General features: G+C 40.0%; 1 protein-coding gene across 1 annotated transcript; it reads left to right on the forward strand.

Moving 5' to 3' along the window:
- The first annotated feature begins 2,060 nt into the window (after nt 1-2,060).
- On the forward strand, nt 2,061-50,705 carry nipal2.S (NIPA-like domain containing 2 S homeolog). The gene is given in 11 exon segments (NM_001086029.1): nt 2,061-2,297; nt 19,087-19,155; nt 21,265-21,436; nt 24,702-24,761; nt 32,993-33,114; nt 42,961-43,057; nt 43,453-43,588; nt 45,421-45,509; nt 47,812-47,875; nt 48,508-48,602; nt 50,214-50,705. Coding segments are annotated over 11 exon segments (1,059 nt in total). The 5' UTR covers nt 2,061-2,204; the 3' UTR covers nt 50,276-50,705.
- Nucleotides 50,706-72,089: the final 21,384 nt, after the last annotated feature.

Below are 72,089 nucleotides of genomic sequence, written 5' to 3' on the forward strand. Positions count from 1 at the left end.
ACTCAGCTTCACAATATAAATAAATGTAACAATTTCAAAGAGTTTAAAATTATCAGTAAATCGAATTGAAATTTGAATGAACTTTCTGGCTGTCCTTTGCTAATCTCTGCACCACTGGTTCTGACTACATGTGCAGCTAAAACATTGTTGCAGTGGCCAGTTCTTTTCCAGCTAACTCCAGTTCCCTCAATGATTACAAAATTATGTGAGTCTACTACAGCTTTAGAGAAATGTAAATTACAGAACATGCAAACTACCTCCAGTTATCTCTGCATTCAGCATTTCAATGCATTTCAGTGAGTACAGATCCCCTTTGGAAGAGACTTGGGTCAGCCAAATCCTGTATAGGTCAGCCTGCCCAATGGGGTACTAGGAGAAATCCCAGAGGGCCCCACTTGTTGAGTTTGGCCAAGGTGTGTGCTGGGGGGGTGTGCAGCAACTGGGGGTTTGCGGCAGTGGTGAGGGTGTGAGGTGGTAGTGGTGACAGTTTTCAAGTGCTACTGATCAGTACCGCTTATAAAAATTGATGGTGCCGCTTGCAGTACCACTTCTTACCTCTTATATAGGGAGGCAGTCTTTCCAAAGGCAGCATTATAACACCTCTATTGGTTTTGGGTTTTGCAACAGAAATATATCACACAATGGGGCAAATCCCCTAATAGCGTAGCGCATTTTCGTTAATTCGCCAATTCAGTAACGGGCGCTGGCGTAAATTCGATAGTGTTACTTCTCACCCTTACGCCTGGCGAATTTGTGCAACGGACGTAACTACGCAAATTCACTGAAGTGCGAATTTTTCTGAACGCTACCTCTTACACCAGACTTCCTTCGCCACCACAGACCAGGCAAAGTGCAATAGAGTAGATAGGGATTGCTTCAAAAAAAGTTAAAAACGCTGGTGTTTTTTCTTTTTTAAGGGTGATAGGCTGAAAAAGATCAAAATTTTTTTTGGGGCTACCCTCCTTCCTCCCTACATTTCCTAACTCTTGGCACCTTAACTATACAGTGGGCACATGTGTAGGGCAAAATAAAAATTTTATTTGATGTTTTGAAGGTTTCCCAGGCTTGTGTAGTGCTGCTACGTATACTTCCATTGTAACTTCAATTTGGCGCCGTATGCAAATTAAGCATCGCTAGCGTAACTTTGCTTGGCGAATTAACGCTAGCGCAACTTTGCAACCTTACGCTTCCCCTGAGCGCAACTTCGGATTTTAGTGAATTTGCGTAGCGCTGGCGAAAATACGCCTGGCGAAGTGCAGCGAAACGGACGCTGGCGCAAATACGAATCTTAGTGAATTTGCCCCAATCACTTTAAGGGCAGAGGCACACATGTAGATTCAGGGAAATTAGCTGCCCGGCGACAAATCTCCTCTTCTTCGGGCGAATAATCTCCCAGAACTGCCTTCCCACTGGCTAGAATCTAAATTGCCGGTGGGAAGGCACTCGGAACGCTTCGTTTTCCGAAGTCGCCTGAAGTTTCCTCGTGAGGGAAAGGAGATACAGGGACATATTTATTAAAATTCAGGGGGGGGGTTTAAAAAAAAGATTCACCTAATCGAGACAAAACACAGTTGCGATTTTGGCAGCAATCACATTTTGCCATATCGATGTAAAATAACAAAATAACATGCTTGATTATCTGAACATTGCTGCTTAAATTCCAATATATGTATAACGCTTTATAAACAGGCTCCTTTGTTACATTCTGCTGGGCTGCCCCCCTTTATTATAACTGCACCCATTATTACACTGACCCTACAAGAAGAGGCTGTTGCGGTACTACAACTCTCAGAACTCCCTCTGTTGTGTAAATGGTTCTGTTGCAAACTCTTTATACTTGTCATAGTAAATGATTGTTTTTCTTTCTAGAGATTTTTCTTTGTAATGATGGGATGTTTGGCCCTAGTGTTCCTAAAAGCCTGGGTTGGTTAGTGGCCATCAGGAGAGGTCAGATGACAAGTGTGCAAGAGCCGGGAGGGTGTGTTACACTGAGGATTAAGCATTACACACCGTCCTGGAGTAGGAAGTGAATGTACAGTGGGAGTGTTCCGTCTGCCACAGAAGTACTAACAGCTGCTTCTCATCTCATCTCATCTCAGCCAAGCTCAGTGCTCAGCCCTATGGAAACTCCTGCCAACTTTTCTATGAGATCTGTACCAGACCATCCGTCCTCCCCTTGGTGAAGGGGCAAGCCAGGCCCCCCCATGGCTTTTGTGTCTGACAATAGCACATTGGGACAATATGGTGAATATGGCAATGGCACAAGCATAGGCAACCTGTGGAAAAATGCTCAGCCGGTAAGTGACCAGCGAATCATGTAGGAGTTTCTTAACCTATAGCAGACCTGCTTCAAATGATTAATATTATTAATAACACATATTTATTAATAGCCAACATATACCCCAGCGATGTCCTGGGAAGAAAACTGGTCTTGCCCTGTATTATGTCCATTTTGTCACAGATATGTTTAAATCCAATCATTTTGGGGTGCAGTGCACTGATCTGGCCAATCAGAGATGTGAGTTAAAAAAGTTATATTTAAACAACTTAACCACTTTTATTTATTACTAATATGGGGGGTTTCAGGGGCAGCTTATTTAGATTTCCCAAATGCCCTTCCGAGAAGGAATGATATCATGCAACTGTTGCCGATAAATAGCATGTATGCATTTTACCTTCTTTAGTCATTTTGACTTATTTCTGGCTCATTGCTTAATAATTTTGGGCCCACGTAAAGCTGTGTGATGAAGACTAGTGATAGGCACAAAAAAAGCCAGTTGACGTCAGTGCATTTTGTGAATTTTTCACCAAAGATTATGGTGTGGCCTAAGCCTTAAGGGTTTATTTTGCTGTGGGGTGCATTTCATTCTAGTTATTTCACTGCCTAACCACTTTTTGTTACCCTTTACCCTTCTCCCATACCCAGATATTATGATATTTTTATTATATTCTTTCATGTCTATTAAGTTTTCCCTGATCGTTTTTTTTTTTTACTTTCTTGCACATTGTTTATGTTCTGAAATCTTACACATAAATTCACAATAAAATATGAACACAATGCACAGACCCACTCCCCTCCTCCCAGTTGCACCAAGAACACCTCCAAACTTTTCAATTCAGGTATGGGGCAGCAGGGTTTTCTGGGGGAAGGGGGATTTGCGTTCTTGGTACAATTGGACAAAGAAAGGGGAACCTGTACAGGAGCTCTATACTTAAAGGGATACTGTCATGGGAAAACACGTTTTTTTCAAAACACGTCAGTTAATAGTGCTGCTCCAGCAGAATTCTGCACTGAATCCATTTCTCAAAAGAGCAAACAGATTTTTTTATATTTAATTTTGAAATCTGACATGGGGCTAGACATTTTGTCAATTTCCCAGCTGCCCCTGGTCATGTGACTTGTGCCTGCACTTTAGGAGAGAAATGCTTTCTGGCAGGCTGCTGTTTTTTCTTCTCAATGCAACTGAATGTGTCTCAGTGGGACATGGGTTTTTACTATTGAGTGTTGTTCTTAGATCTGCCAGGCAGCTGTTATCTTGTGTTAGGGAGCTGCTATCTGGTTACCTTCCCATTGTTCTTTTGTTTGGCTGCTGGGGAGGGGGGGTGATATCACTCCAACTTGCAGTACAGCAGTAAAGAGTGATTGAAGTTTATCAGAGCACAAGTCACATGACTTGGGGCAGCTGGGAAATTGACAATATGTCTAGCCCCATGTCAGATTTCAAAATTGAATATAAAAAAGTCTGTTTGCTCTTTTGAGAAATGGATTTCAGTGCAGAATTCTGCTGGAGCAGCACTATTAACTGATTCATTTTGAAAAATTTTTTTTTTTCATGACAGTATTCCTTTAATGAGTTTCTTTCTTTTTAAATCCCACACACACACACACATATGCTTTTGTTTCTGCCACAATGCAGTTTATTATGACCCTAGTTCCTGGGTGTACAAGGCATACCAACCTTTGACAGTGAATGGGTTAAAAGAGCACAAAATGCCTTTTGTCACCCAGGACTTGTGCATATGGCTAAACTAAATTCTGTTATCTCTGGAAGAACAAAGGCCTATTGTTGTGAAGACACGGCCAAGACTTGGGTTGGTGTTAATGTTAACTTTCTCTCCATTTGAATATGAGAATAAATGAAGCCTCAAATATTGCCAGAAGGGAAAAGACTGAAAGAGGAAGTTTTCTTTGTACTTGGAACAGGAATATAATAGTTTATAGGTTTAACAAATACACCTGGAAACTTTGTCCTTATAGTGGCACATGTACATACCTCTCAACCAAACAATTTTGACAGCTCAACCCACAGTGCCGGAATGTTACTTAAAATGTCCCAACTTTCTCTTTGATCTTCTGCACTGCCAGAAAAAGAAACAAAATTTCTAAAACTTAATTGGCTTTTGCCAGAGAGCCCAGAATACGTGGCAGGTGCACTTCGATACGTTTCTAACAATTTAAGATAAGGAAAGAATCAACTGTAACAATTTAAGATAAGCAGATCTCTTGGGGAAAGTGTGACTTGCAGCTTAAAAAGGGCAATTCACCTTCAATAGCAAAACTGTAATAACACATAAAAACCACAGAAATATGTTCAAACTTTCAAAACCTGCCAAATTTTGTAAAATCAACATGGTAATTGGGGGTGTGGTGAAAAAAACAGCATCATCAAAAAAATGTTGCCATGCCCCGCGCGGCAAATCTTTTTGTCCCTCTTTGTATTTTCAAAATGTTGGGAGGTATGTGCCATGCAGGAGTTTTTTACCCTTCCAATACATTGCTTGGGTTTCTCAGGTCTTTTTAACTATATAAGAGGGAATATAGTTAGTGATGGGCAAATTAACGGCCGCGAAAATTCGCTATCGAAAGTTCGCCAGCGTAAAAAAAAGATTGTCGCCGGCGTACAAAATAATGGACGCCGGTGTCAAAAACGAGACGCCGGCGCAGTTTTGCGAATTTTTCGTCATTTCGCGAATATCGTGGGAAATTCGCAAATTTTTCGGTGAAGCGAAACGCAAAGTTTGCTACAGATATATAGTAACCATTAGGAACTAATCACTAATTTTATGTAGCTTTTATTGAATTAAACTGTAAAGATCTGATGTTGGACATTTCACACCTATAGCTTTCTAGCTTTGCTACACCATAAATCCCAAAGGTAATGCTGGTAGCTGACCCTGCAGCTGCTTATGTGCCCAGTAGCATAGAGGAGCCCAATGGACCCTAACTGTGTTTCCATGTTAAAAAAGGCCCTAAAAATATATTGCTGTTGGGGCCCCCAGGTAAACTGAAGCTATGGCAGGCACTGGCAGCTCTAGTATTCATCATCTGGAGGCCCATGTATTTAATATCCCTGATTAAAGGAAACCTAAGGCTGCTGACACATGGGGAAATTTCTCTGCTTGCACTATATTTATATGTATGTTCATTTGCATTGGGTGTTAGGGCTCTTACACATCAGCGGTTTTACCTGCACTCCCCTGCGTTGCGCTTTCTTCCTTTCAGCCACAGGGGAGTGCAGGAGTAGACACACTCAATTATTGTCAAGGGGGCTGTACTTACATAGACGCATGTATGCGCCGAACACAGGTGAAATGCAACATGCAGCGTCCCACCTGCATTTGGTGCATCTGTGTGAATACAGCCCCCTTCACAATAATTGAGTGTGTACTCCTGTCCTCCCCTGCAGCTGAACAGAAGAAAGTGCAACGCAGGGGTGTGCAGGTAAAACCGCCCGTATGTAAGAGCCCTAAGGTTGCTGGGATTTGTACGCAAGGTTACATCTCCTGCACAAACCATTAGAGATCATCACAGTTAATTGACTCATAAAGCACCTTTTTTCGTGCCTCTGTCTGCCCTAGCACAGATTTAATTAGAATCATACTAATTTAATTATTTGGTAATTCTTCATTGCCCGGGGGGTGTTTTAAGCATTAGCAAACTGGATAATTTAGCAATTTACAGAAACAGGATGTAATCTTAAAATTTGGAGCAGAAAAAACTCACAAAGACTGACCACAGTGATAATTATGTTCTAGGGTCTGGAATAATGGTTTATAGAACGTTCTCTGTATGGCTATTGAGAAGGTGCCTTTAGCAAACAGCAGGGGCTTCATACAAAACAAGGATCTCCTTGGGGCAGATTTACTAAAGGCGAAGTGACTAACATTATCGAAAATTCGCCAGCGTGATGTCATTTTGTTACTTCGCCGATTTACTAACGTATGCAGGCGTAACTTCGCTAGTGAAGGAGATAGACTCTAGCGGTAATATATTTGCTGCAACATATATGTCCATTCAACTTCCCGCCGTATGCAAATTAGCCAACGCTAGAGCAACTTCACTTTGCTTGCCACAGTAACGCTAGTGCAACTTCGCCAGCATTAGGCGCCCTGGACGCAACTTCGGATTTTAGTGAATTGGCGTTGTCCTGGCGAATCTACACCTGGCGAAGTGTTGGGATGTGAGCGAAGCGAAAGCTATCACAAATTCAGCGCTTAGTGAATCTGCCGCAAGTGTCTATTGTTCAATTGTCTTCCAGTTCAGCCCTGAAATCCAAACAGGCTTATTATTCAGTGAGATGTTTTATTTTACATATATGTTCCTTGAATCATTTACTTGACAAAAGGTCTGAGCTGGGAGTCGAGCAACATTTTAAAACAATAATTTCTCTTTGCATGAACACCGGCTCAGTATTCATATTCATGTAGTCAATATTCATATGTTTTGTCATAGGCAGACTCTCATTAGCCCCATAGGAACTATTTGCATCAATTTCTACTTCAAAATTAAGAATACAACGTTGCAACTAATTATTAATTAAGGAAACACGTTTTCCTCGCTCCATTTGTTTTTTTTTTTTTTTTTCTGTGCATATTATAATTTACTATATCCCCTGGTAAATTCTAAGTTTAACATCAACATTTGTTAAAGGGGAGGTTTACACTTATGTTAACTTTAAGTTCCATTCCTAACAATTGGTCAACTTTATTTATTTTGTACAGTTTTTTAATTATCTGCCTCCATCTTCTTTCCAGTTTTTACATAGGGTCATTGACAGCCAAAACTATTGCTCTATGAGGTGACAATACTAGAGCTTTTAAACAAAATGCTAAAAACCCAAAATATTGCAGATTGTTTCAGAATTTAGAATGCAAATATTTTTTCCGTAACCTACTTTTATTACTTTCCCTTATAAGGGTTGTAACATAAAACATACTGTATATAATCCCTGGCCAGAAGTTTGTACTTCTCATTCCCTTGTCTGTAGTCGGCAAATTATTTAAGATTATAAATAAATCATGTGAAATCCAGTTAATTGTGTAAAGTTACACTTTATTTCTGACTCAGTTGTACACATTGTAATTCTGGGGCATTTCTTGCAAAGAACAATGAAGGTTAATGCCACATGGAACTGATTCCAGATCTGTGTGGGTATCCAATTAGTTGTGTGTGCCACTGTGTTGGCCCAGATGTAGACACATGGGGGGAAATTTACTAGCCTGCGAAAATTCACCAGCGACGGCTTCGCACCCATCGCTACACTTCGCCAGACGAAAATTCGCTTGGACAACGATAATTTACTAAAATGCAAAGTTGTGTCCAGGGCACTGAACACTGGCGAATTTTTGCTAGCGTTACTACGGCAATCAAAGCGAAGATGCGTTAGTGTTCAATTATGCCTAGCAAAACTTCGTTAGAGGTCTTCGCTCAGGCTAATTTGCATACGGCAAGAAATTATAAAGTTGAATGGAGGTATATGTTGCAGCAAATACATTACATTACACAAGTCCAAGGAACCTTAATAAAGAAAATAGATATTGTTATAATGCCCTACACATGAGCCCACTGTATAGTTTATGTTCCATAAGTTAGAAAATGTATGGGGGAACCCGGTTACCGACTTTTGCAGGCCATCACTATGAAAAAAGGAAAATACGCCAGCATTTTTTGGGACATAGATCTTCCTCAATCTTCTCTAACCAGCGGTTTTTGGACTTAGAAACTTTTTCCACTAAAAATATGATGTAAGTAACAGAAGATTGAGGAAGTCCTATGCACCCCAGTGCACTTCGCCTGGTCTGAGTTGGTGAAGGCAAGTCTAGCGAAAGAGGTAACATCAGGCAATTCTTAGTGAATTTGCGGTGTAACGTCCATTCGCCAGAGTGAAAATTCGCCTGGCGATAGAGTGCGAATGACCGATAGCGTCTGTCTCTTTTGCTAGCGAAGTTACGCCTGTACCCGTTAGTAAATTGGCGAAGTGCCTGAAAGCAGTAAGGCTGGCTAATTGTTGCCAGCGTTATTCACTTTGCCCTTTAGTAAATGTGCCCCATGGAGCAGAATTATATGCAGATATACATTTCTGCCCCCATGTGTCTGTGCCTGGGCTGACGCAGTGGTTTTGGGTGCAGAGACCAAAGTCTGCAGATAGGAGCAGAGGGTCTTAGCCTGTACTTATAGGGAGGTCAAGAAACAGCTGTGTGCCATTACCCAAATATCTCTGTGGATGCGCTTCCATTCACATCAATGGGGAAAGATGCTGAATGATTGTTGCCAGCCTATCTGGAGCATAGCTATAGAGCAAGCCGGCTATTAATGGGGGGTGGGACACACACAGATAAGCAGTTAAAATATATGTTTATGAGAAATGTCGTATTCCCAGTGTTTAGTTGGCTTTAAAGAAGAAGGAAAGCCACAGAGGCCATTTATTGCCAATAGATTAGCCAAAATAGTGCAAACTAGAACACTATATTAATTAGGTGGAAACTGAGACACCACTGGCCCACCCAAAAACCTTTGACCAGGGGCACACCAATTAATTTTAGACAAGGGGCCCACTTTAAGTACTATTATTATTCCTCTCCTCACTCAACCTCTATTCCCCTAGTCTCTCTTCTCTACGTACTATAATCTATTATTCCATCTATTTATCCTCTTTGTTCTCATAGAAATAGAGAATGACCATAAAATAGGCCAAATGTTTAGCAGCGTGAGGGCCCACTGACACCTGGACCCACCGGGAGTTTTCCTGGTATCCCTGTGGGCCAGTCTGACACTGTGTGGAAAGCTTTACCATACCTGAGTAAACAGCTCTAGAAGCTCTCTGTTTGTTTAGGATAGAGCTGCCATATTAGCTTGGTGTGACATCACTTCCTGCCTGAGTCTTTCCCGGCTCGCTCATAGCTCTAGGCTCAGATTACATCACGGAGGGGGAGAGGAGCAAACTGAGCATGCCCAAGCCCTGGAGGCTTAAGCTGAAAGAAGGAAGTCTGATACAGAAGCCCATGTGAAGACAATAGAAGGAAATAAATTAGGTGTCTCTTTTGACAGGAGAGGACTCAGGACAGCATTACTTACTGGTGTATTTATATAGGCCTTGCTGATCAAGCTTACTTAATTTTAGCCTTTCCTTCAAAGTGACTTTACTGATGGTGGTCACATGTAGGCCAGGTACCACTATTGGGCATGGTGGAGACAGTTTCACTGGGTTGGTGGTAGTACAGGGAGGGATATGGAGGGAAAACACTGTGAGTAACATATTATTGAAACTGACACTAGTTCAACATCCAGAGATGAACAAAGGGGCCCTATCCATTGTCAAACTGGATCTGACTAGTAAATGGAAGAGATTAAAATTCTGTAAGGATTATAAGGGGGTACTATTAATGGCCTGATTGGTCATCTTGGAGAAGTCGTTAGTATGCAACAACTAATCTGAGTTTAGAAATTCCGGCATGTTTGAGAGTTTCTAAATCAAGTGACATAGTCATCAAATACACCTTGGCTTATGCACATGGTTGTTCTCAGACGTCCTGGAGACAGGTGTAAATTAGGTGCCATTATATGCTTGTCCCACAATAGCCAGAGGAGGTAAATGTAAGTGCAAGTTACAGTCTTAAAAATAAGAAATATGCTGTCAGTCCTGTATGTTGTGCTGCTGGGCAAGGTGATAAAATCCAACGATTACAAAATTTTTAGCTGGTTAACATTCCCAACATCTTATGCTAGGTGGTGTCTAGGTTTCATTATAGAGTAGCTGTAGGTATCTTCCTTTATTGAAGAACAGGTTCAAGTTCGGTGTGGCTTGGAATCCTGGGAGTTGTATTATACCATAAGTGGAGGGCATTGTGGGAGGAAATCACTGCGCTGGAGAGGTTATTTTCATTGGTTAAAGGGATCACTGTGAGTTTGTTTCCCACTCATGGTAATGGAAGGCAAGTTGCTCCCAGTTAAATACTGCCATCTGAAAACCTGCTTCTCAATTTCTTCAGGTTTTTAGAGCAAAGAGGTAATTGCAATGTTTCCAGTTGCTGTCACTAGGAAGTGACCTGTGCCAACCCCCCATGTTTTGACCAGCACTTCTCAGTAGCAGCCATCACGCCACCTTGTGTGCCACGGCTCTAATCCATGGGCACGTTAAGAGCAAAGTTATTTCTTTTTCATTACAGACATCTAGAGCTGAATTTTCAGACGTACATGTAGAAACAATAGAATTCTACCTCTATAAGGCGATTCCGTAGTATCCCCTTGCCTCCAAAGGTGCCTAATCAAAAATGTCCATCTTGACCAATTGATGAGACAACCAAACAAGACTTTCACCGATATCGGTTGGTTCATCTCCCACCATACACGCTCTGAATATTGTACTTTGTTTCATATGATATCTGTGCATGTATGGCTTGAAAATACACTTTGTTAGGATATTGCATATGCACTGGTACTGACTGTGCTCTTGTCAAGTTTTCTGTGCAGTTGACTTTGACAACCGTTTGTTTGTTAGTAATGTCATTACCAACTCCACCCTTTTCTGTTTGACTTTATATGGCTTTCAGCTACTGCTTAGCTATGGTTCTAGATATATTACAAGGAGCACCTGGAGCTCTGCCCTGTAGCAATTTAAATCATTTGTTAGTCAGTGAGATAATCTGCCATTTATTCCATGTGTCCAAGTGGTAAAGTTACTTTGACGTGTGTGTTGTTACTTTGCTTAATTTCGCCACCATAATACAGCAACCAGACTATGGCTGGCAGTGAAAGTATTCAGACCAGGGATAATGTAGTTGACCAGTGGTTATGGGCGAATTTCTCCCATTTTGCTTCGCAAAGTCTGAATAGTGTTTACGCATGACGGTTTTGACATGAGCGACTTTTCCGACAAGCGTCAATTTTTTTTCCTGCCAAAACGTGGAAATTTGCTCCGAATTTATTTGCCCGTCACTGTTGACCATCTTGAATATATTGCAATATAGGGACAAACAATACCTGTTTTGTTTAAAGGAGAGGACATTTTTTAGTAACTTAGTGCACAAAGTGTTCTGTATCAGTGGCCCCCAACCAGTAGCTCATGAGAAACATGTTGCTCTCCAACCCCTTGGATGTTGCTCCCAGTTGCCTCAAAGCAGGGGCTTATTTTTGAATTCCTGGCTTGGAGACAAGTTTTGATTTCAACCAGGGATACTGCTAGATGAGCCTCCTATAGGCTGCTCGGGTTGCCACCTTTACTGAAAAAGGTTACCGGCCAGTGGGGGGCAGACACATAAAGGGGGTGGTCCGTGATGTAAAAAGGGGTGGGGCCACGTGGTGTGCCGCAAAAGGGGCTAGGCAGGTGTTTTACCGGCTAGGCCAGTAAAATACCGGCCGGGTGGCAACTCTATAGGCTGCCAGTCCACACAGGGACCACCAAATAGCCAATCACAGCCTTTATGTGGTACCCCCAGGGACTTATTCATACTTGTGTTGCTCTTCAACTCTTTTTACATTTGAATGTGACTCACTGGTAAAAAAAAGGTTGTGGACTGCTGTTCTATATATAGTGAATAAAGTACCCCCTCTTGTAAAATATAAGGATATTATAAGTTACCGAGGAATTTCATGACCGTATAAAAACACGAGGCCGAAGGCCAAGTGTTTTTTTACAGGTCATGGAACTCCGAGGTAACTTCTAATATCCTGATATTTTGCAACTGGAGGTACTTTATTTATTATAATACACAAGTTTTAGTGAGTCATGTGACAGAAATGACATCAGAATTCACCGTTTATAACAGATGACATCAGAACTCACCGTTTATATAATTTACAAGATATTCATGGCTTTTGTGTATTATATACTGACCTCCTGTCTTTGTCTGTACTGGTTATGCTAGAAGTGCCAGATACTATTGACATCTTTGTGTGCTCTGCCCCCCCCCACCCTTCCTTGAGGCAGAGAACAAGGAAGAACTGCTTCTAGCACACTGGTATGTAAATGTTATCAGTAGAAAATCACCAGACAAACTCCAAAAAGATGCCTCTTGCTATTTACAAAGCCTCCTCAGTGGTAAATAGCCGAAAGCCTCACTGGGTCACTTCCTTAAAGAAAGTAATTAGTCATAAGTAAAAGAAAAAAAGCATAGTATAGATTATTGGCCCTGTCCCTTTAACAGCAGCCATATTGTGAGCTGTAACTGTACGGACAAAGGAGCCGAGTGTTTGAGATGACAATGAATTCTGCCTGGGAGCGCTCATAAGAAAGAGAGTATTAATGTTTCTGAAAGAGAGGGAATATGCCTTTCAGGAACAGAGAATTATAAACATTGTCTTTCCTTGGGGGAAAACTTAAAACGTCTGAACGTGCCATGCCTGTTAAATCCATATATTTATTAGTTAGAAACTTCTTTACTATAGAAATAGAACTTTCTTTCAAGCACATGCGTCTAAGGGATTAGGTATATTATGATAGTACTGCAACGCACCATGCCCTCAGGTTATGGTTATATTACAAAGTTCATACAGTATGCAGAGAAAAGCTGGCAATATCCAAACTTGTTTGCTTAAAGGATAACTCCCACATATACCTTTGCAACATATACAGATATGGGACCTTTTATGCAGAATGCTAGGACCCGGGGGTTTCCAGATAATGCATCTTACTGTAATTTGGATCTTCATACCTTAAACCTAGTAGAAAATCATGTAAACATTAAAAATACCCAATAGTCTGGTTCCAATAAGGATTAATTATATTCTAGTTTGGATCAAGTACAAGCTTTTTTTTTTTTTTTTTTTTTTTTTAAAAAGTGGATTATTTGGATAAAATGCAGTCTATGGGAGACTGCCTTTTTTTAATTCGGATCATTCCAGATAACAGGTTTCCAGATAACTGATCCCATACCTGTAGTTAAATTTTATGTTGTATTTAAATCACTAGAGGGGTTTCCAAGGGGTGCCAAATAAGGGCTGTGATTGGCTATTTGGTAGCCCCTATGTGAACTGGCAGCCAAAACTTGCCAAGCCCGGACTTGAAAAATAAGCACTTGCTTTGAGGCCGCTGGGAGCAACATCCAAGGGGTTGGAGAGCAACATGTTGCCCATGAGCCACTGGTTGGGGTTCACTGCCTTAAGGTGACTAAAGTCATTTAAACATTAAAAAGCTCAATAATATTGGTTTGCCACTAACCTGGATTTATGCAGCTCAGTTACCATCATAGAATAACCAAGCAAATCTGTTAAAGAAACAACAGACAGTTGCTCTACACTGGTGAGATTGGTGTGTACATAAATTATATAGATTCATGTTTAAGCTGTCTGTTATTTTACCTGTGTAACTCCACAGCTACACAACAGCTTATTAAACACTTATAGCTGTGTTTCTGAAGCAAACAAACCAGTTTTACCAGTGCAGGGAAACTGTGCATTATATTTTAATTGCTTTAAAAAATTGAAGAATAATGTGATTAAATACAGCATTTCTGAGCTCTCTGAATAATAGATTTTCAACGAATAAATCTCATAAATCCCACTTTTACTTAGTGGAGTATTATATTGGGATTTTAGAACAGAGAAAACCATTAACCAACATTTCAATCAACTAACCTTCCTTTTTCTGGCATAGCCATTGAATTATGGTTTACCTCTTTACAAACTTAGATAGTTGTCTTTGCTGGGGAGACTATGCTCCTAGTTTAACAAGTGATTTGTATAGGCCTTTTCCTCATCTGTGTTATTGTTATGGGGATGTAACACAATAGGAAGGCTACAGGCAGGGGTGATTTGCCAATGAGGCGAGTTGAGGCTGTAGCCTCAGACGGAAGCGCCCCACTCGGTACCAGGGGCAGCAAAAATGCTGCTCCTGGTACTTTAAGAGCGAATTTCTGGTGGAGGGGGGGGCAGCAGCAAGGATCGCCCCTGGCTATAGGAAATGGTAAGGAAGCTTGCGGTCAGCCTGTCGACAAGACAAGGGCAGGTAAGGCCACATGTAATGTAAAGATCAGACATTGATATGTTAAACCAAGGGGAAATGCAATGAAAATGTAATCTCTCTCATTTATATAGATATATAGATACTTGTCTTCTAAAAAATATTTAAACATTAATTAAACCCAGCATGATTGGTTTGCACTCAATTAGGATTTATTATATCTAAGTTGGGATAAACTACATGGTACTGTTTCATTACTACAGGGAAAAAGGAAATCCTTTAAAAAAAAAAAGGAAAAAGTTATTAAAGGGCATGTAAAGTCTAAAATAGAATAAGGCTAGAAATGCTGTATTTTGTATACTAAATATAAACATGAACTTACTGCACCACAAGCCTAATCAAACAAATAATTTATGCTTTCAAAGTTGGCTACAGGGGGTCACTATCTTGTCACTATCTTGTTAAACATCTTTGCAAGACTAAGACTGTGCACATGCTCAGTGTGGTCTGGGCTGCTTAGGGATCGTCATAAACAAAGCTGCTTGAGTTCTGCATGGCTGGGAAGTAAGGCGGGGGCTCCCCCTGCTGTTCATAAGTATGATTGTTTCCCTGCTCAGCAGTTAGGGACCATCTGACAATTCCTGTAAACTGTAAATGAAGGGAGAATTTCACTGCATACAGCCAGGTTTCTTATAAAAACAGTACACATTTTTTAATTAAAGTATATTCGAGATAGGTTTCTTTTTCATTAAAGAAAGTAAAAATGGGATTTTATTTTTTTGCCTTTAAACACAAACCACTTATTGGTTGCTATGAGTTACTGCTCCTGTGCAAACTTAGTGCCTTTTATTACATATGGGAGTTCATTTGATTAGGGTCAGACTGGTGGGTCCAGGGCCCACTGGGGCTGTTTCCCCAGGGGCCCCCGCACCCCCTAAAGGGGCTGATGCCACCAGTAATATCAGACCCCGATTTTGATATGGTTCTATTAGATATTAATGGTGACAAAAGTTGTTTTTGCAAATGAAAAAAAAATATGTTCAGATCTTAATATGGAAATTAGGGTTCAAATTCAGTTCACAGTTTTCCCCTTTTGTGGGAGATTTGTTATTTAGCCAATTAAAAATTGTTATGGATTTGGAGAAAGCCTCCAATGAAACTGTTTCTCTGGATATATAATATGCAAACCTGAGGCCAGTAATGTTGCTTTCTCCCAGATGTTGCTGTACAGCCAAGGATGATGAGAGAACATTATTATGACTGTAGTAAACACTTATTTTTAAATTTATCATAAGAGAAATAATTGCAGATGCCTCTCTAAAGAGGGACTTGTACTGAATATTCAGGCTTTATTCCTTTCAATGGTAGCCTTATCATTTCCGTGTCATTGTGTAGATTCAGTAAACCCAGACACTGTTGGAATTTGATGCCCTATCACAAAAAGTGTTCTTCTGCATAAGCTGTATAGGTAAAGAGACCCAGTACATCTGCAATCATTTAGTCCAGGGACTGAGCATCTAAACCATGGACAATTTGGACACACTTTTGGATTACAAAATTGCACAGTTCTAGTTACTTGACTACTCCCAAAGAGACCAATTTGATGCTTTAGCCATAAGAATGATAGAAAAGGAAGTTAGTTTCATAGTACAAGTTGATCCAGGGACTGGTCTGATTTTTTTCCCCATCTGAGTCAAATTGGAGAGGCTTCAGATGGGGTTTTTTGTCTTCCTGTGGATCAACTGGCAGTTAGGCAGGTTAAAAAAAAAGATTTAAAAGGTGGAACTTGAGGGACATGTGTCTTTTTTCAACCTAATTTACTATGTTACTAGTTCGGAGTGACTGAAGTGCATATGGCAAAACATGATGGTCATTTGTGCCCGGACAAGATATTGATGGGTTGAGCATACTATATATAACTGAGGGATATAAATGAGCTGGAGAGAGTGCAGAGACTAAGCGCAACTAATCTGGTTAGAGGGAGGGAAGACTTAAATTATGAGGGGAGACTGTCAAGGTTGGGGTTGGTTTCTCTTGCGAGGTGACATGAGTACACTTTACAAGTACATTAGAGGACATTATAGACAAATAGCAGGGGACCTTTTTACCCATAAAGTGGATCACCGTACCAGAGGCCTCCCCTTTAGACTAGAAGAAAAGAACTTTCATTTGAAGCAACGTAGGGGGTTCTTCACAGTCAGGACAGTGAGGTTGTGGAATGCACTGCCGGGTGATGTTGTGATGCTGATTCAGTTAATGACTATAAGAATGGCTTGGATGATTTTTTGGACAGACATAATACCAAAGGCTATTGTGATACTAAGCTCTATAGTTAGTATAGATATGGGTATATAGAATTTATGTGAGTGTCAGAGGGGTCAGTGTGTGAGTGAGTGTATGGATGCTGGGTTTCATATTGAGGGATTGAACTTGATGGGACTTTTTCAATCCAACTTAACTATGTGACTATCATTTGCCATATTGATTCTATAGTGCAGCAAAAATAACATTGTTTTGTCTTCTTCCTAGACAGTGCACAACAACACAACAGGATAATAACTGATTTATTGTACAGAGATATACGATAATTGTGACTAAAGATTACTGGTTCTGATCTCTGCTCACTATCCATGCTTGTTAACCATGGAAGTCCCTTGCGGAGGAACCCGTCTGTGAGATATAAAGCAGCTTCAATAAAGCAGCACATTCATTTATCTTGTTTAATGCCTCTTTTCAGATGTAATATCCTGGGACCGGCTTATACCTAGTGATTTATGTTGGCCTGCCTTGTAAAACATGAATATTAAAATCTGTGTGGTTCAAGCATTAGTTGCCTGCACCACTAAGTTTTAATAATTCATCGTTACAGCATTTTTCACTCATGGCATTCTTTATATATCATTTGTGCTAGACTCATGGTAGGCCCTGGCTGCATAAATATCAACAGCATTTGGGGGTGATTATCTAAGGGGTGTCAAAACTGCTGTATTTTTACATGCAACTGTAATGGAAATGGAAGATTTCCAAGATGGCGACGGCGTCCAAGATGGCGACGGCGTCCAAAATGGCGACTCCTGGTCTCACCATGTGGATCCTGCTGGTCGCTGCACTATGACGCCTGCATCTTCCCGTCTGCCGATTGGTCGCCGGCGACGGAATGGTCACCGGCGTCAGAACGTGCGTCGGCGTCAAAACGTCAACGTCAGGACGCCAGCGTCATGACGCCATTGCGCCCAATTGGCGCCAAACTCGGCCTATATTAAGTCTCTGGACATTGCTGTCATTGCCCAAATATAGGTCTTACTTTGAGTATTCCTGGGTGTGACTATTATTACTGACTTCTTGTGTACCGACTCCTGCCTGTCTTATCGGATTGATTCTTCGCTGCCTGAACTGAACTTTTGCCTGGACTTCGACTATTCTCTCGTCTCATCCCTTTGTACCACGATATCGGCTGGCTACCTGCCTCCTCCTTGGTCCACACTCCTACTGCGCCTTCGGGCTATTACAGCAACTATTGTAAACTTATTTGGGATAGGAATTCTCCTCAAGTGTCTTTATAAAAAGCAGGTTATTCTCTGCCCCCCTAATACCTTATCACACTGTAAAGCAGATACACAAATGACAAATGTAGATTGAAGTTTTTTAGAAAATTCATTAAAGCCCTTTTACATTTAATCAATAAATGGAGCTTGAACATTTCTCTGCATTAAACAGGGAAAAAATCTGAAATTGAAAATAGAGTTGTATTTTGATTTCAGTTCTTGCAAGGATTATTTAAAAAATCAGCAGTCCACTGAGGTGCTCTCTGTATAAACAAACCCTCCCTTCCCCCCAGTTGCTTCATTTGTCAGATAGAGAGATAAGGAGCAGATCTGTATACAGAGGCTTCATTCAGACTATAGTTGGGCAAGATTGGGCAAGATTTAGCCAAAGTAGCAGTAGATAGACGGGAGCCGTAATAACCACGGGTAGTTTTAGAATAAAAAAAAGTCTTTATTTCCAAGCATCCTTAAAAACACAAACAGGTATCCTCCTGGAGCTCTTTAACTAAACCATGACGTGTCTAGTCACCTGAAGCGTTTCGTGCCTCTCTTTGGCACTTCATCAGAAGATTTAGCCAAACACACATTGTTTTGAGGGCTTAAAGGAGAAATAAAGCTTAACCAAAGAAGAAGGTTAGGGATGTTTTACATTATGTTTTGTGCTTCTGTACCAGCCCAAGGCAACCACAGCCCTTTGGCAGTAAAAATCTGTGTCTCCAAAGATGCCCCAGTAGCTCCCCATCTTCTTTTCTGCTGATTCTCTGCACATGCTCTGTGCTGCTGTCACTTACTGAGCTTAGGGACCCACTCACAATATACAGTACACATAGAATAGAAATGTCACAATATAAGGCTGATTAGTAATTAATACAGATAATTACTACATGGCAGCACAGAAACCAGTGCAATTAGCATCAGAATTGAATAATCAGCCCTGTAGCATCAGCTTATATTACAGACCAACCTCATTATCTGCTGGAATTGAGCGAATTTTTCGGCAAAGCGAAACGTTGCCAATTTGCCCATCACTAATTATCTGCTATACCACATGTGTTCTTGGTTTCAATTATATAAAATCTTTAGAACTGCATCTATCTAGCAGCCCCTCCCCCCCAGTTATTGGGACCAGACCACTGGAGTTTTGACACATGGGAGATTTAAATATCAAATCTCCTGCTCCTCCCTGGACTTTGGAATTAATGAACATGCGGCTGGTTGGCATGTCTCCCCAAAAGTCCTGCAACCCTAGGACCAGGTCGTTGTGGCCTTTGAGCAATTTCAGGTCTGTCTGAGACTGATATGTTTTTTTTAAATTTGATTTTATTATATATATTGTTCTTAACCAAACTTCTTCCTTTTTTCAGGCTGAAATCGTCGGCATTGTTTTGTCAATCTCTGGAAGTTTCTTAATAAGCATCTCTCTTAATCTCCAGGTAACTCATTAATCTATATATCCAGTGCAGAACTTTCCTTCACTTTTTCCACCTTACTACTGAGTACGAAATTAAAAACCAAAGGATTGCAGAGCACTAGCAGAATACTGCATGGACCTGTAATAGTAAATGTGTAATAATTGCAACAATAATATGTAACAATAATATGTAACTATGTTGAATGCAACTGAAAAAGGCAAGATTTTTAATTTTGTACAGTACAAAAGTGCTTGGATGAGTGTTTTTGACAATTTTACACTATCGTTAACAATTCACATTAATTTGTTTTGAGGGTTTGCATTTTATTTAAAGGAGAAGGAAAACTACGGAGGCATTTTATTGCCAATAGATTAGCTGCAAAAGTGCAAGATAGAATGCTATATTTATTCTGTAGAATATTTTACCATACAGTACAGAAGCTCTCTGTATGTTTAGGATATCAGCTGCAGTATTAGCTTGGTGTTACATCACTTCCTGCCTGAGTCTCTCCCGGCTCACTTATAGCTCTGGGCTCAGATTACAGCAGGGAAGGGAGTCGGGGGAAGAGGAGCAAACTGAGCATGCTCATGCCCCAGGGCAAGGAGGTTTAAGCTGAAGGCAGGAAGTCTGATACAGAAGCCCATGAGTACACAATAGAAGGAAAGAAAAGCTGTGTTTCTTTTGACAGAGGACTCTGCAGCACTACTTTGAGGGTTTACTAGTATATTTTGGTGGACCTTTCTGATAAGGCTTACTGGGGGTCGGGTCATTTATCAACACTGGGCAAATTTGCCCATGGGCAGTAACCCGTGGCAACCTATCAAATTGCTGTATTCATTGTTTTACTTGCAGTTGGCTTCAAAAAGCTAATTACTGATTGGTTGCTATAGGTAACTGCCCGTGGGCAAATTTGCCCAGTGTTGATAAATGAGCCCCACTTAGTTTTAACCTTTCTTTCTCTTTTAAAAAATAGAGGTGATACATCCTAGTACAGCTAGCTGGATCTGCAGAACATGCAGCCATGGCACAGGCGAGGGGTGCCTTGCACGTTTTTGGATTGAATTTAGCCACCCTACTTAGCTTGTTCATCTCCCCTTGGTCCCAATGCATCCTCTATTCGGAAGTAGGCATCGCTGGGAATAGTTCCAGTTGCCACTAATAGAATGAATTATGGGCTAACAATTACGAGGGGAGGGAAAGATCTGGAAGTGGGTTTTGATTTCCAGTGTAGTTGGAATCACTAGTAGTATAGTGAGCAAACCAGACAGGAAGACATTGACCTAGCAGATAGCAATGACTTTTTGATAAGTGAACACTATATGAAATCTCATGGGTAGTAGGGGTTGAGATCAATAATGGCGTTGTTCTCAAATTTCATAATTTATAAACCTACTTTAGCCATGTGGTTGCCGAGGCATTTGGTAGACACCATGGGGAGCAAACTGCAGTGCCCTCACCCTTCACCCTAGATTTCTGCTAATAGAATTACTTATGAGCCATTGATGGAGTGGGGAGGGAGAGAATTGGAAGTGTTTATATATGTGCCAGTAACCAGACAGCCTAGTTGGTTTAAATAAGCAGGAATGCAACAGCAGATAAAACTGACAAATAATTTATAAGAATTACTTGATAAGTAAACATTGAGACTTTTCCGGTAGTAGGCGTTAAATCTGGGTGCATGTATACTGTATTATAAGACACCGTAGACACTCCAAATGTCCAAGCCATCTTGGCTTTTAAACTAAGATCCCAGAATGCTACATAATGTTTCCGGTCAGGTTCTTGCATTAATGAAGTAATGCATCAAGGGCAAGAACTGATACTAAAGAATAAAAAGTAATTGGGAGAAGGGGAGGGGCTAATAACTGTCTGAATACTGGTTTGAATAAATAATTTTTAAAACAAGTGACAATAAAAGTTCCTTTTTAATTTGAGACTGTTCATTATCTGCTATGCCAAATGAAAAGGGCACTGTCTTCCTTATAATGAAATGAATAATAGATTCTGCACATTAGAGCACTAGAGAGTATGCGTTATTCTCAATATGCTGAGCTGGCACAGCTCATTATTACACATTATTGAACTTACTAATTTTTTATCACACTAATTGTTCCAAACAATCTGTTTCAGAAATACACTCATGTCCGGCTTGCGTGTCAGCAAGACCCTTTACCCTATTACAAAAGCAAGTTATGGTGGTTTGGGATGTTCCTCATGGGAGTCGGGGAGCTTGGAAACTTTACAGCCTATGGCTTTGCCCCAGCTACACTCATTGCACCTCTAGGATGTGTGGCTGTAATAGGTGAGTTGCTTCTATTTGAGTGGGAATAATGACTCCCAAGTGCATCAAAACAAAATAGCTGTAACATTACTCTTATTAGACTGTATACTGCAAGCACACCGCTTATTGCATGGCACCACAACATCTGGCAGCTTGGAAGTTTTGTTTACTATGGTTAATCGGAGGGACCTTGAAGCTATTACCTACACGAAACACAGATAAATAGGAGTAAATATCGTATTCCCCCCTACACACTGTGCATATTAAATTACTACATTTCCTAAGAATGTAGCAGTGCCACAATGATAGTAATACCAAATATTTAGAGAACTATGTATGCATTTATGTTGTAACTCCCACAGCTGTGTACATATAGCAATGGCTGGATTAATAGTTTATTTTTGCCCTGAGCTGCTTTCTCAACATATTCCACCTGCCCAAGCCCCAGGCCTTCCTAGGAATGACTGTATTTAGGCATGGCCCCCCCTTGGCATATAGGGGTAGTGATGTATATGAAAAAAATGAAGGGAGACCGATCCAGATCTTCGCTATTCCCCCAAGCCAGATGCTCAGTCCTCAGTGTCCCCGATGTGGTATATAACAAAACTAAACGAATGGACGGCACTTCTAGACATGGCTTTATTGGCAGGTTGCTGTACAATGCCTAACGCATTTCGGGAATGGATCCCTTAATCATAGGCTCTAGTGATGTATATGCAACATCAGACGGACTTTTAGTATAATGTAAGATAACCTTCTTCTTATTTCACCAAACACATAGAGCTTTGCCTGATCTGTTCACCTATGTTTTGGGCTAAATCAGACTGAGCTGATCATCTGGCCCTTGGTCCAAGTATTGGATTCTAATAAGATAACCTCATTAACATGCCAATGCAGTTCTCCTTGGAGTGATTCTGGCTCTTATCAACTGAGTAGTCACCAAGTGAGCCATGACAATGATCCATTACTACTTTAAACAGAAAAAGTAGGATAACACATATTTTTTTTAAGTTAAAGGGATTCTGTCATTGAAAAACATGTTTTCTTTCAAAACGCACCAGTTAATAGTGCTACTCCAGAAGAATTCTGCACTGAAATCCATTTCTCAAAAGAGCAAATAGATTTTTTTATATTCAATTTTGAAATCTGACATGGGGCTAGACATCTTGTCAATTTCCCAGCTGCCCCTGGTCATGTGACTTGTGCCTGCACTTTAGGAGAGAAATGCTTTCTGGTAAGCTGCTGTTTTTCCTTCTCAATGTAACTGAATGTGTCTCAGTGAGACATGGGTTTTTACTATTGAGTGTTGTTCTTAGATCTACCAGGCAGCTGTTATCTTGTATTAGGGAGCTGCTATCTGGTTACCTTCCCATTGTTCTTTTGTTTGGCTGCTGGGGGGAAAAAGGGAGGTGGTGATATCACTCCAACTTGCAGTACAGCAGTAAAGAGTGATTGAAGTTTATCAGAGCACAAGTCACATGACTTGGGACAGCTGGGAAATTGACAAAATGTCTAGCCCCATGTCAGATTTCAAAATGGAATATAAAAAATCTGTTTGCTCTTTTGAGAAATGGATTTCAGTGCAGAATTCTGCTGGAGCAGCACTATTAACTGATTCATTTTGAAAAAAAAAATTTCCCCATGACAGTATCCCTTAAAAACAAGTGTACCTTTCCCATTTGAGTCTTGTGCTGTGGCTGGCAAGTCATTGCTGTTAGAAAGTCCCACTTTGTGTTTCTGTTAAGCCACATTAAAAAAAGAAAAAGGCCTTAATATGCAGCAAACCTCACTGATGGTTCTGTGTTGTTCCATTGCTATGGCAGCCAATCTTTTAGCCACAATAAATGGGATAGAGGTGCGATTGTGCAGATAAGAGACATTTATTTCTCTGTTCTGTTTCTCCTTATCTTTCTGTGCATATTCTGTCTTTTCTCCTCACTGACAGGCACTTTAGCCACGATGAGCTGTTGCTTGGTTACCAGTTTGCTTAAAAACATTTGTATATACATGAACTGTGGAAAAACATTAATTTACAGTGAGCCAATATAGTCCACTATGCAATTTGACAGATATGTGATAGGGATGTTCTACTGGATACACATGGGTATGAAGGAAGGGGAGGGAAGTCGTGGGAAATGCTGATTATATTTGAGATTTGTTGTATATTCAGTAATGTTATTGGAATGTGAAGTTTGGTGGCAGGTGCTTTCTTTAAGAGATGGGATCCACCAACCCATTGATGTTCTTAGATCAAGCGATTTTAACTCTTAAACTAACTAGGTAACTGGTTGGTTTATGCTTTGCCCATGTCAACATTAGAAATTAAAATTGCATTTACTTTAGCAGGCACACGGAACACTTCGTTTTCGCCCGTAATTGCCTCACGAGGAAACTTCAGGCGACTTGGGAAAATGAAGCGCTCCGTGTGCCTGCCCGCAGCCGATTTACATTTTAGCCAGCAGAAGACAGGGGAAGGCAGATTGGGGAGATTAGTCGCCGCGAAGAAGATTAGTCGCCTGGCGACAAATCTACCGAATTTGCCCATGTGGCCAGACCTTAAGGGCCATACTTAAAAATCTAAAAAGACTGACCAAACTAGAATCCATGATTGGACCTTATTTATTATTTAATAAAGCACAATTTAATCGTATCACGGACAAACAAAAAAAATTCGCAATGCAACAACAGTTTAAGGAATAATATTACATTGCAAAATGCATATTTTTATTCTTATTTGTGCAAATTGTTTTGCTCTTTCTTACTTTTATTACATTCCCCCATAAGTGTTGTGCTTAATGTTTTATTCTGAACGGACTGCAAATGGTCTTTTTCTTCTGGTATGTAAAATTGACAGATTGTAGTGCACGCTATTGTCTTTTTCATTTTATCACACTATTTACTTTAAAAAAAATTGCCAATAAACATAATTGAAAAAAAAAAAGACATGGGTAGTAAAGGAACCAATGATGCAGATCTTTGCCGGCTTTGTCTACCTGTGTACTGGACTGGATAATGGCAGATAAAGGAAACTGTTTAAAAATGAAAAGGTGGTGTGCCATTTTGGAAAGCCAGGAAAGTTTCCTTTTTTTCTAAAACAAGCATTAATGAAATAAGCAACTTTGCTCAACTTTTATGTGTCTTGGTGCCCATGTACTGTGTAAAATTGTGCAGGAGCCACAACTGCTGCCAAACGATCCTATATCACTTGGTTAATATAATGTCACAACTAGGAAGATGTAGCATTTTTACATTACATACATATTCAGTTTCTTTACATTTCCCATAGGAAGTGCTGCTATATCTGTGGTGTTCCTGAAAGAAACCCTGAGGCCGTCCGATATAGTAGGTAAGCAGAGAGCGTTTTCTGAAATCGTTTTAAAATATACCTGGTACAGGTATGGGTTCCGTTATCTGGAAATCCGTTATCCAGAAAGCTCCGAAGTACGGAATGTCCGTCTCCCATAGACTCCATTATAATGAAATAATCCAAATACTCAAAAAGTATTTTCTATTTATCTCTAATAATAAAACAGTACCTTGTACTTGGGCCAAACGAATATATTATTAATCCTTATTGGAAGCAAAACCAGCTTTTTAGGTTTATTTAATGTTTACATAAGTTTCTAGTAGACTTAAGGTATGAAGATACAAATTACAGAAAGATCTGTTATCCGGAAACCCCTAGGTCCTGAGCATTCGGGATAATAGGTCCCATACCTGTACTGCTATAAATAACCTTTATACGAGAAAAAAGTGACATCTTAATTTAAAGTTGTCTGTTCACATTGCAGGGCTCTTGGGCTTCAGTGATTACTGATTATTATTATATGCAGTTCAATTGATAGTCATGGCTTACAATTTGTCTTGGGAAAAGCAGCCAGTGATTAATGTGTGAATGGTACACAGGGGTGCAATTTTCTGCCCGTGTGATGAATGACTTGTTGGGCAACAAATTACCCCTCCATTGGTTTTGAGTAGCTGCCTGACTGTTGCATGGTGGTAACATTATGCCACAAATAAATGTTCCTAGGGCAGGACAAGATATGTTCAACCTGAACCTGAACAGGCCTTCCTGCATTACTAGAGCTCCCTCCAACTCTGGACTTGATCCCAGTTTGCTTCCTTAGTGCCAAGGTAGTACCCCAGATTTGCTAGGGTACCAAGGGAATACACCGGCATTAAGGGGCAGATTTATCAAGGGTCGAATTTCGAGTTTATGGGAGTTTCTAGAAACTCCCGTAAATTCGAAATTCGAAAAAAAAACAGACCAACATTTATTAAAAAAATAGAATTTTTTAAATTTGGGTGAATAGGATCAATCCGAAAACTCGAATCAAATTTGATTGATGGTTTGTTTTTTTTTTAAAAAAAAAATAGATTTTCAAACGTCCACCATATGACTCCAAATTGGTTGTAGGTGGTCCCCCATAGGCTAAAACACCAATTCAGCAGGTTTTAGAGGGCGAATAGTCAAATTCTTAAAGGGACATTTCAAAATTCGAAAAAAAACAGACCACTCAAAATGTATAAAAAGAAATAGAATTTTTTAAATTTGGGTGAATAGGATCAATCCGCAAACTGGAATCAAATTTGATTCATGCTTTTTTTTTTTTTTAAAAAATAGATTTTCAAACGTCCACCATATGACTCCACATTGGTTGTAGGAGGTCCCCCATAGGCTAAAACACCAATTCAGCAGGCTTTAGATGGCGAATAGTCAAATTCTTAAAGGGACATTTCGAAATTCGAAAAAAAACAGACCAATCCAAATGTATAAAAAGAAATAGAATTTTTTAAATTTGGCTGAATAGGATCAATCTGCAAACTCAAATCAAATTTGATTCATGTTTTTTTTTTAAAAAATAGATTTTCAAACGTCCACCATATGACTCCACATTGGTTGTAGGAGGTCCCCCATAGGCTAAAACACCAATTCAGCAGGTTTTAGAGGGCGAATAGTCAAATTCTTAAAGGGACATTTCGAAATTCGAAAAAAAACAGACCAATCAAAATGTATTAAAGAAATAGAATTTTTTAAATTTGGGTGAATAGGATCAATCCGCAAACTCGAATCAAATTTGATTGATGTTTTTTTTTTTTTTTTTTTTTAAAAATTGATTTTCAAACGTCCACCATATGACTCCAAATTGGTTGTAGGAGGTCCCCCATAGGCTAAAACACCAATTCAGCAGGTTTTAGAGGGCGAATAGTCAAATTCTTAAAGGGACATTTCGAAATTCCATTTTTTTTTTTTAACTCAAATCGAATTTGGACTATTCCCTAGTCGAATTACACTAAAATAAACTCGAAATTCAAATTTGAAAATTCAAATTTTCAATTTGAAACTTAATAAATCTGCCCCTTAGTGTCGCTGCAAGGTAAATCCATTGCTGGTAGCAGTCAGGTTTTATAGCAGCAAGAATTAGCAAACATGCAGTGATTGTGAAACATAAATTTAGGTTTGAACCTAGAAGAACCCCTGTGTTTCCGCCAGGCGCTTGGTTTCTGATTATTTATTTACCAAGTTCCCACGCTGATGTAGATTAGTGGAGTCATCCTTAAGCAGAATTCAGATGGCATACACATGTTTGGAGGAATGCAAACCCCCTACTTTTGCTCTATTTTCCATTACTCAGTCCAGAAATGACTTAGCATTTACTTGGAAGCAAAGCAACTTCTTTATTCCTTTCAAACCAAATGGAGCACAATGAATGAGATGCTTGCCATATGTGTGTCTGTATACATATGGGTTTTAATTGGACTGTGCATATAGTATATACTTATTGACAGCTCTGCCTGTAATGTTGATATGACATTGCTTGCAGTACTGGAAAACGATGAGAAATACCATTGTGATTTGAAAAGCTGTCAAACGTACATTCAGTTCCTTCCCAGGGGAAATGGGATCATTCATACGACTGCCTACTGTATTTCTTTTACAGTTGACATTAAAGGGCCATTAACACTTATTTTCTATAAGTACAGAAGGTTACATTATGAAGCATAAAGTAGATTGCTTGATGCGTTATGGATTGTCCTTGGCAGTAGCCTATCTGTCCATCCAACTGTTCTCAATGTCCCTCTGCTTCTCCTGATACTTCTCACCAATGTTCCTTCACTGAGGCTTAAGACAAAAAAGATCTTTCGTTGCCGATCAATCGATTTCATTGCAATCAGACCAATCCTTCAAACTATCGTGAGGTCAGTGGGTATCGAACAATCGTGCATCTTACGATTTTTTTGTCTGAAAATTGATCGCCCAGGTTAAAAAATTTTAAATCGGTCCCAGTGCAATCTATGTTTGCAGGGCCAAGCAAGCGGCTACCCTCCATTTTCCTGGCAATATCGCTTGAAATGGTCTTTTTAGTTGATGGACAAATCGTACATTTAAACGATCGTTTCTTGTGGTCTCACGATAACGAAAAGATCTTTTTAAAAATCTTTACATCTATGGCCAGCTTTAGACTGAAAGTTCATGGTTTTCATTAGCTGGTGGAGCAATCAAGAGAATTCCTTCTCCAACTGAGCTTTGGTGTCCTCTGCTGGGCAGGCAGTTTCCCATTTAAGGTTTATCCTCCTCTTTTCTGGGTTTGTAGAAAAATGATATGTGAAAACTTTCTTTTTCAGGGTGGCTTTTGCTAAAGTTCATCTTATAATATTCTCATGATGTAAAATGCTATTAATCCTATGGCAGGAGTGCCCATACTCAGGCCCAGATTTGTGGTGAGGTCACAAAGGCCCGGGCCTAGGGCGGCAGAATATTAGGGGCGGCATGCCGCTTCCCACACTCGCACCGGATGGGGGTAAGTGGGCGGGCACTAGGACCGTGCGGCTGGGCGCCAGGACAGCATGGCCTCAGGGCGTCCGCCCACTTAATCCGGCGCTGCCCATACTTTACTAATGTGGAGTCTACTTTTAGTGATGATGTCCCATTAGGATTTGCATTCATAATAGCATTGTTAGCATTCTGTTCCATGGATAATATTATTTATATATTCTATTGAGTTATGAGAGCATTTATAATTATATATTTACGAAACAACAATTTCTTATGTAACCATAACAGAATAAATATCTGAATGAAAGGAATTAAATCGGAGGGTGATTTAGACAAGCCATCAGAGGGCCCCATAGATTGGCCAATAAGGTGCCGACTAAACCCAAAATGTCATTCAAGACACTTCCTCCACAAAGATGAGAGAATTAATTCCCTACAGGGTGCTGGATGCTTACTATCCAAGGCTATTTTCCAGGTGGGTAATATTGTCCTCGAACAATGCAGGAAACCTGATAAAAGGTTTTTTTAAGCAAACTGTTGGAGACAAGGAAACACTACAAAAAAAACTGAAGTTGGGGTCTGTCAGCAGAAGTAGCGGCTTCAGGCCCCCAATCCAACACTGCACAGAGCTATTGGAAATGTTGATGTGCACCTCATCCAAAAGGTCTCCATAAACTCCACTAGATGATTAGATTGTTGGCCCTAAGGACTAGCATGTGGGTGGCCAAATCGGACCTAGTTACACAAATCTGACATGCCTGCGTATGATGACTTGTACTAGGCACCTTAAGTACTCTAAAACATGGTATTAAAGTGTCCAAAATTGTCTCATGTGCCCTTACCAGTAAGGTGAAAATTGTCTCTAAACTATGAATCGGATCTGACCCAGATTTTCTCATTACAAAGTTCTCCAATCATTTTAGGCTCCAACAGAAGGAGAAGCCAAATTATTTCGCAGAACAGTTTATTTACACGTCTTCATAATTTTCCATGTGAATGATGCGGCTTCTAATGAAAACATCTGTTTTGCTGGTTTCCAGCTAGTGTTATCATTAGTAAGTTGTTTCTGTTGTGCACTGTACATACTTTCTCATAAGCCCTGCTTGGATGCAAGGTACCCGGCGTCATGATTGCTGCTTTCTACATGATACAGGTTTCAGATTTCAGGCTTTACAATGATGAATTCTAGGATGGTTGTGTTTTAGCTCACGGGAATATAGAAACACAGCCAGGTCAACTCATATGAGTTTTAAAGGAGTCACCCTATTTTGCCCCCTCACAACTGGTCAGCTGTAGTAATAGCCCAGTATCCCACTTGCTATAATTTGCACCTGAAGTAACAAGTAACTTCCTACAATTTGCACCTGAAGTCATTACTAATCATGCCCATCACATTTAACCCATGACTAAGTGCCCTGAGTGGGTGCGAAATACGTAGGGCGGATGGAGATGCAAATTATACGTTTTTTACTCATTTTCGGTCGGCCCTGCTTCTTCTTCATACCTTACTTTGCCGTTCCGCTCCCTAAAGCTGGGGGTCTGGGGCTGGTGCACCCGGATTACATTTACTCTTTGGTGAGTCATTTACAATTTATTCTGGGGCACCTTGTTTCTCCTAATATTTGTAACATCACATTTAAACCCCCTGGTTAAGAAGTTTGAAAACCCACTCTCTGATATAGGCAGCTTTTTACTAGAACTCAGATCGAGATAGGACATTTAGGAGCAGGGGCTAAAACACGTCCTATAATCTGTTGCTTAAAGGAGAAACAAACCGCTTATTAAAAAAACCCTACCCCCCTACCCCACATAGACCCCCCTCCCTCCTCACCCCCAGCCTAGCTGCTACCCCAGGCAAATGCCCCTAACTTTTTACTTGCCCCTCGGTGCAGATTCAGTGATCGGAGTTCACGGCAGCCAACCAGCTGAATTTCACTCTAGCAGATTGTGGTGAACATTAACCTCACTCTTTGATAAATATACCCCCATAACTGTTATTCCCATTGACTGTAATCGGATACGCGTGGGTGTGAACAGGGGCAATTTTGGGGCTGCTACTGCCCCCCTCTCCCGCTTCTCACTTAAAAAGCAGCGTCGCTAGTGCATTGAGCATAATATCGCTCTCTGCACTAGCAGAGCCGAATTTCTGGGTTAAACCCCGGAAATTCGGCTCTTAAAGTTACAGGAGATGGCTTTTTACCGCCCCTTGTAACTGGCTGCTCGCTGCTTCCTGAGCCAAGGTTCTTACCCTGGGTGGCCCTGGGTGTGAATGGATTTTTGGGATAAAAAGCACACTTACATTTTGGGCATCAACCAGTCGAATAACTGTAGAGGAAGAAGACCCCGCAATCGCAGGGGGGCCCGGGAAAAAAGGGGGACCCGGACCACAGGGCCTGCTTCCCCTATAGCATTGAAATGTTGTAGACAGGCGCTTGCAGCAGTGCACTTTTGTTACACTCCTGCATCAAAGGGAACACTGTTTATATATAAACTACATACATTTTTCAAGGCAAAACAAACACTTTATTATATGATCATTGTGTGGATGTAAATCTCTGCTGTTACATTAAGCATCCCTCATATACTGTAGGTTGAAATGAAAATGTCAGAATGCTTGCTGATGGAACCATTTCAGTGGCACTGATGGAGTATATAAAAGCCGCTTATCAGACAGATAATGCCATGTATGGAAGCAATTAGCTCATGTTAAAAGGAAAAAATATGATATAATCTAGTCAATTCTTATAAATCTTGATTCTCCTTTGGGATGGGTGTTAACAGAGAGAGAGAGCGAATTCCAGATGAGTTTTCTCATAGAATGTTGCCTGGCTGCGCATGAGTTTGTTTATCTTGCTGTTTCTGCAATTAAATCCTAATCTCACACTGGCTCTTAGAAATACTATAAATACTGGTCCTGCCAATGTTTTCTATGCTCGAATAACAAAGTACTTTTTATTGCATAAAAATGTCCTTATTTTGGGGAGACATTTCTGTTTCTTTGAATTCAGTGAACAATTGTCTGAATATTTTTAATAATAATTGATGTGCAAAATGTGATATATTAATAAATACAGTTGTAAAATATCAACATTTTCTCACAGGCCTGGAACAAAGGGTCAGTTATTTAGCAATAGTCCCATAACCCTCGGCAACCTATAATCAGTTTGTTTTGTCTATTATCATGTGATAAGAATAATCATCGATACACTTGTCATGGTAAGAGTGAAACCAGAGTAACTTTAATGGGAAGCAACTGGCACATGCACTATTTGTCTATATATATATATATATATATATATATATATATATATATATATATATATATATATTAGGGATGCACCGAATCCAGGATTCTGCCTTTTTCAGCAGGATTCGGATTCAGCCGAATCCTTCTGCCATGCCGAATCGAATCCGAAACCTAATTTGCATTTGCAAATTCCCCCAAAACCCTACAAGTCCCATCTATTCCCCTACTGCCCGGTGAATTCTCTGGCTGTGCAGGGGAGCCGACGGCACTTAGCACACTGCTCAGTGGAATAGGTACTAACATGAAGGCGGACCTGATAGGGAACCAAAGCCTGTTTTTGCCTGTGTGACTTAAAGGGCATGTAAAGGCAGAAAAAATAAAATCCAATTTTTACTTTCTTTAATAAAAAAGAAATATATCTCCAATACACTTTAATTCAAAAATGTGTACCGTTTTTATAAGAAACCTGACTGTATGCAGTAAAATTCTCCCTTCATTTACTGCTGTGGATAGGAATTGTCAGATGGTCCCTAACTGCTGAGCAGGGAAACAATCATACTTATGAACAGCAGGGGGAGCCCCCGCCTTACTTCCCAGCCATGCAGAACTCAAGCAGCTTTGTTTATGACGATCCCTAAGCAGCCCAGACCACACCGAGCATGTGCATAGTCTTAGTCTTGCAAAGATGTATAACAAAGTTACAAGATGGTGACCCCCTGTGGGCAACTTTGAAAGCATAAATTATTTGTTTGATTAGGCTTGTGGTGCAGTAAGTTCATGTTTATATTTAGTAAACAAAATACAGCATTTCTAGCCTTATTCTATTTTAGACTTTACATGCCCTTTAAGGGCTGCAATTTGGCTGTCCTCTAACTACTGTGCTTCTGGTAGGGACCATTAGGACACTGCCACCCTCATTTGAAACATGGACTGTAAGATATCTATAAGGAGCTCCAATAAAGGGGCCATTTTTCAAGATTTATTTATTTATTTTTAGCTCAAATTTTTAACCGTTGCATATTATATATCAGTCATCTCACTGCCAAGGTTGGATTGACCTTCTGACCTTCCCAAATTTCGACAAAGGGTCATAATGTTATTTTCAGAAGAGTTTCAACTGTTTTTAAGAACCAATTTTGAAAACTTTCTTTAGCCGGAGGATTTATATTTTATAGCCTTAAATTTAAAAAAAAAAAAACACCCCGATACCAATTGTTAGTGCAGGGTGACTGGTGATTTGTGAATTTCCTCTGTTATAAAATGATGTCGGTTTCGGCCTGCGGTCTATTATTTTGTGTTGTGTGAGATAATGTAATATTGGGAAAACTTGCTGAGATTTATAGGCTGGCTGAGCGAAGCCTTGCTCTTTTTATTGCATCTAATATAGTGTCTCTGGGCTGTAATAGATAATGCTTATCAATTTCACAACAGCCTCGCACAAACCTGGAATATCTGGACTTTTCTACATTATATTAAATTAAAAAAGAGAGAAAGCACAACCCTCTGTGTCATCCGTTTTTAATGGGTTTTTTTTAAAATTTCTTATTTATAGGCGGAACCTTGTCAATTGCAGGAACCTACCTCTTAGTCACTTTTTCTCCCAATGTATCGGAAGAAATAACCGCCTTGAAAGTGCAGAGATATGTTGTGAGCTGGCCCTTTCTACTTTATTTGGTAAGTGATTTATATACTGAAATAAATAGTGATCGTTAAATACATACATACTCAATTGCTCAATTTTAAATGGCTCCCGATTTAGTCATTTAAAGCTAATTTTTGTCATCTGAAACTAACAGACCATTAACACCTCATTTATTTGTGCCACACGTCTCATAAAGTTTAGATGTTAGTTATAAAAATGTAATTTAATTAAAAGCTGGAGTCCTAAAATGACAAGACCTTATCTGATGTAGCAAGGTTCTGTAGCAACTACGTTGCCATGGGAGGTAGCCCCTGCAATGTTTCAAGAAGATGGTGATTTTCTGTGCCACAAAGAAAAGAGGTAGAATCAATACTGTATAGACTGGTTACACTCATGAAAGTGATCACATTCCTTTATAGACATATCAATTCTCCCAAGCAATTACTAGACATCTGATATACCAAATCATGGGAGAAAGAATTGGGATAACTCAACAGATTTAGCATGGGGGAAATTTCAGAGAAGCTAAAACAATAACATCTTGAAGAGGGCTATAAAGTACTATTTTGGTGGTGCCTTACACCCAGTAGATTAGCATTTATATATCTTGAACTCGGGGACAGTTGCTTTAGAGCAGAGGTCCCCAACTTTTTTTTTACCCCTGAGCCACATTCAAAAGTAAAAAGAGTTGGGGAGCAACATAAGTATGAAAAAGCCCCTGGGAATGCCAAATAATGGCAGTGGTTGGCTATTTGGTAGACCTTCTGTGGACTGGCAGCCTACAGGAGGCTTTACTTGGCAGTATACTTTAGTTTTTATGCAACTAAAACTTGCCTCCAAGCATAGGCGGAGGGTGAATTTTTTGTTTGGGCAAACTAAGTCTAATGTTACTTTAACAGTTTCTTCACCAGCGATTTTCTGCTGTCTGAGAAACGGCTGATTCAATCCAGGAATTCAAAAATAAGTACCTTCTTTGTGGCCACTGAGAACACCATTTTGGTAGTTAGGAAAGGACAAGGTGCTCCAGAATAAATTGTAAATGACTCACCGAGTAGTAAAAGTGGTCCGGGTGCACCAGCCCGAGACCCCCGACTTTAGGGAGCGGTACGGCAAAGAAGAAAGCAGGGCCGACCGGCACTCAACGGATCCACAGGACCAGAGAAATTGAACTAAAAGAATATTTTATTTATACAAAGTTAAAAGTATATAAATCTGCATCTCCATCCACCCTACGCATTTCGCCCCCATTCAGGGAGTTTAGTCATGATGACTAGGTGCCCTGAATGGGTGCGAAACGCGTAGGATGGATGGAGATGCAACTGGGAGCAACATCCAATGGGTTGGTGAGAAACATGTTGCTCAAGAGCCATTGGTTAGGGATCATTGCTTTAGAGGGTGCATTGTGCCAGGAACTATGGCCTGCAAATGGTGGTGATGTCCTCAAGCATCTAGATATTGGATATGGGTATATAACTAGATATTTACAGTATTTAATGCTAATTTACAAAAAAAAAAGTCGCATTGATGGGAGCACCACCACAAGGTGCAACAAACACACAAAAGGTTAACTAGCCAAATATTCTTAGCTGCTAGAAAAGTCTTGGCGAGATGCTGGAAGTTCTCTTCTATAAGTGGACTGGTTGCAGGGGGTGGAGGGGGATTCGGTCTGGCAGCTGGTTGTGGGGGGTGAAGGGGGAATCAGGTCTAGCGGCGGGTGGCAGGGGCTAAAGGGGGATTAGATCTGGCAGCTGGTTTGGGTCTGGTGGCTGATTGCAGTGGGTGAAGGGGGATCGGGTCTGGTGACTGGTTGCAAGGGGAAAGTGGGATTTGCAGTGGATCACTTTGAACAAATGGAGGAGATGGGAGGGACCAGAGCTGGCCTTGAGCACCAGCAGCTGTCAGCCCGACTCTGTTCCTGATCCCAAAAAGCAAACCGAGAAGCCCTCTGTATAATGAACTGTATCTTAAGGAGAGGGAGGAGATTGAGGGCTTCTCAGTGAATGCTGATTTGTTTGACTTTGCTCTTTGGTATCAGGAAGTAGAATGTGGCTTTAGTTTTATTTTCAAATATTGCCCTGTCTAAAAAAAGAAGTAACAAAAAACATAGATAATTCCTAATTAAAAGTGTAGGGAAAAAGTTTGTTCAGCACAAGGCCCTATTCATTGAGCCATTGTTGAAAAAGGCAGTAAAGCGTCCCTTTAAAAGGCATATTTTGTCCCATTTTTGTCTTGTATTCACTGAATAGTAGACCTAGTCTACTACCGATGTTGAAATCTATAAACTGTAGAAGGTAGACAATAGATACAAGGTGGCTGAACACAGCAGAGCTGATAGGAGCCAATGGTTGATGTGCCATAACCAAAACATTTTTCCATGTACAGGATAAAAATAACTAGGGAATTAAAGCAATTGTGCAATTTTACATTTTGGTCTGTGGCCCTTTAAGAGAACTGTTGTTTTACTTCTTCAGAAGCCTCTTCCTTACGTATCCCCGAGTGCATACTTATTAGTATTCAATGGTATGACAGCTGACTGGCATCAATTAGTTCCATTCCCATCCTTCTCAATATCCTGGAGCATTCTCTACTGATTCTGTTGCTGTCATAGACCTTATTGATTCACCTTAGATGAACACAGCAGCAAGCTTATTGTCTCCATTCTATTCAAATGTCATTGTACAAATGAAGGAGCAGTACACAAGTGAATACACAAACAGGATGGCATTACGAGTGTCAGAATCAGCCTATTAATGATGTAAATGGAGGATTTTAGGAGATGAATCTGCCTTGTTTAGTTTATAAATATCCTCTCTGTATTGCTGCAGTCTGTCATTTTTAATATAATGATGTATAATGAATTCCAGGGGCATTGCTTCAAATGTCTTTCCAGTGCTATGCTATGAAATGCTAGTGAAAAACAGTTTATTTCTGTAATTGAAAATTCACCTTGGAAAAGAACATTTTACATTTCCTACTCAGGGGCCCAGATACTAGGTGCTCAAATTGGCACAATACACCAGATGGGTGCACTCCAATGTTTCATAATTAGTGAAGATTTATTCCAATGTGCTTATCACCAGTGGAATAAATCGGCACTAATTATGAAACATTGGAGTGCTTATCTTCATTACTAGTGTATATATATATATATATATAATCATGTAATTATTTCAAACTCATGGTTTTGCAGCTGATTTACATGTCAAAACATTCTCTGACTGCCCGAGGGTTGTGCTTTTTAGAAATGTAGACGTTCACATGCTGAAGGTGCCATCGATAGTAGCTGTAAACAAACACATCCTCAGAACATAAATATTGCAAAAGTTTTCTTTGTGATCTGCTGTATAAAGATTATAAAGAGTATAAAGATTATAAAGAGTATAAAGATTATAAAGAGTATAAAGATTATAAAGAGTTATGCATCCAGCTCATTCACCTATCAGCATGTTTAAACAGAAATCAACCCCTACCTCAGGTTTTACTACAATAAAATAATGTAAATTCTGGTTACCGACATTTACCTTCAACACGTTTAACATTCAAGCGTATTCTTATGCAGTGGTGCAACTACTAGGGGTCCACTGGAGCCTCAAAGAAACTGTAACTCTTCTACTTCACTCTCCCTATGCTGTGCCTCTCTCCTTCAACTCTCCTCTCATCACTTCATGCCACTGCCAACAGCAATACTTCTCTTGAGCTTCTGCCTGTCTCTAGAATTCCACACCATGACCAATGAAAATCTCCTCTTCCAAACCTTGAAATGCCCCTCAAAGACCCATATGTTTTGAAAAGCTTGTCTAATGCACCCTGATTGATTAACAATCATCATACTATTAAGAAAGACCATTTTTTTTAACATCTTTACTAGGCAACGGTTCCCCTGCCCCAGAGCCGGTCCAAGCCAGCCAGGTGACCTAGGCAACCTGGCTGGTCGTGACGCCGGCTGAACTCACATGCGTGGACTGCCACTCGTGAACTTGCGCGCATGCGCAGAAGCGCAAGAACTGCGGAGACAGCACAGAGAGTTGGGGGAGAGAGGGGACCAGACTCGGGGTAGTCGAAACAGAAGGTACGTGCCTGGCGCCCCCCGCCCCCAGCTTTGGGCCCTAGGCACCTGCCTACCCCTTGTTCCAGCCCTGCTTCGCCCTTAAAGTTTTAAGTTCTTGTGAGCAGATGCCTGTGTTCCTGTTGAGTCTGTATAAGTTCAAAGTATAATAAGTTCATGGTAAATCACTTCTGGTATTGTTACTACCATACAAGTACAGTGCTACAGCAAAAATCTTTTAAAGGGTTACTGTCATGGGAAAACATGCTTTTTCCAAAATGCATGAGTTAATAGTGCTGCTCCAGCAGACTTCTGCATTGAAATCCGTTCAATGAGCAGATTTTTTTATGTTTAATTTTGAAATCTGACATGAGGCTGGACATATTGTCAGTTTCCCAGCTGCCCCCAGTCATGTGACTTGTGCTCTGATAAACTTCTGATGATCTCTTTACTGCTGTACTGCAAGTTGGAGTGATAGCACCCCCTCCCCCCCAACAGAACAATGGGAAGGTAACCAGATAGCAGCTCCCTAACACAAGATAACAGCTGCCTGGTAGATCTAAGAACAGCACTCAATAGTAAAAATCCAGTTCCCACTGCGACACATTCAGTTACAGTGAGTAGGAGAAATAACAGCCTGTCAGAAAGCAGTTCCATCCTAAAGTGCTGGCTCTTACTGAAAGCACATGACCAGGCAAAATGACCTGAGATGTGCCTACTCACCAATATTACAACTAAAAAAAATACACTTGCTGGTTCAGGAATTAAATTTTATATTGTACAGTGAATTATTTGCAGTGTAAATTTAGAAATAAAAACTACACCATAAAAATCATGGGAGAATCCCTTTAACAACCCACCACCCAGACCATCTGGCAGATTATCTGTTTAGCACATTGAAATTAAGCATCATAAATCAGGACCCCCATCTGGCCTTCCATGGCCCTGCACCCCAATAATATATGTAGGGTCTGCTCTTCTTTTTCTAATGCCAAGGATTTAAACATCTTACCAACTTAGGGAAGAAAAGTTGACATTGCTGTTTAGGTTGCTCTACAGGCTTCATGAGATTGTTTTGCTTTCTGACCAGTAGGCTCGTAGGCAGTTACAATTGTTTGTATCTTTCCAGCAAGGGTCGATTCTCATTGGAAAGTTAAATCTACCTAATTTAGTATGTATTACTTCTGATCATTGCTCCACTATAATGGAAGCAAACCAAGTGACTGCTCGGGTGTCTAATTTCTAATATATGTTTATGAAAAACATCTTCTTTACATAAAAGTAGGGGGGCACTACCAATGTTGTGGGGCCAGGTACATTCTATTACACCACTGACAAACATGGAACATTGGCTGACACCTAACGAAAAAAAGAGACACATGAGTTGGTTTGTAACGATGAGTTGCAGATCTACATTTTTATAAACCAGCAAGAAGCTTTGTTTTTTTGGCTAATTTTCTTTTGTACTAATTATGCCTAATGTATCATTGGCAATGCCGTCACTTTCAGCACTTTTCCAGACCTGCCTTTCTAAGTTATCTGAAGGCTAATGTACATTTTGAGTTGAGGCAACAATCCAAAGTTCTGTCTGTTCTAAATCATTATCCATGCGACCAACAGATCCAGGAGTTTTTCATCATCCTTAACTTAAACAGATGTTTTAATTTTCTTTTCATTCTGAAAGAATCCGTGCCATCCAAAATCCTATTTGGATACCACCCCACCATTAGAAGTTCATTAGATTAGGCTTCTTGCTGCAGATTTATAAAATAAGACCATTCTGACCTCCTCAGTATGGTAATTTCATGTAATGAATCATTGCCCCTCTGTTCTACATCAAGTTCGCTTAGAACCCTTTTGTTATTGTCTGAAAATAATAAAAAATAGAATCATACTGCAAAGTAGAGACAATTATTGTCTTGGCAGACGTTTGCCTTGTTTTTGCGTGGATCCTTTCTTGAACGTAAGCTGTAAATCTGCTAATAATTCTCCATGTTTTGGGGAAAATAAGTTGTAAATCAGAGAAGAATGTACCCCTATGCCTACAGATCGTCACGCTCTGCCAACAAGGGGATTAATGGGAGGGTCCGCAAAAGAGCACTGATCTTTCACGCAATGGCCTACACACAACTGTACATATTTAGCAGGCACTGTGACTATTCTTTTCAAATTAAATTATATTTTTAGAAATCATTGAAACCAGAAAAGGAGGAATTAGCAAGAAAAAGCAGAAGACTTACCAGAAAATGAAAAGAGAAAACAGAACACATAATCATTGCATCTTTTTGTAATATTGTGTTGTACCGCAAAGAAGGATTTTTTTAGTTCATATTGCATCTTTTTTGTAATATTATGTTACACCACAAGAAGTTTTTATGTCAACATTTTCAGGCTGTAAGGGTGAAGTTACATGCAAGACTTTCAGAAGACAGAAAATGGTTGTATGCTTTAGGGGACATGTGACATGTCATTTACAGATTGTTTTACAGGGTCCATATTCTATTTCTTCTTTCTGTTCTGTTGCTTCCAGAGGAATAGTCACCTAAGGTAAAGATATGAGGAAAAACTATTAAGGATGCTGATCTGAAAGAAAGGAACCTGCAAATTGCAACAGGTGTTTTAATCGTCTTGGGATGTTGCTCTTATTGAACATTAAAACCATGAGTTAGGAATTACTGGGTTTGCTAATGGCCAGGGCTAGACCTTGCCTTAAAGGAAAATTATACCCCCCCAAAAATCTATCTATAAAAAGATATTGTATAAAACAACTCATATGTAAAACCCTGCTTCATGTAAATAAACCATTTTCCTAATAATATACTTTTCTAGTAGTATGTGCCATTGGGTAATCCTAAATAAAAAAACTGCCATTTTAAAAAATAAGGGCCGCCCCCTGGGATCATATGATTCACTGTGCACACAAATAAACCAAACAAACTATACTTCTTAGGTCACATGAGCCAATTAACAGACAGAGTTGTGTCTTTTGCTTCCACACTTCTTCCTGTTACAGTTAGAGCTGCAGTATTTCTGGTTAGGTGATCTCTGAGGCAGCACACAGACCATCACAAAATGGTGGCTCAAGGCAAGAGATGTAAAAGGGCAATATACTTAAATATATATACAAGTTTGGTAAGATTCTTTAATATGCCACTTTATATGATATAAACTATCTGTTGCTTAAGTATTCATTTTGGGGGGTATAGTTTTCCTTTAAAGGAAAACTATACCCCCCAAACAATGTAGGTCTCTATTAAAAGATACTGAATAAAACAGCTCATGTGTAAAACCCTGCTTCATGTAAATGAACCATTATTGTAATAATATACTTTTTTAGTAGTATGTTCCATTGGGTAATCATAAATAGAAAATTGCCATTTTAAAAAATAAGGGCCGCCCCCTGAGATCGTAAGATTCACTGTGCACACATACAAACCACATGTAAGGTCACATGAGCCAATTAACAGACAGAGTTCTGCCTTTTGCTTCCTCACTTCTTCCTGTTACAGTTAGAGTTGCAGTATTTCTGGTCAGGTGATCTCTGAGGCAGCACAGATAGAGTCACGAAATGGTGGTTCAAGGCAAGAGATGTAAAAGGGCAATATTTATGTAAATATATATTCCAATTTGGTAAGATTCTTTAATATGTCATTCAATTTGATATAAACTATCTGTTGCTTAAGTATTCATTTTGAGGGTATAGTTTTCCTTTAAAGAACCAAAAAATGCATTGTTCGGAGGCATAGTTTTTCTTTAGGAACAGTAACACAAAAAAAAGTGCTTTAAACGAATGAAAATATAATATAAGTACCTGCACTGGTAAAACTGGTGTGTTTGCTTCAGAAAGACTACTATAGTTTATATAAACAAGCTGCTGTGTAGCCATGGGTACAGCCATTCAAAGCTGAAAAAGGAGAAAAAGCACAGGATACACAGCAGATAACAGATAAGCTCTGTAGTATACAATGGGGTTCTTCAGAACTTATCTATTATCTACTGTGTGTCCTGTGTATGAATGGCTGCCCACATGATTACACAGCAACTTGATTATATAAACTTAAGTAGAGTTTCTGAAGCAAACACACCAGTTTTACCATTACAGCGCAACACTATATTATATTGTCATTCGTTTAAAGCACTTTTTTGGTGTTACTGTTCCTAAAGGAAAACTATGCCTCCGAACAATGCAGGTCTCTATAAAAAATAAAACCTTCTTCATGTAATTAAAGTGAATTACATGAAGCAAGGTTTAAGTTGTTTATGCAATTAAACCATTTTCATAAATAGTGTAGTTTTAAGAAGTTTGTGCCATTGGATAATCTTAAATAAAAAATCGAGATTTTAAAAATTAATGGCCGCCCCCTGGGATCCTAGGATTCACGGTGCACACAAACAAACCATACATGTTAGGTCACATGAGCCAATTAACGGACAAAGTTTTGTCCTTTACTCAGAGGCAATTTTGGGGCTGCTGCTGCCATGACTCTCCTGCTCTGCTCTCCTGCGTCGGAGCGGTTTAAAGGGGGGCAGCATCACTAGTGCATTGAGCACAATAGTGCTCTCTGCACTAGCGGAGCTGAATTTCTGGGCTTTTTGCTGCCCCTTGTAACTGGCCGCTCGCTGCTGCCTGAGGCAAGGTTCTCATCTTGCGTCATGGCAGGAGCGGCCCTGCTTTCATTCCCACACTTTTTACTGTAACAGTTAGAGCTGCAGTATTTCTGGTCAGGTGATCTCTGAGGCAAAGACCAGTGAGAGACAGTGAAAAACACAGAATGGGGGTTAAATGGCAATATTTATTAAAATATATATTACAGTTTGGTAAGATTCTTTAATATGCCACTAAATAATATAAACTCTCTGTTGCTCAAGTATTGCCTACCACTATTTTATAAAAATAAAATATTCAGTTCTTTCTATGGTGTTATACTTTTAACTCAGAAAATTTTCAACAAAGTGCCAGGTCAATGGCAAAGCTTCCCTGGCTGCATTTATCAGTACTACTCTGATTATTCATAGTCTTGGGTTCTGGATTTCTGCTTAGTCCCAACTATGTTGGGGAAGGAGAAAGATGAAAGAAGTGTGAGGTGTAGATGTTGGTCTCCTTTGACCTGTTTTTGGTTTGCAGCCAGTGGTATAACTATAGAGGAAGCAGACCCCACAGTCACAGGTGGGCCCAGGAGCAGGGGGCCCCAGACTGTGAGGGTCTGCTTCCTCTATAGCTAATAAAAAAAAGCCTCCTTTCCAGTCGCTCTCTTACCTACAGCGAGGAAGGGGGACGCAGGTCGGATGAGTGGGCGGTGCAGAGTCAGGATGTGGGCGGGCGAGATGGCAAATGGGTGGGAGGATGGGCATGGGAGTGCGGAGGGCCCCTCTGAAGATTTGTTTTTTTCAGGGGGACCCGGAACACTCTAGTTACGCCACTGTTTGCAGCAGGTATCTTAGTGACCACTACCGTTAGATAAAAGGCTGTCTGTATTTATCAGAAATTGTCTCCCACCTGCTGAGAATAAGAAGTATTTACAATTAGTAATTGAAGCCAGCGTCCAATCTGACGCTGGTGTTAAAGTCAATGGGCTTCCGAATAGTGTTGAAAATAATTTTGACGCCGGCGAAATTTCACAGGAGATTCGTGAATGTATTCGCCGACAGCTAAACGCAGAAAATTCGCCGCAAATTCGTGCCAGGCAAATTTATTCGCCCATCACTATTTACAATTTAATGTACTCATAATTGATGGAAATCTATGTTTGTGTCCCTATTGGAATAATTGTCTGTGCAAGGAAACATTCGTGCTTAGTGATGTAGACAATAATTCTGTTTATCTCTTTTGCAGATCATAGAAATAATAATCTTTTGTGTCTTGCTGTATTTCCTTGAAAGAAAGGGACTGAACCATATTGTGGTTTTGCTGCTGCTGGTATCGCTGCTGGGTGAGTGCATTTGTTGTGTGATACAGTGTGAGCCCTTTGGGGCACTTTTATACTAGATTTCTTTTATTGTATCATGTGATGTTTATCTGATCAGTTCTAAGCAGAGCAACATCACTAGACTTTGTGTTTGTTTTAAATTCTCTACTAGACTTTAAAAAAAAAAAAAGAAAGACTTTTACATTGGTTTTAATGGGCTTACATGTTATAACGGAGACATAACCAGAATTTATAAATCCCCAGTGTTTCAAATATTTTTTTGTTTGTTCACATAATCATTTTAAACCTTTTTTTGCAACATTTAGGAAATACGAGGGTTACTACTTAAATGCTCTGCTCTCTCGCTAAATCAACATTTTAAAGACTATATAAAAATGTACTTACTTTCTTTATTTTAGCTTCATTGACAGTGATTTCTGTTAAAGCTGTTTCGGGCATGCTGGTACTGACATTTAAGGGATCAATGCAGCTGACTTATCCTATATTCTACGTCATGTTTGTGGTAATGGTGGTGTCCTGTGTATTTCAGGTCAAGTAAGTAGTACAGTCTTTTTTACTAATAAATGTAATTTTTTTTGTCTTGAAAGATGTGCTTGCCTATAGATATCACTTATACTGAATGAAGGTTGTTTCATCTGTAAATCATTCTTTATACACTCCATTCTTTGTCAAGATTAGATATAAAAAATATAAAGCAAAACCTTTAGGGCAGAGACACACGCTCAGATTCGGAGAGATTAGTCGCCCGTCAAATCTCCTCTTTTTCATCGCGACTAATCTCCCCGAGCTGCCTCCCGCCAGCTAGAATGAAAATCGCTGGCAATCTGTGCGCTTCATTTTCCGAAGTCGCCCGAAGTGGCCCCACGAGGAAACTTTAGAAAACGAAGTTTACCGAGTGTCATCCCGAGGACGATTTAGAGTCTAGGCGGCAGCTCGGGGAGATTAGTCGCCAGAGCCGGGCCAAGCCGGGCAGGCGCCCTAGGCAGCCTGCCCGGCTGCTGCGCCGGCTAGCTGCGCGCTTCTGCGCATGCGCGAAAAGACGCTTCAGCGCATAGACGCGTGAGCGCATAGACACTTCTGCGCATGCGCAAAACGACACATGCGTTCGCGTACTCGCTGTCGGCAGTGAAGGGACCGGACTAGGGGTAAGAGTAAGTACGTGCCTGGCGCCCCTCCACCTTTGCGCCCTAGGCACGTGCCTACTCTGCCTACCCCTAGTTCCGGCCCTGTTAGTCGCCCCAAAGAAGAGGCGATTTATCGCCAGGCTATTAATCTCCCCGAATTTGAGCGTGTCTCTCTTCACTTAGGGGGTTGTGGAACTGTAAGGCACCATTTGTCACTCATAACTCTATGTCCTCAAACAGTGATAGCTAGATGGATTGACTGATGGATAGAAGATGGGAGGTGAACATGCCCTACTTGCTTTTGTTTAAGTTACAACATACCTTGCAATAGGCCTATGATAAACATACGGCACAAATAATTTAAGTATTTAATATAAGAAATATTTTATCCCGTTACTTGAAGTTGCCTCTCGGTGTAAAAGCACTTGGCCTATGGCCTTTCATCTTAATACTGTATAGCAGCCGAACTCCTCTGTGATGTGTTTTTTAGAATAAGAGGAATATTATTCTCTACCATGCACGTCCCTTTATTCAACTTCATTAAATATATTAAAAATACAGGTATGGGATTATCCAGAATGCTAGGGACCCTGGGTTTTTCATATATGGGTTCTTATCATATTTTGGAAAACCACGTGGCTAGTTGTTTACTAAAATCCGATTATATCTCCTTATTTAAATAAAAACCCACAACCAAACTCCCATACCCGATTTTACTTTATTTATTGTTGAAAAAACATATTAAAATCGGTTCGGGAAAAAAACTCACACATTTTTCATCTTTTATTCCAAAACCGCTCAAATTTTTCGTGATATTGCTCGAAACCCCCGAATTCTTCAGATTTTTGGACGAAACTTAGCACAGGCCATGATATCTTCAAATTTGAAATGGCACCTGTGCTATTGACTTCGACAGGACCTCGACAGGTTGAAGATGAAGTATTTTCGGATTCAGACTTTGAGCAGCCTCTGGGTATAATAAATCTTGAAAAATTTGAGGTTTTTCCCCACTAAAAATGTCTGCTTTCTAGAAATGCTCTGTTTTAAATATGGAACTTACAGTACCAGCAGAGAGGTTCAGCGCTCTGATAACCAGCTAACATATTCAAGTTGAATGGCAGAGGCACTGCCCATGCTCAGTGTGCTCTGGTTTGCTGAGCTAAGCTTAGGGGGAGTGAGAAATGATGAAGCCTGCTCTCATACTCCTTTTATATAACTTCTATTTTGTTTGTATCTCCATAGGTTCCTAAATCAAGCCATGCAGCTATATAATGCAACTGAAGTGGTGCCGATTAACTTTGTATTTTTCACAACAAGTGCGATACTTGCAGGTATTACAGAGAAAACATTCATTGATCAGTGGTCAGTTTCAGGGTTTTTAATGGAGAATAGTTCAGTCTTATGGAGGCATTAGAGATACTGCTATATATTGAGTATAAACGAGATGGGTGCTACTTAAAGTGTAATTGGGGTACTCATCCTCATGCAAGGAAAGAAAGACAGTGGGGCAGATTCAGTAAAGGACGAATTGTGGCCAGCGACTGCTCCGCACACATCGCACCACTTCGCCAGGCGCAAAATCGCTACCACTACACTAATTCACTATTATGCAAAGTTGCGTCCTGGGTCCAATCGCTGGCGACTTTTCGCTAACGTTACTTCGGCAGTGTAAACATTTCATAGCGAAGATGCGCCACCGCTCGTTTGTGCCTAAAATACGCTAGTGATCTTGAGCTTGGGCCAATTTGAATAGTCAGGTACATTAAAGTTGTATGGACCTCTTTATTAGTGATGTTGGTGCAAATGCTTGAAGTGGCCACTTTTTATTACACATGTCCAGGGAAAGTTAATAAAGACAAAAGAGTTAATATTATACCCTACACATGAGCCCACTGTAAAATTAATGTTCCATATATTCTCAAATGTCTGGAGAAAAATGTTAAGCCAAAAAAATTTTCAAGATAGGACTTTTGCAGGCAATCCCGCTTAAAAAAAAGTCACCAGCATTTTTTAAACTTTAATGCATTTTCGGCTGACAGGATATGATGTAATTAACATAAGATTGAGGAAGATCTGGCTTCATTTTAGCAGTTCACCTGGTCTGAGGTGGCAAGGTCAACTCTGGCGAAAGAAGTAACGTTCAGTAAAATCCGCACATTACTGAATTTGCGGATTGGATTTCTGGCGAAAAGTCGCTAGCCACTTTGCCCTTTAGGGAATCTGCCGCTTTGTCTCTGCTTCCCAACATGAAGACCAGAGGTATTGATTGTACAGCAGGGGAGATGGAGTTTTAAATCATCGCCATTGGCCCTCAGGCTGGGAATTTATTCATATAAGTTCTAACCTTAATTGTCTTTCATGCTTGAGACACCTTTGCATTGTCTTGCCCCCCTCCCTTACATTGTAAACCACACAGCTTGGGAATCTATGGTGTATATGGACACTGAAATTATATTGCCTTGACAGAAAGTGAGTACAGCTTCACCATCTTCAGGGATCAGTAAGGCATCTCACGCGAACAGCCCCTGGTGAGGGTGGACATTGTTGATATATGGTGTTCAAAGAGATTCTCTCTAGTCTTCAGGGAAAAACAAATAAAATGAGTCATGTCTGTGTCATCTCACAAGCCGCACAACAAAACTTTTCACTTGCAATTACTTAAAATTTTGTAGTCTACAAAAACCCAAAGATTAAAGTTAAAGGGATCCTGTCATTGGAAAACATGTTTTTTTTCAAAACACATCAGTTAAAGTGCTACTGCAGCAGAATTCTGCACTGAAATCCAATTCTCAAAAGAGCAAACAGATTTTTTTATATTCAATTTTGAAATCTGACATGGGGCTAGACATTTTGTCAATTTCCCAGCTGCCCCTGGTCATGTGACTTGTGCCTGCACTTTAGGAGAGAAATGCTTTCTGGCAGGCTGCTGTTTTTCCTTCTCAATGTAACTGAATGTGTCTCAGTAAGACATGGGTTTTTACTATTGAGTGTTGTTCTTAGATCTACCAGGCAGCTGTTATCTTGTGTTAGGGAGCTGTTATCTGGTTACCTTCCCATTGTTCTTTTGTTTGGCTGCTGGGGGGGGAAAGGGAGGAGGGTGATATCACTCCAACTTGCAGTACAGCAGTAAAGAGTGATTGAAGTTTATCAGAGCACAAGTCACATGACTTGGGGCAGCTGGGAAATTGACAATATTTCTAGCCCCATGTCAGATTTCAAAATTGAATATAAAAAAATATGTTTGCTCTTTTGTGAAATGGATTTCAGTGCAGAAGTCTGCTGGAGCAGCACTATTAACTGATTCATTTTGAAAAAATTTTTTTTCCCATGACAGTATCCCTTTAATATTAGGAAAGCTTTGCCTTCAGTTAAGGATCAAGTCCTATCCAGTATTTTCCTTGCAATAAGTTCAGTTTATAGCTTTGTCCAGTTGAACACTCAGAAAGCCGTACCCCCTTCACATACCTTCTTGTTAGAGCATTATAATACAATAGGGAGGTCTTGGGAGGTGTCAAGGAAAGAATGAAAGAAGTAGAGTTCCTTCACCACAGTTGAGCCCACCTGTGTTTACAAACATAACACATAAGGAAAACATGGTGGTAATGCCAATGTTTTCTTTTCATTTTGTTCCAGGAGTAATATTTTACCAGGAATTTGATGGTGCTTCCATATTCAATATTTTGATGTTTATCTTTGGGTGAGTCTAATTACCTAACCTATATTACTATAAAATGTTCCCCATCTGCCCCCCATTCTCCCATCTTTCCGGTCCACTTGTGCTTCATTTGACCACTCACTTTCGACAATAGTGAACCTCAAACAGATGACAACACAGTAGACTAAGTAGAGTTAAGTAGATATGACAACATTAATTAGCTGCATGGTTATCCATTATCCTTGTGCTGAGACTGAGCATGAAAAATGCTTTATAACCTGTAAGCTCTGTACAAGAGTATTATACTTTGCAATTTATGATGTGAGGATATTGTACCTAGTACTAATTAATAAAATAATCCAAAATTATAAAAACATATTTTTAGTGAGCCTGGTGGATATTCACATTTTTCACTTGAGAATTGGACAGTTGTGCATTGAAAATAAATATGCATATACACTTACAACAAACAAATTAACAATACATTACAATACATTTGTATTATCTCCCAGAACCACTACAAAGTGAAAGCAGTAATAACAAACTGTATAATATAAGACAACCCAGCCTGTAACACTTATTTGCCTTGTGTATTTAGAGATGGACAATTTGTAGCCATTTAGCTGCCTCGTCATTTCAAACAGTCATCTAAGGCTGTACTTTTATTTTTGTAGGTGTTTTTTGTCCTTCTTTGGGGTGGTCCTGATATCCAAAAACCAAGAAAAGCGTGAGCCTCCAGAGCCCTTTATTAAAATCGGTGAAATCCCGGGTATGTATCACACCGAGGGAAGTTACATAGGGGAATTTGGCGGCATTTTTCTGAGTTGGCTTTGCCGAAAATGTATCTGTGCCCAACAGTATAGGGCGAATCTGTCCCGTTTCACTTCAAGAATAATTCGCGTAACGGCTGAAAAATTAGCAAAATTGTGATAAAATTCACGAAATGGTGAAAAAATTCACGAAATGGTGAAAAAATTCACGAAATGGTGAAAAAATTCACGAAATGGCAAAAATTCACAAAACACATTGAATTCAATGGCCGACAAATTATTTCTGACATGCACAATTTTTGACGCGAGTGACTTTTTATAGACGCGACTGTTTTGTCCAAATGCATTAAAGTCAATGGCCATCCGAATAATTTTGACATGCGTAAATTTTACTTGTGCGACAATTATGACGTGCAACAATTTTTTTTGTCTCAGCGGATTTTTCACCGGTGAATTTTCGGCGCATTTTCAGTAAAACATTTGCCGCAAATTCATCACTCCCGAATTTATTCCCCCATCACTAGTGCCCAAGTCTGGAAAATGAACACTGACTCTAATTAGTCTAATTAATACAGTGGTTATCAACGAGTAAAACTCCTGCCAATCAGTAGTTACGCTCTTGTGCCGTACTCACCATTGATTCTCATTCAATATTATAGGGTACAATGTTTGGACAATTCTAATGGATATGTGCTGATAAGAGCTGGTGGGGAAATACATGAATAATTCCATGTGTGGCAGTAACCTAACTGCACAGTAATAGCTCACACATACAAATAGTGGCAACTATAATTTCAACGATGGCTCTGCAAAGAATATTTATCAGTTGCATTAGTATGTGTATTATAGCTTGGTAAATGGGTTGGCTTATTAAGTGCCCCAAGTCATTTATTTCTTTAATCTCTTTGGGTTTTTCTGTCCTCCAAAAAATTCTTCCTTTCTGTTCTCTTGTGTTTGACCCTTGTCCTTGCCCTGTTGCTAAAATGCACCTTTCTCTTTGGGAGACGTTAGTAAGTTAGCTTTTGCTAATGGGGCAGGAAGTAAAAATTCAACATAGCGCCTGGGAAGATATTAGCTTGATGGCACAATTATGGCCTGGTCGGGAGAAGATAGGGACATGCAAATAAAGCATTGTACTACTTGCCCCTAGAAGGCTTGACTACATACACTTGCGTGCACAAGGGTTTTTCTGGCATCTACTTGGACAGTCTGACTCTGTATAAGCGCATATAATCTAGGGCAGTGCATTTGAACTTTCAGTTTAATAGGCTTATTAATCATTCGACCACATTATAACTTTATGATGATGTGTTGCAGAAAAATATTTTGGAGGCTATTGAATCAATTTGAGGCCTGCATTCAATGTTCCCTGTAAGCTCTGAACTTGGGCAACAGCTGCTAATGTCATGGCTATCCTAGTATGGCGAATCAGCTCAAGGAAACTTGCACTCACTGGGGGATTCTGACGGTACATCCAGTAAGATTTAGTGAAGGACAGTATGGTCATTTGGCAATGCATAAAGGTGTCTAGTGGTTTAGGATAACTGTGTTTTGGTATTCACAAATAGAATCATGTTAAATAATTATATTTTCTCGCTGTCTCTCTGCAGGGAAGGAAACAGTTGATGTGATCCAGCCAGAATCAATGTCATATGGGACCATGTCGAATTAGTTACTCATCAGCAGCCAAAGCCAAGATGAAAGAAAATGAAATTGGGTCATGGAGGGGATAGAATTTATTTATCGCCTCTGATTTTTCCGCTCTGCATCGTGCCTGCATTCAAATCACTTTATGATTTTTTCATGCAACCAAAAAAAAACCCGTTATGTTTTCCTAAGGGCCTTTGATGTCATTCTGACTTTATGTTTGAATGTTGTCATCCTATGTGCCTGTACTGTACCTGTTTGATGAATGACAAATCCTAAGCAGTCCTTACTACTTATTTATAGTTAATGTATATTTATTTTTAGTTTTCATGTGTTTTCAATGAAGAAAGGTGGCTTGTATGCATTTAGTCCTTAAAGGGCATGTAAAGTCTAAAATAGAATAAGGCTAGAAATGCTGTATTTTGTATACTAAATATAAACATGAATTTACTGCACCACAAACCTAATCAAACAAATAATTTATGCTTTCAAAGTTGGCTACAGGGGGTCACCATCTTGTAACTTTGTTAAACTTCTTTGCAAGACTAAGACTGTGCACATGCTCAGTGTGGTCTGGGCTGCTTAGGGATCATCATAAACAAAGCTGCTTGAGTTCTGCATGGCTGGGAAGTAAGGCGGGGGCTCCCCCTGCTGTTCATAAGTATGATTGTTTCCCTGCTCAGCAGTTAGGGACCGTCTGACAATTCCTATCCACAGCAGTAAATGAAGGGAGAATTTCACTGCATACAGTCAGGTTTCTTATAAAAACGGTACACAATTTTAATTAAAGTATATTGGAGATATTTTTCATTAAAGTAAAAATGGGATTTTATTTTTTTGCCTTTACATGCCCTTTAATGGGCCACAATGGAATCCTTTTTGGCGTTGCATTGTATGTTCCTGCCCTGGGAGCTGTAATACTGGCCCTTAATGGTCAGGCATTATCTCAAGTATTTACAGTTTCACCCAATGGACATCAGATTTGAAGTTGCACAAACAGCTTTGGGTGCAGGAACTGGAAAGTCACTCACTTTGATGCTTTCAGATCACATATAGACACTTCTTCCAGATGAACATGTGTATTTGTGCTCAGTAGCTAATAAAAGCCATGTATAAATACACACTGGATAAAGATTTGGGCACTTTGACTGACTCCGCAACCTGCTGGGCTTTGTATAGGTCCAAGTCAATGGCTTATTTAATATATTATAGGGTCTTATTCAGATATTAGTTGGGTGGACAGGAACATTTTTGGATGATGGATGCAGGCTACAGCTAACAGGTCTGTACCAAACCATGAGCAGATAGCTGGTCCGAGGGCAAAATGATTGGATGAACCTGATTTGGCTCAACACCATTTAGACACATACCTGGGCAACTCACTGCTCTCTCAATCAAAGCCTGGTATTACCAATTCCCAGGTACACACAAAAGAAAGGGAAGCATGCAGTTTATTACCACGTTCCATCCCAAATGGTTGCGGTCATTCCCTGACAAGAATTAATGGCATTTTCTTTTTAAAATCAGGGCCCTGTTGGTCTGCCAGTCCAGTTTATTTCTGTTGGGCGATAGTGGGTTTATTATTGGGAAAACAAAGATACATGGGAGGAATGTTCATCCTGGACTATGCTACGTTAAAAAGAGCCCCAAAGCAAATATGTAGACAGGATGTTATCATTTTGACCTCTGTTCTCTTTAATTTATTTTTTAATTTCCATTTTGGTTGTGTGCTCCAAAGTTAACTTTTGTGCACACTTTTTAAATTTGAAAGCACAAAGAAGTGGGTGGGATTAAATAAGTATGTTGTGTGCTTTGACCACACTCCAAGTTGTTTTCAATGTCCGCAAAATCTGTTTATTAGCACAGAGCTTAGAAAAAACATGGGTTTTGATCTCTGGGCATTAAAAGGACATTAAAATTAAAGAATACGTTGTAATATTTCCTAGTAAAATATTGTCATAAGCCAATAAATTTAACAGAGGTACATAATGTAACAAGGTACCCCAAAATTGTTTTACCCAGAACAATTATTTTTAGAGAGCATGGGGCAGTATAAATCCTTGTTTAACTTGAGTACAATGAATAATGCTTGTGCGGAACATACTTTATGGTGTTGACACTACTCCATGTTTGGTCCTTGCTAGATCGATAGTGCACAGATATAATGTAATATACAGAATATAATGAATAATGGAATCCTGTTAACAAAACAATGACAACAAAGGGTAAAGGGTGGGGTTTTTAAATTGGAAATGTAATTCTAAACCACTCATGGAACAATCGAGGAGTGTTTTTTTAATGTTCCTGTTTAGTTAAAATAACAAAAAGGATTGTTTGATTAAAAAACAAATCTTGTATTGGAAAATCGTAAATACATCTGTCCGCACCAGCTTTCTGTTCTGGCACATCGGGTTTTTTAATTTAGGACAATATGTCGGCTGCTGACAGAGATGGGAGGGAAGGAAATGTTAAGAACTTTGCTCACAAGTACAACTTCTCCGCATTGAGTAAAATGAAATATCTCTATTTTTACAGAAAAGAGGAAAACTTTGTTTAAAATATTTTTTCAAACACACTGATATAGAGCCAGAAACCAATGTACCTTGTACTTACTGTGCAGTGATCTGTTTACATTGACATAATGCAGTTATACACAGTATAAATAGCTTGTAAAATAATATATAGCCCTTTTGGAGTCTGCGGAGTACCTGTGGGAGGTAAGCAAGTCATTTAGTCACATTCTTCCTCAATTTTATCCCCCCTTATAATGAGCTTTATGCACAAGAGTTCATCAGGTCTCTTTGCCCAGGAAGGAAGAAAAGTGAGAATGATTTCTTCTGATCCAACAATGAGTTTGAAGGAGAAAGTATAAAAACCCCAGGCTTTGTTTGCACTGTAAAATAAAAAAAAGTACATTATATTTTTTTTGTTATTTCAACAATAGAACACATCCAATGTTAGGACAGCTTTACTTGGAGGCTGGAATAAGGTAGAAGTGAATAATAATACCTAATTATAATAATGCAATGAATGGCATATTAAAGGGCATGTAAAGTCTAAAATAGAATAAGGCTAGAAATGCTGTATTTTGTATACTAAATATAAACATGAATTTACTGCACCACAAGCCTAATCAAACAAATAATTTATGCTTTCAAAGTTGGTTACAGGGGGTCACCATCTTGTAACTTTGTGAAACATCTTTGCAAGACTAAGACTGTGCACATGCTCAGTGTGGTCTGGGCTGCTTAGGGATCGTCATAAACAAAGCTGCTTGAGTTCTGCATGGCTGGGAAGTAAGGCGGGGGCTCCCCCTGCTGTTCATAAGTATGATTGTTTCTCTGCTCAGCAGTTAGGGACCATCTGACAATTCCTATCCACTGCAGTAAATGAAGGGAGAATTTCACTGCATACAGTCAGGTTTCTTATAAAAACGGTACACATTTTTTAATTAAAGTATATTGGAGATAGGTTTCTTTTTCATTAAAGAAAGTAAAAATGGGATTTTATTTTTTTGCCTTTACATGCCCTTTAAAGGGAAATTTGAAGTAACAGGTTACAGAGATTAAAATGGAATATTGGGAGATATAAGAATTAATTACAGAGGTTAAGGTTCTACAGGAACTGGTCTTCACCAACACACTTTTGGTATTTTTTGCAGTGGTACTTAGCGGAGATTCTGTCCCACCTGGGGATAGGGATCAGGGCAGGCAGCAGATGACAAGTGAATAACAGGCTTATTTTGGGTATTAAGGCAGTGCTATGTGTATGGCACAAGACAAGTAAATACCTTCTATTTTCAGAAGGCTCTACACTGCATGTCTTGCACATTAAGGGCTTTTTGGATCCATTTAGCCCGTCTCACCTTTACCAGGTTATGTTCTCTGAATGGAAGCTAGAAAGCTTAGAATATAAAATGATAGGAGGAATGCAAATGTTTTTTGTAGATACAATATATTTTACACAGACAAAAAAGCAGCAAAGCTGAAGTCCAATCTACTATAGGATTGTTGGACATACAGTATCAGCTAGAAACAAGAGTTACCCATTAAACAGTAATTACACCACATTACACTTCTACAAGGCAGTGACTTGCATCTTTTTATGAGGTCCCACAAAGGACGAATTGGGATTGTTATAGGTATTCAATAATTTCTACTCCACAGCCATGCCCCCACCTACCTAACCCATAACTAATATGCTTTGGCCTCTGTGAATCACTGCCCTACTGTACTACGGTTGGTCATATACAGTTGTGTTCAGAATAATAGCAGTGTGTTTAAGAAAGTGAATAAAGTTCAAAATTCTTATAATAGCTTTTACACAAGCAAATGCATTGGGAACACTGCGCATTCTATCCCAAATGAAAACATGAAGAAGCATTTATCACAAGTTTTGCTTTACTTTGAATGACTGAACTAATATTTAGTTGTATAATTAGTGTTTCTGAGAACTGCTGCACATCTGTGTTACATGGGGGCAAATTCACTAAAGGGCGAAGTGACTAACACTGGCGAAAATTAGCCAGCGATGATGATAGCTTAGCGCAACTTCGCACCCTAACGCTGGCGAAGGGGGCGAAAATACGCAAATTTACTAACATTGGCCTTTTTCTGAACGTGACCTCCTTCGCCAGAGTTTACTTTGCCGGATTTAGAGCAGGCGAAGTGCATAGAGTAGATACGATTTTATTTTTAAAAAAAGTTGAAAAATGTTCTAAGTCCCCAAATAGTTGAAATTTTTTCTAAGTCCCAAAAAACGCTGGGGTCTTTTCCTTTTTTAAGGGTGATAGGCTGAAAAAAATCATAAATTTTTTTTGGGGGCACCCTCCTTCCCCCCTACATTTCCTAACATATGGCACCTAAACTATACAGTGGGCACATGTATAGGGCAAAATAACAACTCTATTTTATTTTATGAAGCTTTCTCAGGCTTGTGTAGTGTAATGTAATGTATTTGCTGCTACATATACGTTCATTGTACTTTAACTTGGCGCCGTATTCAAATGAGGCATTGCTAGCGTAAATTCGCTTTGCTTGACGAATTAACGCTAGTGCAACATTGCTACCATTTCGCCTCCCTGAGCACAAATTTGCATTTTAGTGAATTTGCGTAGCGCTGACGAAACTACGCCTGACGAAGTGCGCGAAGCTGTCGCTGGCGCAACTTCGGATCTTAGTGAATTTGCCCCATGGAGTCCACCAACTTCCAACAACCTGTTACATTCCACAGTTCTTTTGCATTTATTGCTTTTGCCTCAGAAACAACATTTTTGATGTCATCCCACATGTTTTCTATTGGATTAACCCTTTGCCTGCCAAGCACGTACGGCGTACGTGCTGGCAGGCAAATGCTCAGGCTGCCAAGAACGTACATGTTACGTTCTTTAGCAGCTGAGCTCTTTCTCTGTGTCTCCGCAGAGAGTGGGGAGGGAAGACAGCCCCCTAGGCAACGAGGCTGGGGGGCTGTCAAGAGATGCATACTCAATTTGGATTTGGGGGAATGTGTACTTTGCGAAAATATATGGTTTTCTGGGGTAAACTTACTTTTTTCTACCTTTGCCCCCCCCCCAAAACGATGTAAATGTGTTGATTTTGCAGTACCTGAAATGACAGACCATATGGGGGTCTTCCTTTTGGGGCCCCTATATGCCACGTGCTTGGGTACACCTATACATATTGGGCATTAAACTGTTCAGAGGACCCTAAGCTTTCATATTTTGGGTGATTTCTCTTTATAGCTAAAAGTATTTGCAGCAGGGTGGAAACTATGAGGTGATTTTTGGAAATGTCACCAAAATCACCAAATTTAGGAATGGTTTGCGGCTTGGTACTTTGGAGTACAAAGACATGCATACCCAATTTGGATTCGTGGGATTGTGTACTTTCCGAAAATATATGGTTTTCTGGGGTGAACTTACTTTTTTCTACCTTTGCCCCCCAAAAACTATGTAAATGTGTTGATTTTGCAGTACCTGAAATGACATACCATATGGGGGGTTCTTCATTTTGGGGCCCCTATATGCCATGTGCTTGGGTACACCTATACATATTGGGCATCAAACTGTTCAGAGGACCCCAGGCTTTTATATTTGGGGTGATTTATCTTGAAACTCAATAGTATGTGGGACATACAATGCGGCAGGGTGGAAGTTTTCAGGTGATTTTTGGAAATGTCACCAAAATTGCCAAATTTAGGAAAGGTTTGCGGCTTGGTGCTTTGGAGTAGAAAGACATGCATACCCAATTTGGATTCGTGGGAATGTGTACTTTCTGAATATATATGGTTTTCTGGGGTGAACATACTTTTTTCTAACTTTGCCCCCCCCCTATCTGGAATTACAGAATTGATAGCTCAAATGGGGTGTCTACATTTTAGGGCCCCTATATACCACATGCTTAGGTAAATCTATACATGTTGGGCATCAAACTGTTCAGTGGACCCCAGGCTTTCATTTTGATACCCAATGAGGTGTGGGAGATTTGATGTTGAGTGGAAGCTTTGAAGTAATTTTTCAAAAAAATCTAATTCTATAAACATTTCTATAAAACATTATAAGTTTGAGAAACAATTGCAACTTGGTAGTTTGGAGTACAAAGATATATTTACCCATCTGTTCTTTCTAATAATGGGTAGTTTTCTAGGGTAAACCTACTGATAGTGGAATGTTTGGCCTTGAAATAAGAAGTATGGGGAGCAGAGCTTTGGTAATTTGGTAGTGTACTGCTTGTAGATTTTCATCTGTACAAGTGAGAAATCTCCATAAAACTATAAATATTTGGTATTGCCGCGTTCAGGAGACATAGACCTTTCCAAATCAGCTGTGTTTTCATACATAAAATAAATTGTTTCTGATATACATGATTGTTCTTTGTGAAACATGATTTTTTTTTCATTTTATTAAGACACTTAGAAGCCTTTTTTTTTTTTTTTTTACAGAAGTAGAATTACACCAAAATTCTTGCATATTTTGAAAGTTCAGGTTTTCCTGAAAAAAAAATATATATTGTTTTCCTGGGTAAACTAAAAGACCACCCGAGTAAAGGCCCTTAAAGTGAAAGAGTACAAAATGTCTAAAAACTGCTTGGCGGTAGATGTTCGTATCTAGGACAAAATGGCTGGCAGGGAAAGGGTTAAGGTCCAGGGATTGGGCTGTCTCTCCATAATGTCAATCTTGTTGGTCTGGAACCAAGATGTTGCTCATTTACTTGTGTGTTTGGGGTCATTGTTTTGTTGAAACTCCCATTTCAAGGACATTTCCTCTTCGGCATAATGCAACATGACCTCTTCAAGTATTTTGATGTATTGAAACTGATCCATGATCCCTGGTATGAGATAAATAGTCCCAACACCAGTATGAGAAACATCCCCATATCATGATGCTTGTGCCACCGGCTTCACAGGCTTCACTCTGTACTGTGGCCTCTAGACCCAAAAAGAACAATCTTGCTTTCATCAGTCCACAAAATGTTGCACCATTTCTCTTTAGGCCAGTCAATGTGTTCTTTGGAAAATTGTAAGCTCTTCAACACGTCTTTTTTTTCAACAATGGGACTTTGTGGGGACTTCTTGCCGATAGTTTGGCTTCACATAGACGTCTTCTAATTGTAACAGTATCACAGGGAACTTTACTCCTTCTTTCATCTTCCTGGAGCTGATCATTGGCTGAGTCTTTGCCATTCTGACTATTCTTCTATTCATTCGAATGGTTGTTTTCCATTTTCTTCCACATCTTTCAGATTTTGGTTGCAATTTTAAAGCATTTGAGATCATTTTAGCTGAGCAGCCTCTCATTTCTGCACTTCTTTATATGTTTTCCCCTCTCCAATCAACTATTTAGTCAAAGTACTCTTCTGAACAATGTCTGGAATGATCCATTTTACTCAGATTTTAAGAGAGAAATACAATATAACCAGCAGCACAAAATTTGCTCCTTCCTTCCGTAAATAAGGGCCGGAATTGACACCTGTTTTTTCACAGAATGAATGAGATCACTAATTGAACTCTACACTGCTGATATTTGGAACAAGCTATTATTATTTGGAACACTATCATTATTTGGAACACAATTATTATTTGGAAAGCTCTTATTATAAAAAACATCACCTGTTTCTCATTTATCCCCTTACCAAACCCCCAGACATCACCCATCTAACAGAGGTTTCCATTGTACTGTCTCCCGTACTGAGGAATTCTGTACAAAGAGTTTAGTGCCATGGTACAGCTCTGTAGGAAAAGCTTATACCAATCCACTGAAATGACCAAAGCTGTTAGTTTGTCAGTTGCAAAGAACATTTAGTCTTCACTGGGAAATTAGAGAAATAAGAAAGTTTTGGCTTTATAGGAATTAATGATTGAGGATGATTTGTTAGGTTCACTGGATGATAGATCACATATTTATGAGTTGTCTAATACCATCCTGCTGTTGGAGTCTATTCCATATCAGTATGCACATAATAATGGGGCTGCTATGTTTATTTTTATCTCCATCACGCTCATTCTGAAAATGGTTCAGTAAGTGGGGCAGTCTTTAGGAATAGGAGAGCCTGAACAAAACAGACTTTCCTGGAACCATGATTTATACGTATGTCTGTGCAACATAAATCCCACAGCTCCTGGCATTCCTGCCTGTGTTAATTGTTTAGAAAGCTGTTTAAAGGGCATGTAAATGCAAAAAATAAAATCCTATTTTTACTTTCTTTAATGAAAAAGAAACCTATCTCCAATGTACTTTAATTAAAAACTGTGTACCGTTTTTATAAGAAACATGACTGTATGCAGTGAAATTCTCCCTTCATTTACTGCTGTGGAAAGGAATTGTCAGATGGTCCCTAACTGCTGAGCAGGGAAACAATCATACTTATGAACAGCAGGGGGAGCCCCCACCTTACTTCCCAGCCATGCAGAACTCAAGCAGCTTTGTTTATGACGATCCCTAAGCAGCCCAGACCACACTGAGCATGTGCACAGTCTTAGTCTTGCAAAGATGTATAAGTTATAAGATGGTGACCCCCTGTAGCCAACTTTGAAAGCATAAATTATTTGTTTGATTAGGCTTGTGGTGCAGTAAGTTCATGTTTATATTTAGTATACAAAATACAGCATTTCTAGCCTTATTCTATTTTAGACTTTACATGCCCTTTAAGGTGTGAAGATCCAAATTATGGAAAGCTCTGTTATCTAAAAACCGAGGTCCCGAGGATTCTGGAAAATAGGTCCTGTACCTGAACCATATGGGTAAAATAGTATGTTAAGTATCCAGGCCTGTAGTTGGAGAGTGCTTGGGCAAATAATTGCTTTCAGCTAGGATCTTGCCTGTGGGCTCTTAAACTTGTGGGCTCTTGTAACTTTGTTAAACATCTTTGCAAGACTAAGACTGTGCACATGCTCAGTGTGGTCTGGGCTGCTTAGGGATCGTTATAAACAAAGCTGCTTGAGTTCTGCATGGCTGGGAAGTAAGGCGGGGGCTCCCCCTGCTGTTCATAAGTATGACTGTTTCCCTGCTCAGCAGTTAGGGACCACCTGACAATTCCTATCCACAGCAGTAAATGAAGGGAGAATTTCACTGCATACAGTCAGGTTTCTTATAAAAACAGTACACATTTTTTAATTAAAGTTTATTGGAGATAGGTTTCTTTTTTATTACAGAAAGTAAAAATGGGATTTTATTTTTTTGCCTTTACATGCCCTTTAAACAAGGGCGGTTTTTCCTGCGCTCTCCTTTCTTCCGTTCAGCCTTAGGGGAGCGCAGTAGTAGACACACTCAATTATTGTGAAGGGGACTGTACTCACACAGGTATGTATGCACCGAACGCAGGTGAAATGCAACATGCTCCGTCCCATCTGCGTTTGACACTTACATACGTCTGTGTGAGTACAGCTCCCTTCACAATAATTGAGTGTTTCTACTCCTGTGCTTCCCTGCGGCTGAACGGAAATATTTGTACCAGAACACCCTATACAAATGTGAGTTCTGGATGTTCACAAAACAATATTCTGTAATTAGATTAAAATGAAAAGGATTAGAGTTATTTTCCGCTAAAATATTTCGAGTTCACTGTGTCCCTATCTGGAATAGTTTCAGTGCAAGTCATTTATTAGTCAGTTCTTAGAATGATTTGCTCGGTGGAACATTTCATTATAATTAGCACATTTTCTGCCTTTTCTCTTTTCAGAAGCCTTTCTGGTGAATACTGTGAAATCCTTAGCTGACGACTAGAAAAGTTCAAAACCTTTCACAGTGCCCTTTAACTGCCAAATAATATCTCTCCATGTCACTCTTCCTACTTGTTCATTTTGCATAGTTGTCCAAACTTATCTCATTTTAACTCTTATACGTTGATGTTATGCCTCCTGCCATATACAGTGTGTGTGTGTACGTGACACTAGATATGGGCAGGGGAAGACATTTATATTCTCTTTTTAAAATAAAGACATTGCTTAACCACATCTTGAGCAACCCACCATTAATTGAAAATGAGTTTGTAAGCTCTTCGGAGCAGAGACATCATCCCACCTTTGTCTGGATTAATTTCTATATTATTTATCTTCACAGCCTAGTTTAAAATAATTGTATCCCTGTTTGTGTTTGTGGACGCAGTGAGCAAAGTGCAATAAAAATGGTCAATTGTGGTAATTTTTTGCACTTTTTATTCTGTGTTCTGCTTTGTAAATGACTCCTGGGGTTATTTACTAAAATTATGGATGCACCGAATCTACTATTTTGGATTCGGCTGAACCCCCTAATCCTTTGTGAAATATTCGGCCGAATACCGAACCGAACCCTAATTTGCATATGCAAATTAGTGGTATGAAGGGGAAAAATGTTTTACTTCCTTGTTTTGTGACAAAAAGTCACACAATTTCCCTCCCCGCCCCTACTTTGCATATGCAAATTAGGATTCGGATTCAGCCTGGCAGAAGGATTCAGCCGAATCCTGCTGAAAAATGCTGAATCCTGAACTGAATTCTGGATTCAGTGCATCCTTAAAGGGCATGTAATAAAAAATAAAATCCCATTTTTACTTTCTTTAAAGGGATACTGTCATTGGGAAAAAAAAATTTTTCAAAATGAATCAGTTAATAGTGTTGCTCCAGCAGAATTCCGCACTGGAATCCATTTCTCAAAAGAGCAAACAGATTTTTTTATATTCAATTTTGAAATCTGACATGGGGCTAGACATTTTGTCAATTTCCCAGCTGCCCCAAGTCATGTGACTTGTGCTCTGATAAACTTCAATCACTCTTTACTGCTGTACTGCAAGTTGGAGTGATATCACCCCCTCCCTTTTCTCCCCCAGCAGCCAAACAAAAGAACAATGGGAAGGTAACCAGATAACAGCTCCCTAACACAAGATAACAGCTGCCTGGTAGATCTAAGAACAACACTCAATAGTAAAAACCCATGTCCCACTGAGACACATTCAGTTACATTGAGAAGGAAAAACAGCAGCCTGCCAGAAAGCATTTCTCTCCTAAAGTGCAGGCACAAGTCACATGACCAGGGGCAGCTGGGAAATTGACAAAATGTCTAGCCCCATGTCAGATTTCAAAATTGAATATAAAAAAATCTGTTTGCTCTTTTGAGAAATGGATTACAGTGCAGAATTCTGCTGGAGCAGCACTATTAACTGATTCATTTTGAAAAAATTTTTTTCCCCATGACAGTATCCCTTTAATGAAAAAGAAACCTATCTCCAATATACTTTAATTAAAAAATGTGTACGGTTTTTATAAGAAACCTGACTGTATGCAGTGAAATTCTCCCTTCATTTACTGCAGTGGATAGGAATTGTCAGATGGTCCCTAACTGCTGAGCAGGGAAACAATCATACTTATGAACAGCAGGGGGAGCCCCCGCCTTACTTCCCAGCCATGCAGAACTCAAGCAGCTTTGTTTATGACGATCCCTAAGCAGCCCAGACCACACTGAGCATGTGCACAGTCTTAGTCTTGCAAAGATGTTTAACAAAGTTACAAGATGGTGACCCCCTGTAGCCAACTTTGAAAGCATAAATTATTTGTTTGATTAGGCTTGTGGTGCAGTAAGTTCATGTTTATATTTAGTATACAAAATACAGCATTTCTAGCCTTATTCTATTTTAGACTTTACATGCCCTTTAACTAAAATCTGAATTTTTCTCATTATTTTATTAAAAAAAATCCGAACAACTCCCATCCACAATTTTACCTTATTTATCATTAAAATTACGCGAAAAAATCGGTTCAGAAGAAGCTTGACAAATTATTATGTCATAAACACTCTAATTTTTTGTGATAGTGCTTGAAACCCATAAATTTTTCGGATTTTTGGACAAAACTCAGGGCAGACCATGATATCTTCAAATTTGAAATGGGACCTTTTCCGTTGACTTTTACAAAACCTCAACAAGTTGGAGATGTAATATTATCGGATTCAGACTTTTAGCAGCCTCGTGGTGTTGTTGTTTGGCTAAATATATAAACAAAAGCAATATTTCTTGAAGGAACAATGTTTTCTTCATTCTTCCTTGCAACAAGAGCAAAAATGGCAAGATGTATATTTCCTAATTATCAATACTTTTAATTTCCTCTTCTAAAATGTTTAAAGTCAGTCAAATATAATAAACACTGTCCCCTGTAAATGCAGCTGTTTGCTTGACATGCTGGGATGATCAGATAAGAGCATCATTAGGCAGCAGAGCTCTCGGTGCCTCTGGCTGCACTATATTCACTGGGATAAAAATAAGGGCTGAATTTTAAGAGCGGTGCTTAGTGCCATTAGTCTGCTTCGTTTTAATGAATTTCTGATGGAACAAGTGATCCCTTGTCTTGGGCCCATTTTCATGCCTGACAAGTTGTAGGTAAGCAATCACTGTAATCAAAATATTATTATGAGAAACATAATGAAACAATTAGGGAAAGTTAGCTACTTATAACTGTACTGAAATTCGCCAATGTCATCAGCCCTGAAGCTTGAATTTCCAGACAGAATTCTATCCATGATGACAGCTGCCACTCAGGCGAGGAAAATGATTCAATTGAGGCTAACGAGGGGTTATCTCAGCAAATCTTGTTTTCATTAAGGGATGACTTTACAAATAGATCACAGAAACAGAATAGAATTGTCAGGTTTTACCTGTGTCACACTATTGATAGGACTGGTATGAGTGTGGGGTTGAATTCCTGGTACTACTCAGCTTAGGGTTGTCAGAGCCACTCAGCCTAGGGAGCACAAGTAAGAACCAAGGAGGAAGCTTATTACAGCCCAAAAATCTAATAACTAGGTATCCAGAGAGGTATCCAACTCATCATCAAGAAACAGGCAATTGGTCCAGGCAGGCAGCAAGTAGGAGTCAAGAACTTGTGAAATCAGCAACAGTAATAAATAAAGAGCACACCTAGAAACTTTTTAGAAAAGACCTATAAGTAGGCATCAAACCCAGGTCCTCTTTGTCTTTTTATTCTGGATTCAGAGCCAAACAACACAATGATGCCACATGGAGGTGTGACACCACATCAGCACTGACATTTCACAATGCAGAATCAGTATTATGGAGAAGGTGGGTTCACTGGCAGAGGGGTAAGGAGTGTCAGGAGTGATTATACACTGATGGGAAAACAACAGTGACACCTTTGTGCCTGGACATAGATCAGTAGGTAGTTGATTGTTGTTTATTTTCTTATCATTTTGTGCAATGCTGAACCTAAAAGTGCCTTAGCACTATGGGTACTAACCCTACTAATCTCCTTGATGGAACCAAAGCTGATGTGTTAGTGGCCTCCTCCTGCCCCAGGTCGCCAAGAAAATCTCCACACAATATGCTCTCATTATATGTGGCCTTGCAACACAGGTGTTTAGCTGGGCTCTTGGCCTTCACCTACTGAAGGTTCTCCTGAGAAGTGTTCCCTCAGGCCTCTTGCATCACTCGCCTCCCTTATTTACATCAGCCATATAGGCCTTTCTGTCTCCTTCCCTGCTTTTATCTACTCCCTCTGGCTTGAACTGTGGGACATTTTTGTGGAATATTCCTTACTGGGAAGTCTACACTATATTATACTAACCTCTAGTTACCAGGGCTGCCTTCAGAAATGATAGTATTCCATATGCCACCATGACCACACAAAGCCCATTTATTTCTCAGGTTTTAGCAGTATTTCTTAGCAAGTCCTGCAGTTTGGTTCCCTAACCTCTGTCCCACAATGTTGGTCCAGTTAGTGATCAAATATATGTGCTGAATTTTATATTTTAGGAAAATATATACAGTAATTCCAGCAGTAGATTAGATAGTATAAACTATAGAAATTGCATGGCTGGAGACCATCAAAAGTGGTGGCCATTATAATGCCATTTACTTCATGAAAGGCCAAGAAAAATTCTTAAACCCTGGACATAAGCCAAGAGGGTTCTGTGAATTCACAAAGCTAAAATGCAGGCTGTATTGTTACCACCTCAGGCCCAAGTGTTCACAAGAGCATTTTGGAACAAGACGAGACAGTTCTGCTGTAATTTGCTCCACAACACATGTAGATTTTTGGACATGGTCTTCTGTTACGTACATGACTTGTGTAAGAAAACCTCCTGTTTTATATCCATATCCAGCTCAAAGATGTTTTTATTCAGCAAACCACCATATCCAAACCGCTAACAGGGAAAAACAAACTTTGCATTCTTTTCAGATATGTTTACTGGGCCCTAATGAGCTTACCAGATGCACTCGGTGATCTTAGACAAATTAGTGCTAAAAAATGATTGCACTCTTTTGCATACTAACAGAGCTCGCAAGCTGCAGAACAATGGAGGATCTGGTCACAGAGCAGAAAAAATACATGGGCCGATAAAAGCTGCCGACAGACCGAGTCAGCAGCTTATTGGCCCGTGTATGGGACCGCCCGACGGGCTTCCCCGATCGATATCTGGCCGAAAGTCGATCGGACAGGACTAAAAATCCTGTTGGATCGCAGCCACATCTGCTCGTTGATCTGACCACCCCTATACCCTTCGTCATGATCCGATTGTTGGACCCTACGATCGGATCAGCCCAATATCATGGTGGGCATATCAGGGAGAGATCCGCTCGTTTGGCGACATCGCCAAACAAGCGGATCTCTGTGTATGGCCACCTTTAGGGTTACCAAATACTCTAAGATCAGCTTGTTTGGCAAGGTCCCAAATGAGTGGATTTTACCACAATATCAGGCATGATTTGATTACTGCCCTAGGGCCAAACAATTGGATTACATTACATTACACGACCGCATCAACTAGCCTATGTGATCCTCGATCTGATGGGAAAATCAAACCTGCCCAATCAACATCTGCCCAATTTTTTACACAGATATTTGTTGGGTCCGAAGGGCTACATATATGGGCAGAAAAGCTGGCTAATTGGAATAAATGGCTTGTGTATGGCCACTTTAAGGCTAAAGCCAAGAGGTGTTTGCCTATTACTGCCATTAACTGGAAAACAGTTGCTAACACCACTTTTCCATGTTTCTCCTAGTAGGTTATAGGATTTATGGAACCTACAAGCCTGATGTGCTTAAAGTTTTTTTTGCACTAGGTCTAGTAACCTAAAGCAACCAATCAGAGTTTGTAGCTGATTATGTAACAGTTATATCTAATTTGTATCAGTTATATAACATTTGATTAGAAAATACTTCCTTGATTGGCTTCTTTGGATTCCTAGACCTGGTGCAATCTTGGAGACTAGTTTGTGACATTACTCCTATATCTCTGGGTAAGACCTCGAAAACTCCCAGGTATGCAGATAACGTAGAAGAATAACATAATTTTCTTCCTACGTGATGAAAAGAACAAGACGTGATGGAAATTTGTAACTATTGCTAATCCGCACAGGGGGGGAGTTTCGGTAATAGAACCCAGGAGTTCCATAAAAAGCACAAAAGAAAGGCAAAGTAACATTGGTAATTGGAAACACCATTTCTGGATGAGAGCACTGTCAAACACTAGGCTGTATTTGTAATCCGAGTCTCCCATTCTGCGAGTCCAATGATGATCTATAAGAGGCATGACATGGCTGAGTTTACTCCCAAATCTATTGTGAAAAGTTTTCACAATTGGGAGAAACAAACGACAAAAAACATTCATTTCGAGAGATAATGACAGGAGAGACGCGTTGCAGTGTTTCCAGTAGCAGCAGCGATTAGACCAGAGACTGTTCCTTGATTTCCGCAGAAACTTTCTGATTTGTTATAGAACACAGAACATTCTGTCAGTTTAACTGTGGATGTGAATGTCAGTGTGTCCATTCCTTTGCTAAACCTTTATACAGACATCCAATAGTCCTGCCAGGAATATTAACCTAAATGCCATGACATGGCTCAATTAAGGGGACTGTGGCTATAGAAACGACTGCCTCGGGCCTTGTAGGGGGAACTCGGTCAGTCCAATCTGTCCAGTTTGTGTGTGTTTTAATAAAGACTTTTTATACCTACTGAACAGTTCTATTATTGAATTGAAAGAAGGAGTGGTTCACCTTTAAAGGAGGATTTAACCCTAAAGTTAAAAAAACTAGGGATGCACCGAATCCACTATTTTGGATTCGGCCGAACCCTTTGTGAAAGATTGTGCAACCCTTAATTTGCATATGCAAATTAAAGGTTGGGATGGGGAAAATATTTTTAACTTCCTTGTTTTGTGACAAAAAGTCACAAGATTTTCCTCCCTGTTCCTAATTTGCATATGCAAATTAGGATTCGGATTCGGTCGGGCAGAAGGATTCGGCAGAATCCAAATCCTGCTGAAAAAGGCAGAGTCCCTAAAAAAACCCCTACCCCCTAGCCTACATAGACCCCCTCCCTCCTCCCCCCAGCCTAAGTGTTCCCCCGGGCAAATGCTCCTAACGTTTTACTTACCCCTCGGGGCAGATTCAGGCATCGGAGTTCACAAACGACATCTTCAGCCGCTTCGGTAATCTTCGGAATGAGACCGGCGCTTCGGCAATTGTCGCGAGTTTTGGCACATGCGCAGTTGTCACGAAACAGAAAATTGCTCCAACCGTGCATGCGCCAACAAGCCAGTCTCAATCCAAAGATTTTGAAAAAAAGATGACGCCTGTGAACTTCGATCCCTGAATCTGCATCGAGGGGTAAGTAAAACGTTAGGGGCATTTGCCTGGGGTAACACTTAGGCTGGGGGGAGGAGGGTCTATGAAGGGCAGGGGGTAGGTGTTTTTAAACTTTAGGATTGAATTCTTCTTTAAAGGTGTACCACACCTTTTAAGGCTTCTTTCAACTCAATAATTAGGGTTGAATTCTCCTTTAAGATATTTTTTAGCCTGTATAGAATGGCTGATCTAAGCAATTGTTTTATTGGTCTTCATCTATTTCTTTTTTATATTTTTTTCATTATTTGCATTCTTCTTCTTCTGACTCTATCCAGCTTTCAAATGGGGGTCACTGACCCCATCAAAAAACAAATGCTCTGTAAGGCTACAAATGTACTGTTTTTACTATTTTTATTACTCATCTTTCTATTCGGGCCCTTTCCTATTCATATTCCAGTCTCTTATTCAAATCAATGCATGGTTGCTCGGGTCATTTAGGTCCTAGAAACCAGATTGACAAAACTGCAAACTGGAGAGCTGCTGAATAAAGAGCTAAATAACGCAAAAACTGCAAATAATAAAAAATGAAAACCAATTGCAGATGGTCTTAAAACATCACTCTATATATCGTACTAAAAGTTAATTTAAAGTGCACAACCCCTTTAGGACGGTAGTTGTCAAACCTTCTTAGTTCAAGCCCACATTGAAGGTCCCACCTTTAGTCAGGCCCCATGAGGTCATGAAATGGATGCACACAGAGGAACATTTTGACGTATGAGTCCTTCAGGCATAGTTTCAAGAATCTTAGGCATCAAATACATATTCACCTTAAATCTCCCCCTAACTGAATGTCAATTTGGGTCATTCTCACCCTTACTGAGCTTCAGACTAAGTACCCTCTGTTTGGGAACAACCATTCTCTCTTATCTTTGTAGGGTGCAATTCTGAGCACATTATAAAGCCTAATGTTGTGCCTTGTGATTACAAATAAGGCATCATATATTATCCCAGACATGGCTCACAGATCCCTCTTATCCAACTATGCCCTTGATATATGGAAATAAAAGTTATATCCTAGACCTTAAATTATTCAAATACTGATCTTTGAATCCCTTTGGTTTTTGACTTATAGGGACTTCAAAGTCTTCCCACTGAAATATACTTAATTAATAAATTATGAAAGCCCTAGCCTTGACAATTGCCAAACATACTTTAGCAATTACTTTGCTTACTGGAGGTATGACTTCATGATCATGTACAAAGTTCCGAGTGTGGAGCTCATTAGGAAAGGTTGAAGTTCAGCCAGTTAATGTGCTGTGATTCTTCTCGGCAATGCGTGGCAAACAATTTGTAAGAAAACCCCTCTCCTGCTCATTCATATGGATTACGTCAGGGTGCAAAGAATACCTATGTTAATTATAATACTGTGTGAAACAGGGTTTGTGTAATTATTGTTAATAAAATAACTCATCAGGCAAAGGGAAACACATCGGGTGATTGCAACCCACCAATCAGTATCCCACTTTAGACAAAGGGACACAGGCTAAATATAATATATAACGGTAGACAGGTATAGCATGGTGAAAAATTGTCAGCACTTCCGGGCAATATTCACTGGCACAACTGTATGTGGAATGTGAAATAGAAGGTATAGTAGGGAGAGATGGTGCCTATAGTAACAGTGGATAATAGTCTCTGGGAAGGGAGTGTGACTGTGGGATAGCAGGTATAGTAGGGAGAGATGGTGTCTATAGTAACAGTGGGATAATAGTCTCTGGGAAGGGAGTGTGACTGTGGGATAGCAGGTATAGTAGGGAGAGATGGTGTCTATAGTAACAGTGGATAATAGTCTCTGGGAAGGGAGTGTGACTGTGGGATAGCAGGTATAGTAGAGAGAGATGGTGCCTATAGTAACAGTGGATAATAGTCTCTGGGAAGGGAGTGTGACTGTGGGATAGCAGGTATAGTAGGGAGAGATGGTGCCTATAGTAACAGTGGGATAATAGTCTCTGGGAAGGGAGTGTGACTGTGGGATAGCAGGTATAGTAGGGAGAGATGGTGCCTATAGTAACAGTGGATAATAGTCTCTGGGAAGGGAGTGTGACTGTGGGATAGCAGGTATAGTAGGAGAGATGGTGCCTATAGTAACAGTGGGATAATAGTCTCTGGGAAGGGAGTGTGACTGTGGGATAGCAGGTATAGTAGGGAGAGATGGTGCCTATAGTAACAGTGGGATAATAGTCTCTAGGAAGGGAGTCTGACTGTGGGATAGCAGGTATAGTAGGGAGAGATGGTGCCTATAGTAACAGTGGGATAATAGTCTCTGGGAAGGGAGTGTGACTGTGGGATAGCAGGTATAGTAGGGAGAGATGGTGCCTATAGTAACAGTGGGTTAATAGTCTCTGGGAAGGGAATGTGACTGTGGGATAGCAGGTATAGTAGGGAGAGATGATGCCTATAGTAACAGTGGATAATAGTCTCTGGGAAGGGAGTGTGACTGTGGGATAACAGGTATAGTAGGGAGAGATGGTGTCTATAGTAACAGTGGGATAATAGTCTCTGGGAAGGGAGTGTGACTGTGGGATAGCAGGTATAGTAGGGAGAGATGGTGCCTATAGTAACAGTGGATAATAGTCTCTGGGAAGGGAGTGTGACTGTGGGATAACAGGTATAGTAGGGAGAGATGGTGTCTATAGTAACAGTGGGATAATAGTCTCTGGGAAGGGAGTGTGACTGTGGGATAGCAGGTATAGTAGGGAGAGATGGTGCCTATAGTAACAGTGGGATAATAGTCTCTGGGAAGGGAGTGTGACTGTGGGATAGCAGGTATAGTAGGGAGAGATGGTGCCTATAGTAACAGTGGGTTAATAGTCTCTGGGAAGGGAATGTGACTGTGGGATAGCAGGTATAGTAGGGAGAGATGATGCCTATAGTAACAGTGGATAATAGTCTCTGGGAAGGGAGTGTGACTGTGGGATAACAGGTATAGTAGGGAGAGATGGTGTCTATAGTAACAGTGGGATAATAGTCTCTGGGAAGGGAGTGTGGACTGTGGGATAGCAGGTATAGTAGGGAGAGATGGTGCCTATAGTAACAGTGGATAATAGTCTCTGGGAAGGGAGTGTGACTGTGGGATAACAGGTATAGTAGGGAGAGATGGTGTCTATAGTAACAGTGGGATAATAGTCTCTGGGAAGGGAGTGTGACTGTGGATAGCAGGTATAGTAGGGAGAGATGGTGCCTATAGTAACAGTGGATAATAGTCTCTGGGAAGGGAGTGTGACTGTGGGATAGCAGGTATAGTAGGGAGAGATGGTGCCTATAGTAACAGTGGGATAATAGTCTCTGGGAAGGGACTGTGGCTGTGGGATAGCAGGTATAGTAGGGAGAGATGGTGTCTATAGTAACAGTGGATAATAGTCTCTGGGAAGGGAGTGTGACTGTGGGATAACAGTGGATAATAGTCTCTGGGAAGTGAGTGTGACTGTGGGATAGCAGGTATAGTAGGGAGAGAATTAATTCCTGCTCAGTTCAGAACACAATCATTCCCTAAGTAATACACTTGTTCTTTTTTAATATGTTGTTCCATCATTAAATTTTCCTCTAAAAATCAAATTCTCTTTGCAGAACATGATTATTAGCCATATGACGGCAAATGCAGGACACTTTGTGTTGCTAAGCAACTCTAACAGTTCACCTCCCTTTCAGCCGACAGTACATTCTTTATTCTAAACTGGATATATTAGCCCTGTCAATCATGTAAAGGGGGGAATCAAAGTGGTATCTCCCAAGCAGAAAGAAATTGACGAACCATTGTATCATATATTCTGCACCACTATCCCTACAGATGTTGCTGAACTAAAACGGAGATAGATCCTTAGCTCCCGGGCTTGAGACTTTCCTACCCCAGGCTGTAGCTGCTCATTTTTTCTCCCCACTGGGGAAGCTCAGACGCTCAGTTCATGGCCAGTGCAATCGCTCCCATGTTATGATATCACCGCGAGGGCCTTGATGTGCCGCCAGCTAATTGGCCAGAATGACATAATACAAACATTCAGAGCGTATTGATGCAATGGTTGCGTCATGCATTTTTTCTATAGGCCTGACATATTGGCTGGCTGCAGCCTTTTTTTCTTTGGGAGCGTGACGCAGTTATTAGGTTTATTTATTTTTTGAAAGGGCAGCAATTAAACCACGCTATGGACGAAGTATGTAGGTATCACCGTGGGTTCTAGTTTACATTACGTATATACAGACACACACAGGCTTACGTTAACATGCTGGGTGCCCAGTAAGTCCCTGGTGGAATATAACATTTTGGGCAGCTGAATAGTTAACCCTGTAATAACAAGGAGGCAGCATCACCAGATGCTATCCCATCAACGTATTTGGAATGATTTCCAATAGACTGGAATGAGCAGTTGAATAGTTATTAACAGTGTTTCAACAGTGCCATCTTGTGGCTGATTGTGTTTACTGCTTTAGATTTCCAAATACAGTATAAAGTGTAAAGCTGGCCAAAGACGCACAGATCCTATCGTACGAATTGAGGATTCATACGATTTTCGGATCGTGTGTCGAGAGTGCCGACATCTTTCGTCCGGCGGAGATCGGTCGATGGGAGCTCATTGCACATCGTAATCGGATTACCCCCGATATAGCCATGTTCATTAACGGCATATCGGGAAAAGATCCGCTCGTTTGGCGATGTCGCCAAATGAGCGGATCTTTGCGTCTATGGCCACTGGGGAGAACTGGGGTCTTGTTATGCTAGGGTCAGGGAACCTGCAA

This window comes from Xenopus laevis, chromosome 6S, assembly GCF_017654675.1.
Source record: "Xenopus laevis strain J_2021 chromosome 6S, Xenopus_laevis_v10.1, whole genome shotgun sequence".
In the NCBI taxonomy this organism is placed as follows: Eukaryota; Metazoa; Chordata; class Amphibia; order Anura; family Pipidae; genus Xenopus; species Xenopus laevis.